Below are 55,071 nucleotides of genomic sequence, written 5' to 3' on the forward strand. Positions count from 1 at the left end.
CCTCTTAGAAACTGCAAGAACGAGAGGAAATGGCCTCAAACTGTGCCAGGGGAGGTTTAGGTTAGATATTAGGAAAAACTTCTTCACCGAGAGGGTGGTCAAGCATTGGAACAGGCTGCCCAGGGAAGTGGTTGAGTCTCTATCCCTGGAGGTATTTAAAGAATGGATAGATGCGGTGCTCGAAGACATGGTATAGATGGACTTGGCAGTGATAGGTTAATGGTTGGACTCGATGATCTTAAGGGTCTTTTCCAACCTTGACGATTCTATGATTCTATGATTCTATGATATTCTGCTGTACTTCCTTGCTGAGTGCTAGAACCAAGCCCAGTTCTCACATGGCAGAACACACTGCTACCTACAGAGGAGGTATATGTCAGGTAGCCTGATAAATTGATTTTGTTTTTTATTTATCCTGATTTATGTGGTTCTGGTTGCTCTTTTTTAATTTTCTTAGTTTATGTTACACAGCATTGATACAATTCTTCCTTTAACTACAGAGGTTTCAGGCTTAACTTTATATTGAGTTTATTTGAAGGAAACTGAAATGCACAAGAATGTTACTTGGATAAGTGATTTTTGTTTGTTCCCGTATGTCTGTTGTCAGTAGAAATGATGCTAATAAAGCATGTATGAGCTAAGATTCTTTACTTCATTGTCCTTGGTATTTAGAAACAGAACATTTCGGAACTGACTGTAAATATGGAGAAAAATTTTATGCCAGCTATCATTGATAACTAGTTCACTGTACAAGTATAATGTATGATGGTTATAAGAGGTGCTTTGTGAATATGGCAAAGATGTATTATTTTTAGATACAGTTTTTGGAATTAGGGGAATGTATTGAATCCCCTTATACAGTCCCTGGAAAAATAATCTATTTTTCTAACCTCTGCCACCACAGTTTATAAGAATTGGCATTTATAACACTTCATTCTGAATCACTGACATTACGTATATTTATTCTTTTAATGATGCTGGTAACAAATTTGCTCAGTTCATAACGTATTTTTTTTTTCTATCTATCTGCCAACCCAACCTGGGATCTGAATTCTGAGAATTTTTTTCCTTACTTCATTGGCCCCATCCTGCTTGGTAGCAATGATAACCTTAATGAAGGTATATGAGAAAAAAAGTTTATATGACTCCCTCCTTGGGGCAAAGGTTAAGGAAAAAACACTGTAATAAAAAATTGAATGGAAAACATTAAATTAATAAAAGTATATCATGCAAGATGTAATTGATCTGTACAGAATTGCAATCAGTGGGTGTAGTTCAGGCTAGGAGTTGTATGAAATTTAGATACATTTTATACATTTTCCACAAATATATGTCACTGCTAGCATGTGCTCCTGGCATTTCTGTTTGTGGTTCCCATTCTTCTTACTTACATGAAAGCAACTGAATAAACACTCAGTAAGCACTTACTGACTGTCTGTGGTACCAAATGTGACCTGCAAGTGCTTCTTCACAGCCATTGTTCAAGTACAACTTCATGTCTGCCCAAATCTGTGGTCCTGCTTCTGCTTACTGAACAGTGATACTCATGTTGTTGTTTTTACCAGCATACTGCTATACACACCTGTGACATCCCCTTCTGACACCTCTGATGACACAACCTTGCAGCAAAGAATGACTGATTTTATCCTTTTCACTGGTGGTGAAAGACCACAACCACCAATTAATCTGTTTAGTACTGTAGGCTGAGCAGTGCATACACTCTGATTAAAAGTGGGTGTCTTTATCTTCGCCTAACCTTGAAGGTGTCACTGAGTGACCCTGAAGCCATCTTTCATGTTGCAATGGATTTATCTTTGCTCCTTTCTTCTCACACTGCAGCCACATTTACTTGCTCAGCCAGACGACCATGCTATCTGCCTAGAAACCCATTTGCCTGATTTCTATGTGGTGATGATTTTCATCCTCCCTCTCACATTAGTCATCTTGACCACACAGTGACTGCCCATCAACTTCATTCTTGTTGGGGTTCAGCTTTCATCAGCTCTTCAGCCAAGTCTTGGTTTAGGTGAAGTATTATGAAACCTGTGTGAGGATAGCCTTTTCTGTGTCAAAAAAAGTGCAGAAGAAGGTGCAATCTCTTGTGCTGTTGCTGTCTTTGGCGTGGCTGTAGCTTACCAGTTGTCCCAGTTGATAAATTTAAGGAGTGATAATGCTAGAGAGGGGACTGAACTTAGTTACTTCATAGTGAAAAGGCTTTAGGGCTAACACTAGTTGACTCAGGAGGAAAAAGATCAGGAGATTGCAGTCTGGAGGTTGTTTAGTACAGTATCAGGAGGATGAATACTTCCTTTATCTGTAGTCAGCTCTGTAGAAAAAAATAATTAAAGAAACTAAAATTGAAGTACAATAGCTGGAAATTACTCTAAATAATGAGAAAATACAGAGACCAAGCAAACAAAAAGCCACAAAAGGAGTAGGAAGCAGAAGGGCTATACCTTTTATTTCTTTGGTGTTATGGTGATATGACTCATCCCTCTGTGGCTTTCTTTATTTGGTATTCATTAATCACTCCACAAATAACTCCCTGACTCATCTAAGTTCGGAGCTAAACATCTCAATTTTTGAAAGAAGTTTCATGCTTGGGAAAGTTGCCGAGCTGACAAAATTGTATAACGTCTGCATCTATGAATTGCTAGGTCTTAAGTAGGAGAGCTTCAGATTTTTCCCCACTGGCCCACTGTTCTTCAAACCTGCCCTAAGGGATACACCTCTCTGAGCACAATAAATGTTCAGTTGCCTTGCTTGTTGAGTGTGGTCTTAACTGTGAAATAGAGCACTTTAGCAGTCATGTGCTTCTCCTAAAATGGAACAGACAAGTGTATTTATTTGTTTTACTTCTGATTTAAAGCAGTGCTTTAAGGGTGAAAGGTTTTTTGTCTTACTTCCCAACTAAGATATCCCAACAGAGATTCAGCTGACCTAAACTGTAACATTATTTCTTGCTGTGCAATCTGCATTTAAGACTGGCTGCTGCTTATTGTGCTGGTTTTGGCTGGGATAGTTTTCTTCTTAGTAGCTGGTATGGGGCTATGTTTTGGATTTGTGCTGAAAACAGTGTTGATAATAGAGGGATGTTTTAGTTATTGCTGAGCGGTGCTTACACAGCATCAAGGCCTTTTCTGCTTCTCACCCCACCCCACCAGTGAGGAGGCTGGGGGTCGCAAGAAGCTGGGAGGGGGCACAGCTGGGACAGCTGACCCACACTGGCCAAAGGGATATCCCACACCATATGACATCATGCCCAGCATATAAAGCTGGGGGAAGAAGGAAGGGGGGAGGTTTGGAGTGATGGCATTTGTCTTCCCAAGTAACTGTTACATGTGATGGAGCCCTGCTTTCCTGGGGATGGCTGAACACCTGCCTGCCCATGGGAAGGAGTGAATGAATTCCTTGCTTTGCTTTGCTTGCGTGCACGGCTTTTGCTTTACCTATTAAATTGTCTTTATCTCAACCCATGAGTTCTCTCACTTTTACCCTTCCGATTCTCTTCCCCATCCCACCGGGGTGGAGTGAGTGAGCGGCTGTGTGGTACTTAGTTACCGGCTGGGGTTAAACCACGATACTTACGTATCTTATAAAACTTTTTTTCTGCTAAATATCAATACCAGATCCGAACGGAGTTGCTTCCGAGTAAAGTAAGCCTGGAGGTTTCTGGAGCATGCCCTGTCGGGGAGGGCTCCACTAGATGGCAATGTGTATCCAGATTCTGTTTCCATCTGCTTTAGTGGGAAATCTTCCAAGTTCATCAGCAGATTTTTCTCGTGGAATAAAATATTAAAAAGTTCCATATGACGAAAACTTTATTTAATTAAATGATCTTGATTATTTTGTTTAAATTAAAACCATCGTGCGTTGTTTTAATATTGCCAGATTAATGTGCAAAAAAAGGAGTTTTGTAAAATGTATGTTTTCTTTCTCTGCCCCATTCCGTATCATAAAATATATCTGTTCACACAGTATTATTTTATTGAGACGGATGACTCTGTGTAGCAAATACAGGTAATTATATCCATTCATAATTCAAATAATACCCTTTTTTAGTGAAGGAAACATTGCAAGTTAATTGTGCCTGTCTTTCTATCACTTGCTGTACTTGGCTCTAGCTTAGTTGAAGATTGCTTTTGAGAGCATCCTGACTCATACACGTAGATTGTAACACTGAGTGACACCAGTCAGTCCCCTACAGAGTAGGGAGGTCTTTGTGGGGCAGAGAGATGAGCGTGTATGTGTGTGTGTGTGTGTGTGTGTGTGTGTGTGTGTTTCGCTTGTCAAAAGACAGGCAGGAAATACTTTCCCAGGGATGAAAGGCAAGAATAACTCCCTTTTCAGCCTTCGTAGAAGATATTCCTCACTCCTTTATTACTGTTGGGCTCTGGTGCCTTCCTTCTTTACATGAAGTAATGGATAACTAGAGGCGTTTGGTTTCAGGGGCTGGGTGCAATAATACGTGGGGAGCAGAAGGACTCGGTGCACAAGAGGCTGCATTTCACCACAGAAGGAAAGTGGACTCAGGGTGATACTGAGGGAGACTGTTTTAGCAGATTTTTAACAGTTCCTCACACACACAAAATGAAGCTCATTTGTAAGACAATGAAGGAAGAAGGAGCAGGGCTGTGAGAGAGAGAAAAACAGCTCCTCCAGGAACTACAGTACTATTAAGGCCTGGTTCCCAGTGGATGTCTGTGCCTTATGGGGTCTAATAGGTATGAGCTCCAATCTAATCTTTGCTAGCAATTGGAATATTCAGAGACTGCTGAGAAACACCAAGTTTCTCTTTCAAGGGGTATCTCAGGTGACTAATAATGTCAGAATGCATGCTTTAGCCTCTCCATCTTTGGGGCACTAATGCGGTCTCTCTCCTTTCGTTGCCTGCCTATTTCCAAGCAACTTCCTTTGAGACCCCTTTGTCTTATTTGGCTGAAATTGAACATAAGGTTCAAATATTGTCAAAGGGAAAGAGACTGGCAGAAACAGACTGAGGTATGGGCACATAGCAAGAGTATGTAAAAGCAAGTTTTCATCCCTCATGGTGGTGGGGGGAAGAACAGAGTAAAAAAATTCCATTTCTGTTCCTCGCCTTAAGCTTTTGAGGAGACACAAGGTCAGTACTGAGAAAATGAGGCTGAACAGTATCTCCTGCTACACATGAGATGACATGTATTTTAACAAAAATGTAAATATTTTGGGTGATGGATATTCATCTGAATTGGATTCCTCAGGGTGAATGGAAATGGACTTTTTTTGATATGCTGCTGAGCTGCTTGTCTCTCCTTTTACCCTCCTTGTAGCCTCCTGAATTGACAAGAGACTGCTAATTTTCACCACTAGAGCACCTGAACAGTTCTTACCAGACACGGTCACCAACTTCCCTACAGCAAAGGCAGCTTCGTAGAAGTGCACGTTACTGAAGGAATTCGAAAGACTTGCTTCTGTGTAACTAAATCTGTGAGCTGTAAGCACGCATCTTTAAAGATTTCATTCTGGCATGTTGTTGAGTTTGTTCTGTTTGATTTAGTAAGGTAAGAAACCATTCGCACAATGTTGTTGCCCTGCCTGGTTGTAGTCTGTCTTTAGAGAATATCTAGGAATTTTGCAATATATTGGAAAACATTGATTTTCAATTTGTTAAAAGCACTGAGCATGTTCACAAGAGTGTTTCAAAAATATGCCTTTTGTTAATATAAACGTGTGAGGTAACGTGGTCTTGATGAGTTGTCTGAGTCAGCAGTGGAAAATGCCTGTTTATTCGTGCTTGTGTCTGACTGATGGCATAACTGATTTCCATATTGATATGAGACTGGCAACGTGATTCTCATTTTCTGACACTACCTAGCTGATGCAAGCCTGAAGTGTCCCTTCTTGATTCTTGCTGTATAAACAGAAATGAAACTTTTACTTCAGTGAAGTTGCAATGAAATTCTCACCTACCTCAATAATGGCCAGGATTTCTGCCACGCCATGTGAGAAACTTGTTCTGAAGGACTTAAAACTAACTAGACAAAAGGAGACATGAAAGAAAGCTTTTTTTTTTTTTTTTTTTTTTTTCTTTTCAGTCTGGAAGTGGGTCACTGAGATACAAGGAAGCTAGGTGGGACTTTTTGAAAAGCACATAGCTGATATGGAGAGCTGCCTGAGAGCTATCAGAAATGCCTATGTATAATGCCAAACTAAACAGGATTCTCGGCAGTCCCCCTATACTTCCTATACACCTCTAATAGCTCTAGTCCTGTGTGAATTGCTTGATGACACCTTGGTGGATGTAGGCATTGAACCACTTCCCACAGCCATGTCTTGACACGACCACTGAACTTTGCTTTCCCATGCAGTGGGATTGTGCAATGAAATATCTTATTCAGGATAGATGCCTCATTCAAAATAAGGTCTTGTGACCTTGGTTCTTGCGTACTTGAAAAGTTCTGAACTGCATCGCAGTCCTGCAGGGAGGTAAGTGCAACTGCTACAAAAACAGTATGCAAATGAAAATCATGCCCTGAAACTACTTTGGGAAAAACAAAACCCAGCATGACCCAAGAAAACAGAAAAATCCCCTCAAATCTGCCACCTGATGTCCTTTGACTAGTTCTGTAATTCAGTCACCAGGGCAAACCAGACACCCTGAGCACACTAAACGTTCCTGCCTTGCACAATGCAAAACTGCAGATGTGCTCTTTACAAAAATATCAACCCAAAACTGAAACACTTATTTAAAACTGGAGATGTGATAGACAACGGCATCAACAACATATGTCACACAGCATATGAATAAATCAAGTCCCGTGGATGGCTAATGAAAGGCTTTTCGATATGCTTAACACTAAATTACTTTTGATTAAAAAGCTTACTGGAGAGACAAATGTAAACTATAGCTAGGTGCACTCACGTTAGACAGTTGTGTGCTGAATCTAATTTGAAATGGATAAGTGCTAACACATTTCATTTCCTGCATACTCAGTGAGACAATGTTCGCATTTTTTTTAAACAGTAATTTTGAGTGAGTCTTTCAAAGTGCTTGAGTCAGCAACACAGCAAGAGTGTTTGGAAAGATGATCATGCAAATGGAACTTCAAGTGATTTAATATGCTCACCATCACAGGTAGATAGCTTGATCTATGGCATACTTAGAATGATGGAACAAGCTGTGTACATCAGTGGCGTATTTCAAGCTGTTAGTATTCTTAGCAAATAATGTTTAATACGGGTTTATTTTTAGTCTGGAAAACTTAGCAGGAAGTGTGATGAATAGCAAAATTATGGAAGCAACAAATAAATGAGAGTAGGTACCTGGATGTAATAGCAGAGGGCACAGAGAAAATAAGCTGGTTGGGCTGCACCGTAACTATTTTTAAGCTCCTTATGCTAAATTGTGTCAGAACTGTGATTTCGTATGAGTATTCCTCAGATTGAAATCTGGCAATCTAAGAGGAATAGCATGCGTGGTACTAGTCATCACAGGAAGGAAAGTATGTAACTATGTGGAAGAGGGTGCAACACCGAGTTCAGAGTCAGTCAAAGAGGAGAAGCAAGTACCTTGCTAATATCTGAGGTAATGGAAGTACTGGGAATCGGGTAACTTCGTGCCAGACAAGGGTGTTTCAAAATCTGAAAAGCCTTGAGGTGAAGGAAAGAAATGTTGTGCACTGATAAAAGCTTTTTAAAAACGTAGAGTCAGTAATGATTTTTAGAAACGTAGCCATTTCTGTTTGTGATTCTTTTTGCCCCAAGGTAATTATATTGCATTCTAAAGAAAGCACCAGGTACATAGTCCTGTCCTAGCATCACCCTTTTAAAACTCCCAGAAAACAATGAGTATGCTCACTTTTCACTCAACAGTACTCCCAGAATGGTTTTTGCCCTCTGCAGCAATCAGTATAAACAGAATTTTTCACAAAAGAAATGTGTGCCTTTTTGGAAAAGGATGTAGTCTTTGCAGCTCTGGAAGTCTGAATAGGTAAACACTTTTTTTTACACTGTTGGTGGCACTTAAAATGGTTTTGATACATACTGATATCACTAAGTTTTTCAACACAAAGGTATAGTTTGAACATAACTAATATTCTTACTTCTCTTCTGACCAGACTTTGGCCACAATTTCTGTGATGACAGCAGTCTGCTATCTGGTTTGGTGTCTGTCCCATAGCAGGAAAAGGAGACGTGGAGCCTCTGGACTATAGTGAGGCAGAGTACCAGCTGGGTGGACACAGGTCTGTGCTGAACTGAGCAGATACGATAATACATTAGAACAGCTCCAAAATAGTTGTTTTATTTTGCTTTTTTCCCTGAAATTTCTGCTTCAAAGTAATAATTATTCTTGATAATAATTTGTCTTTTTGTCCAATCTGGTTGCAAGCAAATTAAAAAAATATTGATTTCCAGTAGGATAGAAATTATAGAAAAGTCTACATTGAAAGGGACCATGGAGATCGCCTCGTCCAACTTTGTGTTGAAAATGGGGCCCTGGATTAGGTTATTCAGGGACCTGTCAAGCTGAGTCTTCAGTATCTCCAGCAAAGGAGATTCCTCCCCTTCAGCATTTAGTTGTCACAGAATCAGAGAATGGTTAAGGTGGGAAGGGACCTCTGGAGGACATCTGGTCCAACCTCCCTGCTCAAATGGGTTGCCCCGGACTGTGTGCTCACAGTGAAGTATTTTTTTCCTATATCCAGATGGCATTTCCCATGACACAAATTGGGTCTGTTGCATCTTCTGTCACTGTGCATCCTTGTGCAGAGAGTACCTTCACCTCCTCTGCATCTGCCCTTTAGCTTTTAGAAGACTGTCATTAGGTCTCCCCTGAGCCCTCCCTCCTCTAGGCTGAACAAACCTCATTTCTTCAATGTTTCTTTGTATACCAGATTTGTCAATCCTCTAATCAACTTGGGGCCTGTTTGTGGGACCCTCTCCAGTCCTTCAGTGTCCTTCTTGAGCTGCAAAACAGGATGAATTATTCCAGGTGTGGCCTGACAAGCACCAAGAGGAATCATCACATCCCTCAAGCTGTTGGGTTACCTGTGGCTGATGCACCCCAGGACTCTGTTGGCCTCACTGTTGCCAGGGCACACTGCTCGCTCAGGCTGAGCTTGCTGTCCCACAGGGACCTTCCTAGCAAGGCAGTTAGGTGTCCCCAGCCAGGCAGTTAGGTCTGTCACCAGGCTCATCTGTCTGTCTGATCTGCTGACTCTTCTTACTCAAGATATCTTCCTAGGCTCCCCTCCACCACTCTTTGCTGCCTGTGTGTGGATCTCTTGTGAGAAATATCTAAAACACGAGTTAAATGATTAAATTTTTCTCGTCCAAGGGAGGTAAAAATACAGTGCTCCTGCTAGAGGTTTAGAAAAAGGGATAGGCATGTCATGTCATGGTGTAGTAAGCTTCCTGTCAGAGTAAAGGTATCCCAAGCCCAAATTGTACTGAGCCTGGCCATTACAGAGGAGTCAGCTTGAATACTTAACTGTCTCATCTCTGAGGAAGGGATGACAGGCTGTTCTTTTTCTGTTCAGTGAATTATTTAATTAATGGCGGATATGTGCATTTTATCTACCCTTTACCTAACTGCTGTGATTTTTTTTTTTTTTAATTTGTAAGTACAGAAGAAGGGAGTCAAATACAAAAGAGGTACAATCAGCTCTCCAGTCCAAGTGTCAGCCTCTGTGTTGATTCCATTTTACCTTATCTGACTGAAATATCCTGGTCCTTCACATGAAAATCAATTACATCATAACTCTTCCTCAGTCAGACCAACGGTACTTCTGAACAGAATACTACTAAACCATTGTCTCAGAACAGTGATTTTTCTCTAACTTTTCTAAACTGTCAGTTTAACTGCATTAAGGATATTATACATATTGTGTTTTTAACTGGGCACTGTTTCCAGTGTTCACGTAGACTACCTAGTCTACTGAGACAAATGTCTTGTTTTTCACAATTCATCACCATTACTGTACCTATGGAAAAATGTGTATTCTTTTTGTGCTGAACCCAACTTGAGGTTAAAAAGTACTATTTTTTAAATTCCCTAAATCAGTCATGGACATATTGTTATTAATCTTCTTTTAGTAAATCTTAGATTAATCTATACACATACGCTTTAAACCGCCCTCTACATTTTCTGCAACCCAGAGGAGAACTCCTTGTTATCAGGATAAAGAAAATAGAAGTGGAAGAAACCATAGTCTGTACTCCATTTGCAAAAAACCTTTGCGAATCTGAACTCCATGCCTAATAGAAATACAAAGTAAAAGTTAACATTTGAAAAGGAAAAAGTAAATGTAATACATATTGCATGAACATGTTATAGTTGTATAAATTCTCTGAAATCAAATGCTTTAGGAGAAGACATGGCTTGAGTTTATAACAAAGGCTGAGGTATATCAGATTAACCTCTGATCTGTAGCTGGGTATAAATGCTGAGATAGTTGGGTAGTGTTTAAAAGAGAAGTCAAGATAACTTCCAGTGATGTATCACTGGGCACCTCAAGAAATAAGTGGTGGAATTCAGCTGAATGTTTTTCAGAAAGGGCAATGTACTGTAGCTTTAGGATATCATCCCTCCACAGCACTTCACTTTCCCACTTCTCGCAGCCATGGAATTGGGTATGCAAGCCCCCTGCACAGCACGCAGCTCTCACCAGTCATTTCTTCATCTTCTGCAGCACTGCTTGCTCAGCTCATCACTTGGGTCACAGCAGTCAGTGGATTACAGGGGCGTATATACCTCATTTGAAATCTTTTCACACACAGTTACGCCGGGGGTGGTACCCCCTCTCGGCATCTTTGCTACAGCTCTGCTTATGAGGCTTAACAACATAGGATAGGTGCAGAAAGATACTCTGGGAGACCAGGAGTGTGGAGCCTTGTAAGTGAACTGAGTCAGGTCTGACACAAGAGGAAGAGCTTAGCTATAGATAACAGTCTAGTTACTATAGTGACAAAAGGGAGCATTTATTGAATCTGACAGTGTCCTTTTCAGCACTTGAAATAATACGTATCTTTTCTAAAATAACAATAAAATTTACAGTAGCAAAAAAAAGGCAAATGTGTAAACTGCGTATGCTGCTTTCTGGTATATGCATATTTATTTCACAAAGCTACAATGGGAAAAAACTGCAAAATACCAAGCCTGGTAACACGAAAAGAATGCATAAATAGGTATACATGAGCTGTTCCGTCAATGAACTAATGACTCACTCACACACTAACGCTTTCATGTAAGCTCTTTGGTTACCTGGCAATACGTGGAATAGAATCTGATCAGTAAGAATAGTTCTGTTTTTAAAATCACCTCCCAATTTCTGTTTTATTTGTAAACACCTACTGTTAGCCTCCTTTGTGACACAGCTCCCACAGAGTGCATAAAGAACTGCATTATCAATTATTTGCCTGGCTTCATTTCCCAGCTGTACATCAGTGTCACACTATGCATTAAAATAGTGGTCTTCATAAATTTTCCAGTAGGAAATAAAACCAGAATGATACTTTTTGAAGCCTAACTGAGGACTGATAATACAGACACACAATGTTTTCACTACTGCAAAGAGAGAACTTTCATACTGATAAAAATCCTTCCTGTTAAAAATTAGGAACAGGGTCCCTGGTAATTTTTTCCTAAGAGGCTTTAAAATTTCTTTTTTCTCAAGCCTTCAGTGTTCTCTACTTCAATGCATGTATTAATATTATTGTTTAATTCTTTTCTACTCTTGGATACTATTTCAAAGAAAGTTAACTGTTTGTTATCATATAGTATTTTCTTCAACTTTCATAAAATGATTGCATGTTTTAAGCTCCCTTCATCATGACATGTTTAATGCTGTGTTCTCCTCCTTTTTAAAAAGATTTTTCCCAGGTCTGAATCTTCATTTTAGACAACAGAGTTGTCATTACTCAACTACTATCCTGCGTGGACCTTTAATGCAGGCATTAAACGTTGATCTGTCTAATGGGTTAAATCCGTAGGAAAGAAGAGCTGGGAGGACGTGGTGTAATGCTAATGCAAAATAGCTAGAGGTGGCTAGCTGAGGAGGGTACTCAGGGTACCCCTCCAGGGTACTGTCTCGCAATGATTGCCCTGCATGTCAACGTCTCTTATCTCTGGCTTGGGAGAGTGACTTCTACAACGTGAAAGCTCATGTATATGCAACGCTCATTTAATCTTTGGCTGACTTGCTGATACTGCCGACAGAAGGGCGAGTTTGAGCCATCTGCAGTGGCCGCGTTCTGGTGGACAACTTTGCTGTAGGATCTGGGCCGAGATGGCCGACTCATTTCACACAGATTACCCAACAGCCTTCTTATATAGCAATGTTGGTTGTTACTGACCTGGGCTGGATTCAAACTGGCCGTTAAAGCATGAAAGGTTCCATATGCCAGTATCTCCCCTGAGCCATTAGGTGACATATGGTTTCATTCTGAGAAAAATGATGCTAAGCTGATCTGAAATTATGTATGCAAAGGTTAAAGGCATCTTTTGCTGTACCTTGTGGGAGCTTTTTACAGATATTTATATCACAGGGGAGAAATCCATCGTGTGGAAATTATAAATTCCCTCATTCATTTAGTATGCCTATTCATGTTAAATTGAATGATCAGTGGTATCCTAAAATGACTGAAGAAGCCTGTGTTTTTTTATTTGTTTTGTGTTTGTGGTTGTTTTTTGTTTTTTGGTTTTTTTTTTGTGGAGAGTGAGAGTAAAGATGGTTACATACTTATTTGTTCTGTTTTCATCCAGCTATGTTAATTGCTTATGAAAAATACGTCTATTCATTGAATTTTGATACACAGCTGCCATGTAACCTGTCGAGAGTTCTTGTATAGCCTGGCCAACAGGACTCCTACATCTGCCTTTGCTGCTTTTAGCTGATAGGGGCAGCTGAACTCCTGTTTCTGTAGTACTCCAAAATATGCTCAGAAAAGCTTTTGAGAAAATTTTAGGAGGTGATCGGAATAAGCTATCTACAATTGAAGATCATGTTGAAATTGTAATTTCTTCCAGGCTATGGATAAAATTTAAAATATTCAATTTTCTTTTCCCATTTGAGTGAATCCTGGTATCTAAACAACAGCACAGAGATTAGCTTCACCTAATTTACATTTCATGCAGTCCAGCAGAAAAAGAATCAGCAGACTACATTGCCTTCCCCCACCAAATTTTTATGAAATCTACTAAAACTGAGCTCTCGGTACATGAATATTTAGAATAGCATGGTGACCTCATAGCTAGGTCTTGACTGCCAGTCTGAAAGACACTGAGTGGGGGAATGGCCCAGATTAATTTTCCACTACTACTAGAGTTGCCCAAAAGTTTCAGTTGGAAGGGAAAAGAAGACTAGGAGGAGCCCAGGATCTCGACTTACTTACAAAAATCTGGTCACAAATATGTCTTCCAAGACTTTTGTCTACACCAGAGAATTACTGCTGTGCTTACCCCTACTAATTCTCACCTAAAATGCTTATGGCATAGTCATTTTATGTTGAAAATATGGCATGAAACCTGAAGCAGACCTGTTGATTTCACTGAGAATTTTGTTGTAAGTGTTTTTATTCTCCTCGCATTTCCTTCTTCTTAGTATACAATATAAGTGCAGATACTGCAGTGGGCATAGGAGACACGTCATTATTCTCAGACATGAGTCTACAACCGTTGCACCAAAGAAATGCTACTACTGATTCCCCTGAACTTTTGTTGTAAATATGTCCCCAGAAGAAGAAAATATGCTTGTTAAGGAAGGGAAATTATATGTGAAAGCATGCCTCAAGAAGAGGCAGAGAATGATTGAAGTTTCAAGAGAAAGCCATAGGAGAAAAGGTCTTTTATAAACCACAGAGAAGCCTGGAGCATACTCTGTGGGATCTGGAGGAAGAGATAAAACCAAGGAATAAAAAAATGTGCACTGATAGAATGATGTAAGCTACCAAGATAAAGAAGAAGTGGTTGTGAAGAATGAAAATATATATCAGACACCTGCTGGAATTAAAGGTGTGACAGACTAGGAACCGATTTAGAAAGGGATCCTGTCACTAACTATCAAAATCAGTTCATAAGCAACACTAATGGAAAAGGTGTTTTTGGTCTTTACTGCAAATAAGAGAAAATAGCATGTATTTTTGTAATTCAATTCCATATGTCATTTTTGTAAACATATTATAAAATAGTACTTAGCCAAAGAATTGGGAGTTGGGAATTTTAGACAACTGAGGATGGCCAAGTGAATTTGAATGGCTGGCTGCTGGAATAATTCTGAGGACTGAATATATGAAATACAGTATGTGTATTATCCCACACTCAGTATATTTTGCTTCAGTTTGTTTCTGTGCCATGTCACTCTTCTGTTTCTTTTTCTGTTCTATGCTATCAGGTATAATTAACTGCAGTTTGGTTGTTCTTTTTTCCTAGAGCCGTCTACAAAAGCTCCCACTCTGTGTGTCTGTGTAGCGCTCTTAAGCACAAACATGAAAAGAGCTGTCAAAAAAGCTGTCATGAGCTGGGCAGGGGCCAGTGCTAATTAACAGAAGGACTCAGAAGAGGAATAGTCTTATTCTGAGATCAAGCTTGGGATGTTTGGGCAGAAAAGAGCTAGGCAACACAGTCGTTTCTTTTAGTGTGAGAGCTCATAAAGCCACAGAGGAGGAAGCTGCAATAGTAAAGAGGAGATGAAGCAGATGCATGAGGATTTCGGTAGTGTTGCTCTTCAGGCAGTGGTACTCCAAACCTGCTGCTTTTTGGGCAGTAAGAAAGGAGAGAGGGCAGACAGCTCAAGGATCAAGGTCAAGGTTCAAAACTGGGTCAAATTTTTCAATTGCTTAAGTTTTTTGCAGTCTCGTTCAATTTTAAGTGTAAATCAGCACACTGTCACTTAATAGAGGCTAGAAGGCTTGATGGAACAGCTGGGTACGGAGTGAGAAAAAACCCATAAACTTACCTGCTCATGGGAGACAGAGAAGGAGAGAAGTTACTTGTGGCATTGCCCAAGTATCTTCTGAGTAGAAATGGCAGCTGAAGATCATTTCACTAAAACTGGTTGTACTGTCCCAAGACTGATTTGTAAGTTTTCCGTGGGAGGACAGGGCTGGTGTATCCCAAGGTGACTGCTTTCCGTAGGGAAAATTAATCATTTACATTCAGAGTCTAAAATACAGCTAAACTGTGTGAGCCTAAAGATTACATATGTCTCTGCAGAGTGCAAGCCAGGATCTGATATAAAATTTACACCAACAGTGGATGTAGAGGTTAGTAATGTGACTCAGGTTTTAAGCAGGTGGTTATTCTAGTGGATCTGCTCTGATTTTTGCTATTTTATACTCCAGGGCTATAAATCTTTACCACTTTCCAGTGTTTTACCCCTTAGAGAGGCTCATTTTTTTTTAAGTTACACGCTGATATAAATTTTAGAATAATTATGAACAGAACATGAAATGCATGCATTTTAAACCTTTTAACTTGATATAGTTAAACCAACACTTGGGTAATAAATGATTATTTTATGCAGGTTAACCAAAGTCTTTTTCATTTGTACATCTATTTCCAATAGGTGGCACTCCAACAATTTCTGTAAATGTTACGCTGTTTGAGTCTGAACTCTTGCAAAAGCAGAAGAGTCTGTGCAAATAATGAAAAAATGATTGTAGTTCTTTTATTTTAGACATCACACCAAGATCTTATGTGTTTATGAATTATATGTTCAAGGCTGTAAACTGGGGTAATGGCAGGGGAGGAGGAGAAAGAAATTTGTGGAATTGTTGGTTTATAAAATGTTGTGAAATGTGCTACGGTAATTTGATTTAGTATTCTCCAGTCATCCCCCAAGACTACTACAGTCCTTGCCCAGGAAGTCTGGAGTGCCTGGAGTGGAGGCAGCTTTCCTGCCTGGGGTGCTCTGGTGTTTGATTCAATGAAGGAGAGATTTTTCTGACCCTCAGAAGAACTGCTGCCAGTGAGCAAAAAAGGGAAAGAATAGAGTTGAAAGAGAGACCAGATTACAGGAGGATGCAAGAAGGAACTATGAGGCTGGATTTACCTAAATTCACAATAATGGTAAAGTATTCTGAGTAGGTCGATGTGCTTACCCCTAAAGCTGAGCTGACTCCAACTCCCCGCCATTCTTTGGCTGATGAATGAAGCTGGGGTGAAATGCTGGCAACACTGAATGTGACGGCAGAGCTCCATTAAGTTGTAAGGGCTGAGATTTTACCTTGTGGCACTTATCCTCCATCTATCTATAGCCATCACCTGTGCTACAGAGAATAGCAAAGCTATGGCAAAAAGCATAACTTGTTCTGAATGCTCTTTAAATCTAGTTTAGCAAAAAAAAAATAGTGCTTGTGCTTTGCTTTACGTGAAGCAAATTTGGTGACTCAGTGTAGTCACTCTGTAGTCACTGTGTGCCAAGCAGAAGAAGGGCATACAATTAAAAAGATTGGGGCATCACATTCCAGAAGAACTTGATCTGCCAAGCAGCAGCATTATGACTGAGACCTTGTTATGCTGCTGGTATTATATGTGTTTCCCATGGATCTTTAGTTTTACTCAGGATAATCAATCTTGCACAGTGAAACTTCGGCAAAGTGAAAAATAATGCCTTGGTGATTTCTTAGTTTATGGGTGCTATTTTAGACATTCAGCCTGTCATTCTGAGTAACGGTTCATCCTTCCCTCTCCCCAAAAGAAGCAAACTGAAGGTAAAATATGTTTCTGAGTTAACATACAGTGTATTAACAAACTGCTGGTTCCATTTCCTAAAGGATAGTTTGGCATGGTTAATGGAGGTGGCAACCAAAATCTCTGAAGGGTAAAAGTGTTTTCTAGCTAAACTTGCTGAAATCTGGCAAGCCAAAACCAGAGGTAATATTAATTAAGAAGTTTTGGCATTGTGTATATTTAGTTTCCTTTCTGCAGTAAAGGGCACTGAATTTGCCTTCACTGCAGATTTACTTGGAATACAGAGATCTTTACCCTATATTAAATGTATTATTTTTAATTTTGATGGGATGAGTGAGCATCAATATGCAAAAACAATACATAAACATGCATAGCCTGATTGTGGAGAGCTGTTTATCAGCACATAATAGGGAACTTTTTGGAACATTAACTGCATTGTAGAAAGTTTACCCTTTTGACAGCTGCTCAGTTTGCTCCTTTGCCATGCCCTTCAAATCAGGTTTGATCAGAGCACCTCACTGTCTTGTTGTGTTGTCTATATTTGTGTCGATCAATCTGTCACACCACGTTAAACAACACTACAGCTGGACTGTGCAATATACTTTATTTTTAGGTTTCTGGAAAAGGTTTGTGTCCTATATGAGAGCTATGGAGGAAAGGCATCATTATGGAGGAATCCTAATTGTAAATTGAACCACATAATTTCCTCCATCCCCAAATTAGCAGTATAAGGTAAGAGAGATTTGATTTCAAAAGCTGTGGCACTCTTCCCTCTGTTCCAGTTTACTTGTCCTTGATTCATCTGGAGAGAAAACAAGCATATTAAAAGGCAGTATAAAGCAGATAACTTCCATGTACTAATAAGTACCTCTCAGCCTCATAAAGGTTTGAAAACCCCAGCTACTTATCATGTTACATTCTTGCTTGTTGCCTGGTTTCAGATATCAAAGCAATATGATCATACTTGTCAGGAGAGGAGTGAATTTCTTGTTGTGCCTTCCTGGTGAAGGGTTCAACATTTTAGCTCCTCCTTTACCTCATCTGTTCATCCTTCTTGCTGTCCTATAAGGGCTAAGATTTGGCTCCTTTGATAATTTACTTGTTTTAATAAACCTGAAAAGTGGTTGATTGGGCTGCGTAGACTAACCCTGACTTTTCCTTGGTGCTGACCAAAATGGTTCACATAGGCTAGGTCTCTGTGACAGCTTCAGTGGCAGGTTTAGGACTCCCAGCAGATCAGCTATGTCAGATTTAGCTGCAGGAATTTTGGACGTTACCACCTGCCCATTTCTCCTTACCAGCTACAGGTTACTGCATTTCCTAGCCAGAATGACAGAATAGAAGTTGTGTCTGTACTTCAGTTGTCCCAGGTCAAGGACTTGTGTTTCCGTGCAAAACCTTCACTCTTGGCTTAAGCTGGTTCACCAAATTGTACCTGCATGGGCTGGGAACCTGGGAGACAGACAACTGGGACCAACAATTAGGTGCTGCAGTACCAAATCTACCAAAACATCTCTGTGGAAGCCCTAGAAAACACCAAAAATTGGAACTTCTGCCTTGTGTTGCACCAATAGATCAGTTTTCAAGCCACAGAGCAGCAGCTGCTTGGGAGAGAAGAAAAAATGAATTTACTATTTAGTTTCCATTTCTTAAAAAAAGGATTTGATCTATCCAGGTATTCTGACTCTTCTTCTCTCTCTCCTTTTGCCTTGAACTCATCAAAAAACATTTAAATTTAGCTTTTAGCTTGGCTATGAATAGATCTGTGAAATCATAAGTGGGGAAAATCTATATGCATAATTACTAAATATTTTTACATATACATATGCTGTATTTAATATTGATCTTTTGTACATTATGTTTAATATATTGAATATACAAATAATATTTTTGTTAATTATTGCTCAGCATTTTACTTTGTTCAAATGTATTTATATTTTTTGTGACAGTCTATGCCTATGCAAAGTTAATTTTTAACAGAAAGCATATCTTGCATTTGGTTGTATTGAAGAGCTAAGCTCTATGAATGTCTGTGCTATAGGAAGAAGGATTGGGTTTTTTTGACAGATTTTTTAAAATATGTGGTTCTCACAAATACAACTTGACATGAAATTTTAGGATCTTTTTAAGACTTCCTCAAAAAAGCAATACCATGTATGCTCTTGGAGTTCTGTATTATGATATTACAAAACCTTTCTTCAGGGAGTAGGTAAAATAATGTCGATATATTATCTGGCAGTTGGGGAAAGATGCCAATTAAAGAATGAATTCAGTTACCTGAGCTTATTAGCCTATCCCTAACTAGCAAGGCAAAAGCCCCCTGAGTTTTGGGAACTGAACTATATTGTGTTAAACTCTTTTCCCCTGTGAGAATAGCTGAGCTGCTTCTTTTAATGATGCTTCCTCTCTTTGGAGACAAAGAAATGTTAAATGTTGTCAGTAACCTCCTCCCAAGTTTCTCTTTTAGCTCTGTCTGAATAACTTTCTGCTTTTACTTATTCCCTTGATGCAAATTTTATTGAAATCTCAATTCCTTGTAAATTGGATCTCAAACTATCTTTTGAATTTTATCTAGAGGAAACATAAAGCTACTGAGAATGACTGTTCATTCTTGTCTCTCTCTTCATGCACTCTCAGTAACTCCATAGTGAATTATTATTTTACTAATTTCTGTGGCACCTTTACTCTGCTAGCTAACTAAGATATTTATGTCTTGTAGTGTGACTTGAAGGTCATTAACACTGGACTCTGAGGAACTGCCAATGAAGAGAGAATTTTTAAAAGTCAGGACTCCTCACCAGTCCTGCTAATTTGATGAAGGAGGCACACTTAATCGATTGAGATTCATTATGAATTTGCTGGATTTCGTCTGCTGCTAGATGTAGTCAAAACTAGTCTCAGAGTTTTGAATCCCCTGAAAGCAAGGGCTTCCCAGTCAACCCTCAAAGCTTCACCAGGACTACAGCCAGAAAAGGTTAGCCAAAAGATGACTGCTCATCCTCAGGTCACATGAATCATTGAATGAAAAAAGCAGGGGGCCAACTGCTGTATGTTCACACCACCACAAAGCTGGAAGCAAGAATGCATTGATTCGGTCTCCCAGGGGAGCTTCCAGGGTGTCTGGAAACACCCTGCACAGTTCTCAAGGCTAAAGGCAGCAAAGACATAAGTGAACCTTCTGGATGTAGCCCTAGATATTGAAGACCATTGAATCCAAATGATTTTTTGCACATGAATTTATTACATGTGCCATGAAATTGCTTGGTGTGGCTGCAGCGTATTTAATGACCTCAGTCAGGTGTGGCATAAGGCAATCTGAATGTGAAGACACACTGCATACCTCCTCCCCACTGCAGCTCCACTCCCACTTTCACTTACTTGATGTTTCATTGTGCCTACCCAAGGGGGCTTGTCAGACCCTCCTGGGCAAGCCAGGTCTCCCTATCCCAGCAAAGTCTCACCCAGGAAAAGTCTGGCTAGGTTTCTGCAACACCAGAGGATTGAATTAGCGATGTGCAGAGGCCTGCAGCCGCAGGGTGGAAGAGGCAGAGCAGATGCACAGGCAGGGCAGGGCGGGGACATGGCCTTTCTGGTAGCAGTGAATTGTTACAGTGGCTCAATTGTTTTGTGTGACTTTGAGAGCTCAAGAGGATGAAACTAGCGCAAGCCTCTCTTTGATAAAAGTAATCCTATAGAGCAATTTGCTTCTGGGGCAGGATAGAATCATCGGATCATTTAGGTTGGAAAAGACCCATAAGAAATAGTCTTTTGTCATCATTTGTTTGCAGTATAATAATTTGACTATTTTAACTTATCATCAGCACTGACAGCTCTTAAGATTCTGTCTCAGATATCAGGATGTTTAGTAAAAGCCTCTAGAGATCGAAAGACTGAAGACAGAGTGAAAGTCGTGTTTTAAGTCTGACTGGGGACTTAAGATGGAAAAGGTGCTTGAAGCCTGTGGAGTTGTAGGAAAAGGCCCACAAGCTCGAAACTCCAGAACAATTAAGAACTCAGCATTTTTAGTGATTGATCTCTTTATTTTTTTAGAAAAGTATTATGAATTTCAGGAAGGATAGTCCATGAAGTTTGAATGCCAGGGACTGGCAGTATCAGGTGTTTTTCTGTGCTGTTTGGGTTAAAAATCCGTATGACTTTAATGGCAACTCAACCATAAATTCTGAGAAATGTTAACATAGGGAAAAAGGGCACCTGAGAAAGCAGACTTCAAAGAACACATTCAAAATTTTCATTTAAACAGTCTTTTGCTTGTCTAGAGAAATAGACAAAACCAGTTTAAAAGCTTTCTTTTCTGGCTCTTCTGGTTGGCTCCAGAGCACCTGTTAGTCTGCTTAGTACTGTGCCCTGGCACTGTTGCCATGACTTTCATTTCCATCTTCCATTTCTCTCTTGCTTATACATTCCTCCTCTTGTCATAGAGCTGCATGGGAACACCAAAGAGGAACTTTGCCTCACTTGCACTGACTGGGATTTGTCCTGTGACTGCCCCACTGCCGCAGCTGGTTGCATTTGGGACTGACATGAGAGCAGCCAGCAGTTCTCAAGCAGCACCTGTCACATGCAATTTCAGGGTGACAGGGAAGAGAAAGTCAGGGTGTATCTAGATTCCTGTCCTCAGAGCACCTTCCCACATTGCTGCCTAGCGGGGTGTTGCTCTCACTGCTGATAACTGAAAGGCAGCTTTAAGTAGTTGGGGGTGAAAAGAAGATTGGGTGGTAGCTTTGGGTCCTAGCCCTGCTAGCAGGACGGCGGTTGTGGAGGCAGCTACGTTGGGTGGCCATCCCTCTCACATGGCCTTCTTGCACAGATCTGTGTGTCTCTTTGGCACTTGGAGAAGATGGCAGAGCCCCCTCTCAGTGACACAGATACAGAGGTGTGAAACATATCCTGCAGGAAAAGGCAAAACTTGGTTCCAGACTGAGGGAGCAGAAGCTCAACTTTCCAGTACTATCATGGGGACTTGAATGTTTCTTCTCTGACTTTGCTCCTCTGATACCCCTCCTCCCAAAACCCCCACCCCCCAAGAAACAACAGAAAACCAAATCAAAAGATAAAAAATCTTTTGCTCTGGAAGCAGCTTTATTTTGTCTTTAGAGCTTCCTAGAACCTGTGTGCCTGAGGCTGCTAGGGGGATGTGTTGGATCAGTGTTTTACATTCCCTAGCATGGTTTTCCTTTCTGATGTGTTCCTCCTATGGCTGGCAAGAACACCAAACATTAAGAAACCAGGACATAGAGCACTGTGTCTGTGTTGCATCCAGATTGGAGATGGGGCTTTATAAACTGACATTTTCCTATACTTAAGAGTGGAATTGCTGAAACATTTAGGATAGTGTGTCTGCAAGTATTTTTATTTGGAATAGAAAAACTTATTTTTAACTGTAATTCCAGTCCTCTGTGTGGAAGGCTTTCATTGTTTCAGTTATGACTGATTAAATGATGCTGCTAGAAAAACTGTGTTTCTCGCAGGTAAAATTCACATACATGTGTTTAGCTTGGTCTACTTTTTAATTGACGTGTTAATCTGGAGTAATTTGAAGCATCTGAAGGCATAATTGACTGCTTTTATTTCTCTTTGTTTTCAATGATTAGAAATTAATTTTCTGAGACAAGTCTTTCAAGAACTATTTGCTTGTTAGAAAATGTATGTGTGCAAGTCAGCAACTGCTCTGCAGCTTAGGAGATACAGCTTGCAGAGCAGGGATACATAGTAATTACATTCCAGATCAGAGCAAAGCTCAAAAAGCCTGTCACATTGACTAGAATTCATGCTAGAAGGCAGTATTTTTCCCAATTCAAATTTTGCTCTTGTCTCTTGACGACATAAAGTTCCTCTGTTCAAGAATCCTGCAGCCTAGCTGTGGATTCTTGTTGCCTACTTGCCAATAGAAATAGCAGACTTTCTTAAGGTGCATTGAGGACTGGCAGCCAGGAGAATTTACACTTGGATGGGAGCCTTTACAATTGAATGCTAGAGATTCCAGGTAAGAGGGTACCTGAAAGAGAAGATGGCACTGGTGGAACTAGGCAGTGTACCTGCTCAAATTTGCTGTCTTTTGTTGAAAACAGTAGCTCACATCTAGCAGTATTTGGGCTAGTCAATATTACACTGTACAAAACTAGCTTGCTGGGAGAGACGCTAGCCTTGTCACTGGGGCTGGCTGTTTTCCCTGGTGATTCCAGGGCATGTAATGGCAGTGCTCAAGTTAAACTATAAATATAGCAGTTAGTCTAGTTGAAGATGTATTTCTTTTCTGCATCCTTAATCTTTGTAGTGATATATTAACTGAGAGCTGTCAAAATGCCTGCAGTAAAGCTGTAAGATACACCTGTACCTACTTTAAGATCTTCTTCACAGGTGCCTTGGAATAAAAAAAACTGTTTTGGTTTTGAGATAAAGAGGATATCCTTTAGTGCATCCACCAATTAAAGCAATAACACATCCCATGAGACACTAGTATTTTGTCAGAACACAGTGAAGTGTTACATATTAATTACTTTTGTGTATTGCTCCTAATTATCTGTAATGGCCAAAGGTAACCAAACTGAAAATAAACAAAGCATATGCAGAAACTCTCTTGACCAAACACATGCTACAGAATTTTGATATGGCTCCAGAGGGGCTTATTATGGGTTAGAAATACTGAAATTTGCCTGTGGTTTAGGTATAAAACTTTTCAAACATGGCTGCACTCTGTTAGTTTGTTGACAGACTCATTCCACACAATTGTCAGCCTCCTAGTACATATTATAGAGGGGTCATTAGTTCTGGGAAAATGGAGTATTTGTCATCACTGCAGCAGAAGTCTGTACATATCATAAATGGAGCCTGAAGGGATTTAGTTCCAGGTTATTAAGTGTTCATTTGAGATGGTGGATAATAACTGCTGTTTCTGATATTTTAGATTAGATTGCCCTTACTGCTTGTAGGGCTTATTTTCAGTGATTGTTAGTCCTGTTATTATAAACACATATTTAATGATTGAGGCAGTATCAACAAAATCAGTAAACTCGTGTACTGTCCAAAAGCTGCAAAGTATCAGTTCATTAGTTAGCACTTTATCATTAACTAAGGTCTAACAAGAACTCCTCTTCAAAAATATCCAGTAATTAATGAGACAGCATTGTTATTTGGAACTTTTTACATGTAAAAATGAACAATTGCCTGTGTTTGTTCACTTATTAGAATACATATAAAAGCACTGATACAAATCTTATGGAATAAATTTCTGTAAGAGAAGCTGCAGTGGAATCAACATCACCATGACAAAACTAAAATTAAGATATCAGGGCAAACACAGGTACTTTTTCAAAAGGTTTGTCTGAAATAACACTGTTGGCCACTCCAGTAATGTTGTGTTTTCCTTGCCTAATTAGACTCATAGCCTATACTGCAACCTCAAACTCTAAAAATAGTGCTACAATTGTTAACTAGAATAGCACATTAGAGGGAGAAAAATAACATTCATTAGCTATAGCAAAATCTCTCTGAATACATAATTTTCTGCTGCTTATTTGCAAATAGACAATACAAACTCAGCTTTTTGTATCAGTATTTTGCAGATACAATTCCTCTGTGTTAGATACTAAATCTAATAGAATCAAGAAATTTTCACTATTAAGTCTATTTTTTGAACTGTTCCCTAAGATTGAACAGTCAAAATATATTGGGAAGTTACAGTTCTGCTCGAATGGCACTGATGTTCAAGTTGGATATGCAGTACAATCATAGTGGAAACCAAACACAAAGGGCCTATTCTTTAAAGAATTGGCCAAAACAGCTAAACTAAGTATTATTTTTCAGATTTGCTACTGCATCTTTCCCCTGCCCTTTTGTCAGATTATTATTTTATTACTGAAGTTGTTTGAAATTATAGTGCTTCCTGATGATGTTGCTGTTTGCTATGGAAAAAGCAGTGACTCTGATTGTGAACCTCTGAAGTCATACCTTTGTGAGTAGACCCATTGAGGCTGAAAACTGGCACTGAGTACCAGGTGAGGATTAGGCCAGTAGTCTCTCACATTTCAATAGTCACTAGTAGGAAATTATTATTTCATTTAAGGAATGACATTTGAGACAAGTACACTTAATTATGGGGGTAGCACATAGCAACCTATTGTTAAGTTTGGCTTCCCTGGTAATATAACCCTTTTTCAGGCTATTTTGTCAGACTGTCATTTTGGGGGCTGGAATTTTCACTGCTTTGTGTCCACCTTAGCTTGAAAAATGTTTAAAACTCCGGCCACTAAATAACACACAGATAAATAAACACACCTGAAATAGATGGGAAATAGGAGAAAGAAATAGATTTTTGTATTGTCAGTCCTGACTACTGAATTTTTGTGTGCAATTTTGTCTCAAATGCATAACAACATGGATGACTCTTGTCCTTCTCTGTAAGAAATAAATAGTATACTAATGTTTAATTCATGAAGGGAAGCATCCTCAGGAAGTATAAGATTTTCTAGAGCTACTCTTTGTTTCATCCTCATTTATCTACAGATGCCCTTTTCAATCCACAAGTATTTTTTATGTACAAGTTTTATGTGATTTACTATTCCTTATCCACACTGTGGCGGTGAAGCCCCAGTCAAGTGCTGTTTAACAGGCAAGGTAGAGAACAGCATCCCTCAGGACACAGCCAGTTTGTAATTAGGAGGAACATTTGGGCTAGGAAATTGGTAATTATCCTCATAGTCCTATCATTTAACTGTAGAACTGAATGACATGTAGCTATTTTATGGTTTCAGAAGCCAGATCTGGGCTAAGTTTTATTGTAGTGTGGGTAAACTGTTTCAACACATGCAGCTCTAGTAGGTCAGTTGACCAAGCTGTGCATAGTTATGCATGTTAGCATATCTGTATGGCTGTATAATGAAATTATCATTCCTGAGCTCAGTTGTTGTATCTGCTAAGGTCAACCTTTAGATCTACATCAAATGTATTAATGTGCTTTGATCCCATCTCTATTGTTTGGTTGGGTTATACTCATCTACATTACCAAGTGACTCTGCACATTACCAGCAGCTCAGTAGATCAAAGTGGCTGCTGCTGAGGTCCCTACATTAGACTAAGCATGGTTCAGGGGTTCACATCAGACTCAATCTAATTTGGTTAGTTGGACCAAATATCCCCACTATCCAGGTGCCTCAAAACTGTCTGAAGAGCTAGTGCTTGTCTTGGATCCTTAGAGGCTAAGGGTCCTTTGGAGTGCACTGGGAGCACAGCTTCTGGTCTGGTTTAGTTTCCTCTAAAAGAAATTCTGGTTTGCATGCCTTAAATTTGCTCTGTGATCCAAACCAGTGTGTGGTAAGTGCAGACAATCAAGGGTTTCACTTGAAAAAGGCTCTGAATTTAAGTGCTAATTCAAGTGTAGCAGCTGACAGGTGTTGAGTTGCTGCTTATTTAAACATGTCCTATCTGTAACTGATTGTGTGGGTGCTTCTGGATGGTGTCCGAATGAAGTCAGATTACAGCTCAGTGTGGTTTATATTCACCCTTTTGACTGCCTTGATTTGAGGAAGCTGGACTTCAACAACTGGCCACAGCTCAGAGACAGTTTAAGAAAGCAAGCCTTGCTGTCTTTCAAGCATTAGTCACTGGTTCCCGGATCAGATGCAGCACTTAAAGAGTAACCATGTGAATGAGTGTAGTATGTGCTCACGTTATCTGCCATGCCCATAAATTTGGGCATGCTAAGTGGGTGTTCCACAGCTGACATCAGTATGCCAGCTTAAATGCATTACCTCATAGGTATGATCCACACCTATTGCATCATATATCATACAAGTAAACTCCCATGACCAAACCCATTAGTCTCTGCCCTATCCTTTACAACTTCAGTTGTTCTTTACTGGCTTAGGCAAGTGCTGGACTGGCTTATATGCAGATGTAAGACATGGTAATGTCTTGCTAGTGCAGGCTCAGGGTGGTACTGATTATGCAGGCTAACTGATATTCAATTCCGATTCTTATTCTATTAGGCAAATTAATAAACTCTAAGGAAAAAATATCTGGGAAATTAGTTTTTCTTCTCAAATAGCTATTTCAACTTTCTTAATATAGCTATTGTAATCTAAATTTTCATTTGAATCTTCTTTTTTTTTCATTGGAAAGGGGGAGGAATGAGGGACAAGGGAGGAAAAAAATGCTGTGTTCAGCTGGAGGGGCCTGCTCTCCCAACAGCTTATGCTCGCTGGATGTCCTGTTTTATCAATGGGGGCTATGTTTATCAATGAGACAGATGTTTTTTAATATAACAGTTTAACTTGAACTGACTTCTGTTTGCTTGCTTTTTTAAATGAAAGTCAGGTTTGACATTTTCAAGCATGTCTGAAATGCCTAAATCCAGGCTTAAATTTCACCAATTCAGTAACTAAAGTAAAAGGACAAAATGTTATCTGTCACCTTACTGTCTGCCTTCATCTTTGCAATTTGCAAGCAACATACCTGGCTACATCCAGCTGCTAGACTTTATTATTTCTAGTATTTGATTCCCTTCTCAGTCTGACTGTATGTGCAGCAGCAGTGAAAATGGATGAACATCCACATTTGGGAACAGAAAGCATCTGGTGTTGAGTATCATGGAGGTGCCAGGATACTGTTGTCCTGTAAAATAAGTTTTAGAATGGATAAGCGTGACTAATGCATATGCACTTGAACAACTCATGAAGAGCTGGTTTTGACTAAGAGTGGGAGGATTTTAGTCCTTCACACTTGTGAAATATACACTGTGCACTGCAGTGGATGTATCAGAAACCCATTCACGACTGAAATGGCTTCCATGTACTCGCGAAGATAAACAATGCCCGCGACTCTCCTCCAGTGTGCAGTCAATATGATGCCACCTGCTTGTAGTGGAAGTGATTTCACACATTCCTCAACCTCTTCAGAGCTCCTGATGGAAAAGCTGCTGCTCGGGGACCTAAGGTGGTTTTTGGGTACTCTCTGGGAAGTGCTGAAAATTGCTGTGTGTGGATTGCATCTACTTATGTGGTCTTTTTCCTGTGTCTTATATTACTTTGTAAACAGTAAGATATACTGTCATAAAAGTGTTCCTAATAATTAAAAACATTGACATTAAGTGTAAAAGAACAATGAATGCTTATTGGGCCAGCTTTTCTTGGATCTTCTTCTCTTGTGACACTGGCATAGAGTAGGGGTAATCTGCACTGATGTGGGTGGCATTAGAACACCATAAAACCATAGTTACATTAGCAAATCTAATCGATATGGTTTTCAAAAGTGGGGAATCTGGCATTTCTCCATTTCAATAGGCCCTGTCTATGTCCTTTAGCTATGGATACAGAACAGTGAACTACTATATTTTTATAGTGGCAGCAGGTTCAGGTCCTGTTTGATCTTCTTCACCAGGAAAAATGTTCAGCTTTGTAGGGAATAGTGGGAAATAAATGAACACAGAAGAAAGAGACCAGTCTGCAAACGCAAAAGCAGCTACAACTTTATTATTTTTCAGCATTGCTTTTCTAATACAAAAAAAACCACTGGAAGAAACAATTGCTTTTTGGGTTGGGTCATATGAAAATAGACTGATTCTATATTCCCTTCAGTTTCCAATAGCCAAAGAACATTTTGTAAGTTTTTAATTGTTTTAATCCTTCATGGAATAATAACGTTTTTGTGATAACATGTTTTTTTCTATGGGAGAATGTCACTAGGTAAAAATGGGAGCATTCTGTAAAATTGTGTGTTTTAATGAAATGTTTTAAAAGCATAAAAAAGCATTTCTGTGAGGTCAAATGGTTTAAATTTTGTTTTGTTTTGAAATTTATCAAATATATTGCTATCTACTTCTTCAGTGTAAATAAAAATGCAAGGTAAAATTCCATCTGACTCAATATTGTTAGAGAAAAATAGTTGTTTAGACTTATGACTCTTGCATATCAAAGAAATTAATTGAAGAGATAACGAATAAATGTTTTCATCCAAAAGGTACGGTATTTAGATACACAAACATATAGGTAAACAGAACACACTATTGTTACTCTGTGTTTAGGTATTCCTCCCTGTATTTCACCTGACCTAGAAGAAGATGAAATACAGCAAGTGCTTGGATTAGTGTACAACAGGTACGGCAAATGATACCTTGCAAAGCATTCCTGTGTTGTTATGATGAAATGATTCGCTGCCTTCTCTTTCAAGCTCTCTTTCATACTCACTTGCTCTGACATTTCTCAGACTCGTTCATAATAACATCAGTAATCTTTTCCTTACCTACCCCATGAAAGTCAAAATCCTTTCCTCTGTTTATTTAATGACTAAGACCTGTAAATTTTCTTATATGTTGATCAGAAAATCTCATTCTTTTTTTTTTTCCTGATTCCATTAAAGAATATATTTCTCCTTCTGTCCAGCTGATCAGACCAAGCCTTAACTCTCTTCACTGTGGCTCATCAAGACAGGCAGAACAGCTTATATCTGCATTAAGCCAGACTCTGAGACCTCTGTAAAAGGAAACATGCAATTTTGCATGCAGCCTTCTGAATGTATTATTCCTATTAAACAAGCAATCCTCTTTCCTAGAAATATGTTGTTGCCACTTGGAAATGCGGAGGTACATAAGAAAGTCCTGCTACATCACATTAATAATAAATCATGGAGAATTAAAGATGTCTGCTTCTCATCTATCCCTTTGAGTTATTTTCAAGATTATGTATTGTGGCCTTATTCTTGCACTGACTTTCAGTAGGACTTTATTAGTAGCTCTAGTAAACAATCTGGAAAAGGGCTAGATTCTGACCTTTTGCTTTTTCAGCAGTGTAACTGCTGGTTTATAGGTGCATGCAGAAGGTCAGAGTCAGGCCCAATGTTTTCTGTGTTTTCACAGTAACTTTAAGCAACAGTTTTATCTGGTGAGGGAAGAGCCTCGATGGACAGCAGCGTCATCTGGTCTTTCTGCGTTTTTGTGTGCTCCTGGACCTGCCTTGCTCGGCCTTCCAGCCGCAGAGTCCATTCCTGGCGGAGTCTGAAAAGAGAGGACAAGTGCTTAGCAAGTACTGAGCCAAATCCTTCAAATGTATGCAGGGCTTTTCAACAGGGTTGAAGCTTTCCTCTTTCATCACCATAGCACTTGTCCCGTATTTATTTACCATCTACACATCTCTCTAGCTTGCTAGATTGGGAATGCAGAGGAGAAAGAGATAGTGCTGATGCTATCAGTGGTTGACATTGCTGGATTCCTAATGAGTCAAACAACTGCTGAAATACTGTCAGTGTGAAGAGCTCTGTTTTTTCCTCTGGGGTATTCTCAAAGCCACACAGAAGTAGTGTCTATCCAATAAGGTCATTCAATGTGTAAATTAAAAAATACAATTACAATGCCTGACCCCCCAAGTTTACTGTAAAGTGCTATGGAGAAGAGCAAGCAGAACTTTAAATATGTCCATTTGTGTTTACTCTGAAGAAAAAAAAAGTAACCATTTTGTACCCAAAATCTCTGCAGACCTTGTATGTGTTTAATGAAAGGAATTGATGTCACATGCAAGAGGAGCCACATAGCTTCAAGACACAAGTATAGTACAGACAGAAGAGAAAATCACTAGGGACGACTGCAAGATATTGTTGGCTGGGTCATTTTCCAAAAGAAATGGTGTTACGAAACACCTGACCCCGCAATGTTATAGGATTCGATATCATATGGTAATGCCAAATGCATCATGGAATATATGGGTTTTTATATTACATTTGGTGTGTTAAAAAGAACAGCAGCCAATGTTTTAATCTGAGAGTAACTTAGCAGTAGCTGTTTGACATGGATGCTTGTGTTCGTTTGGCTTCTGAGTTTGATTTCAGATTGTGTTTTAAACTTTCCTCATTTGGTCTACCCTGTCTTGACTTCACTATTCTCTTGTGCATATAGTTAAGCCTCAACAAATTGGTGCAATTAGTTAGTAAAAATTTGCCATTAAAAGCACTGGTATTCCTTGTCAACTAGTGTCCTAGGTGTCACAGAAGGAGCACTTGTATGCTTAAAGCCATCTAATTCTCCCATGGGCCGCTTACATGAGCTAGTAGATCTGTAGATTTTTGTAATGACTCTCTATTACCTCCTGCAAGTATCTTTTTTTTCAAATTAGAGAACACTTTGTAAAGAATTTGGGCTTTGGTCAAATGACCTTGAAGGAACTTGCTTGGGTCTATTTCCGTTGTGACCAGTCAGGTAAGACATATGGAATATGTAAGTTAAGACATATTCAAAGTTCTTTTGCTGCATTTTTTTTTTTTCTATTCAGAGAAGATCTTATAAAGGCTTTTAACATTTTTAATTTTGCGAAGTTAAAAATATTATCTACACCTCTAATTGCGATTGGTTTGTGATGCCTTCTTGTGGTAGTTTTTTGTGAAGCTAGAGTGACAGTGTTTTCCAGTGCAGCTGAACACTTTTCTGGGTTTTATTATACATGGTTTTTCTCCAACAACTTGGTGATTTGAGTTTGGGAATATTACTGACTGAGTAGGACACTGGGAGCAGGACTGTCTGCATCTGACTCTGTTGGGACACAAGGCCTGTGCAGATCTTGATTTCCTCATCTTTAAAATGACAATAGTAGCTTCCTCCTTGGGCACTAGGGTCAGAGTACCTGGAATTTTTTTTTAAAGAAACAGCCCTTTACCAGCACATTCCAGTTTGCTGAAGGCAAATTAATTTATGTGAATATCCCAGTTGTGAGGAAAGTTTATGCAGGAAAAGCTTTGTCAACTTCAGGAGGAAAGCCCACCAGAAAAACAAAAGAGGCACAGGTATTTCTTACGTTCTTTCTCCATCCATTATTAGCCAGGGGACTCACTTAGTGTGTGGGAGACCTTGGTGCAAACTCTTGAAGTGCAACAGGCTGAGCAAGTATTTGAGGCAATCTACCACCCTTGTGCAGAGTATCTATACCACAGTCACAGCTCTTTCTAGGCAGTGCCCATTGTTTTATACTGTTTTGGAAAAAAAGTTAAATAAATTTGGATAGCCTTATTTTTTTATCTGTTGTATAGCAGGAATGCTTATGAAATGTGTTTCATGGGACAGGAAAATCTTATTGTACTGTTTCTAACCATATCCTGTCCTGCATCAAAAGAAGTGTGGCCAGCAGGTCGAGGGAGGTGATTCTGCCTCTCTACTCTGCTCTGGTGAGACCCCACCTGGAGTACTTCGTCCAGCTCTGGGGTCCTTAGCATAGAAAAGACAGGAACCTGTTGGAGCGAGTCCAGAGGAGGGCCACAAAAATGATCAGACGGATGGAACACCTCTGCTATGAAGAAAAGCTGAAGAAGTTGGGGTTGTTCAGCCTGGAGAAGAGAAGGCTGCGGGGAGAGCTTATTACACCCTTTCAATACTTAAAGGGGGCTTATAAGAAAGATGGGAACAAACTTTTTAGCAGGGCCTGTAGCAATAAGACAAGGGATAATGGCTATAAACTAAGAGAGAGTAGATTTAGACTAGATATAAGGAAGAAATTTTTTACAATGAGGGTGGTGAAACATTGGAACGGGTTGCTCAGAGAGAGGGTAGATGCCCCATCCCTGGAAACATTCAAGGTCAGGTTGGACAGGGCTCTCAGCAACCTAATCTGATTGAAGAGGTCCCTGCTCGTTGTAGGGGGGTTGGACTAGATGACCTTTAAAAGTCCCTTTCAACCCAAACTGTTCTATGATTCTGTGATTCTGTGATTCTATCTTTGGGCTTATATGATGCAAAGGGCTGTTAAACATGACAAAGATGCTATGGATTTGTTTATGCTACACATTAAATGGATGATTTGCCTGTCCCTTTAATGTAATACTATTTTATTTATTTGTGTACCTGTACCAGTTCCAGGTAAAAATCCTGATATTTTCTGGCTGTCACAAGACATAGTGCCAAAGTGCTTTATTTTTTGTGGCTATGCTCCAAGGCCTTTGAAGAATGCTCATGAGGTTCAGGGGTGAGGGGTGTCTGAGTTTCCATGCAGAAGAGCCATGGAAATATGAGACAAACAGCTGTGAGAGGAAAAGTGCCAAAGATCCAGAACACAATCTGTGCTATGAATAAAGCAGTACAATAACGGGTTACCTTATTTTAAAGCACGTGATGACATGCCTTGCTGTCTTGTGCAAAAGAAAAAATACCACTTACTTTTTCAGGGCACTTTTGCTTAACCTAGACTCTTCACCTTCTCGTTGCTTAGTTTGCTCTTGGATAACTTTTTCCCAGAAGTTCTTCAGCTCTTCTGCATCATGACCACCCATCTTGTGGCGTCTAAAGTTGTTATGCTTGCTCATTTTCTGAAAAGCAATTTGGAGGTCAGAGCAGTCAGGAGCCTAACCTGAGGCAGATACTGTGTTGCTTAGCCCCTTGCAATTTCTTTCACATGAAGTGCTATTAAAATAAAGTATGTCACCCAAGAAGAATAGGTAACTGATGCTTACTCTGCCTTGAAGCAAAATATAAGGCATTGAAACAGGCCTTGGGTGATAGTTACGTGGTATACCTGTATTTTTGTTACTGAGTAATGACTATGCATGGCACAGTTCACTGAAATATAGTGGAGGCCTCAGTATGTGTGAGATTTTAAGTAGTTTTGGAAGGACTTGGGAAAAATACTTTCAAATGTAGTGCCATTGTCACTGAAGTTCAGAGGAGATGTTGTGAAGGGCTTTCCCTTTTTCTACCTCTTTTAGTCTTAAAAGGGATCGTAGATGGTTGTTATCCAAGGGAAATATGTTGCTCTTAAATGATTCCTTTTACTACTCCAAATGATATCAGGCACAAAATATGCAGGGGAATTATGGATCTAAAGTTGAAGCACACAGAGTGCAAAGCCCTGGGGAGCTTGTTATGGCCTCGTTCTTTAATTTATCAAAATTCAGTCTTAAATACTGTTAAAAGTAGAGCTCGTTAAAATGTACAGATGAGTTCCACTAAGTGAGAAAAAGGACAGAAATAAGGTGAATTTCTCCTTGCTAAATGCATAGTATTCAAACATGGAGGGTCTTAAAATTCTCAGCATGTCTGAGGTGCTTGCTGATATTACCCAATATGCATTGGTTATCAGATCTTAACTGTACTTTGAAAAGTTAAGTTGTGTTGTTTATTCCCAAAGGAAATAATCAGAAAAATTGCATCATATACTGTATTTGTTGCTAGCCAAATATTGCTTTTCTATGATGTTAAATAAGGTACCAACAACCTGTTGTACTTCTGCTCCAACTGTGAATAAGGATTTCCTGCATCAGTCTCCTCCACTAAGCCCCTGCAGCAAGTGGGAGGATGCAAGAAAGAAAAAAAAAAAGAAACCCATGCTCCTGAGTTTTCTATGACTAGATCAGCACATAATTTGAGGGTTCTTATGAAATCCCTTTGCTTCCTTGTGTTCATCTATATTCTGCTGTCACTAGATACTTTTGCCAACTGTCCATTCTGTAATGCTGATGAATTAATGCCTCATAGACCCTGATATGTGCTTGTGAGTCTGCTTCATAGACAATGTCATACTATATGAGCTATCCTTGACAAATACTACAAAGACTATGCTAATGTAGGCCAATCTAAGGAAACCTTTCATTTGTGCAATACTGTAAGCAGATCAGAGAAAAAGAAAAGGACAGTCAGACACAACACAATGAAGGCAGACTTGTGTAAGGTCTTCCTATCAAATACTGTATTTTAATCTCCTGAAGTTTTAAAAGGGCACATAAGTAAGATCTTTGCATCTTCCTAGATTGAATATTTTAGATTTGGCATAATTTTCACAAACCTGTTTTTTTAGAAAGACCAATAATAACAAATAATTTTGCCAAACTGTGCTAAGTCTGACTAGACTGAAAAACTTGCTTAAGAAAAAGAAAAATCTCTGCCACTTCCAGATGCAGTATTTTTCCACAGAGAAGTCCAGTTGCTTAAAGACCAGCCCACTCCAACTGGAGTAGTAAGTATGAACTGATTAGTCCATGTAGTATAATATCCTATGTGATGGAGTATCAGACATGCTTGAGTGATTAGGGTACTGGTTGTCTTCACAGCAAAGTCAGCAAAAGCTGCAATATCACCAAAACAGTCAGACATTTTCCTCTGAGGCAAACAGCAGTTTTCTGGTGTTTCTCTTGCTGTGGACTGGGGATACCGTAGATGTAGCACAGTGGGATACAGCAGGAGTTGTTACACCGGTATGGGTACAGCAGTTCCACTACCACTTTTTGCTAAACGTGCTTTGTTTATCAATGATGTGCTCTAAGTGGGAATATGGGTAATCTTTTAATGATCTTTTGTCTCACTCTGAGGCCCTAAAATAACAGTATTATTTAAGGCTTCATCTTGCAAAAAGGTATGCATGTCACGGACACACTGGAACATACTCTATCTGTGTCTTCATTCTGTAGGCTTTGAGCAGTGTTAGAATAAATGCTCTGGTAATAGCTTGTTACAGTAAGTGATGGAATATGATTATTTCATCGTTCCTAGACCAGCAGGTCACCTGGGTCTTTGCACTATTTAAAGGCTCTTCTATCTGTAGCAGCTGCCCACTTGACACTCTTTAGATAATTATCCCGCTGCCTCAGAAGCCAAGTGCAAGCTGCTGACAAACTGTCTGAGTCCGTTTGCCCTCCAAACCCTATTATACATTGCCTTATGTAAGAGTCTGCCATAACACATTAACCTTTCATTAGAGAATAAGTCTTTATGATTATTAAACTTCTAGTAGATGTTCTTCAAGTGGTACAAAGAGGGCCTGCAGTCTTTATCTGAGGTCTAAATTGGTTAGATTTTTGCGGGGTGCATGAGGGTTTTGGCTGCCTTAAGTCTTGGCTGCTCCACTCAGAGGAACAAGCCGTGGTCAGACAGGTACCCAAAAGATGGAGGTATTCTGCAAATGTTAGTCTGGTTGTCTATGGGACTTTTTGCAAACCAAGAACATTTGACTTGATAATAGTTCTTAGGAATGTCAGTGACAGTGAATATTTCACATGGTATTGCATGGTCCTTGCTAAGACAGATTCTTGATGTAAGACTTTTGAAGATGGTTCTGTCTGACATTATTAGCCAGCATCTCTCATGCTATGATGTGTGAAAGCACCCTTTCTCTAAGGCTGGCATTGTAACATCCATATCTAGAGATTAGAGTTCATGAATACTGTGTAATACCTTCTTTTTTTCTAATTGAGAGATTCTGCTTAGGAGCTTGGTTTGGATTTCTGAGTAATATTCTAGGTTTGTTTTCTTTGTATCAAACAATTTCTTTATTATTGCTTTAGAAAACATCTTTTGTTTTTGTTGTTGAGTGATTTTCTGCTTTCTTTTTAGATGTCCCAATAGCATAAATTGGTGTTACACTGACGAATGGACTTAATTCTGGCAAACTTGTTCTTCATTCCTTCACTCAGATACCTCAGAGTTCAGAAACTAGTGGGGTAGTTAAATTTTCTCTGTAGGTAAAAAACACACTTTCTTAGGGTCACTCCACCAGTTTTGCCTGGGTGGAAAGTAAGCAAGGAAAAGTGATTCTTTATCATCTTTCTTTTCATTTCAGATAGCCAGGTATCATTCCAGAGAAATTAAAGGAAAGTCGAGGAGGCATCTTTCTGGCTATTAATGGCAGGTTGTTTTAAAAAGTTTTTCCACTGATATGAAAATAAGATAAGCAACAACAACACTTTCATAGGTTCAAAATGATTCATTCAGAAAACTTGAATTAGTGTAAGTGTCATTTATGGACTGAAAATTTATGTTATGAAACTTTCTGCAGTGCCTTTCCTGTGAAGGACTGCTAAAATGTGCGTAACACTGGTGTAAGGCAGAGTCCCTTACTAAATCTTCAACTAAGGTGGTTGAGAAAGGACTATTTTTATATGGGCTGTGCAGTCCTACCTGCCATTTGAAGCACAGTTGGCTGCTTTTTTTGGGAGCCAAGCTGATAAAACAACATTTAAATAAAGGTAAAATTAGATCTTGGCTAAAGTGGCTTATGTATTTGGTAGCTCTGAAACTCAACTGTCAGATATATGTGTATTTGTGTACGAAAGAGTTTTTTACAGCATTTGTCATTTATGGGAATTAATTTATGTGTTAACGAATTATTTATTTATAGAGAATGTCCACAAGAAGAAGTAATGATAAGTAAAATTAACACACTGTAAAAGAAAAATCTCCTACATTTATAATCAAACAACAAATCACATGGCCATGCAGCAATCTGTAAGACAGCCAATCACTCATGAAACACAGATAGCATCTACATAGAATACACTGGTTTAAACTCTTTGAGCTGCTGTCCCAGAGTGTGTTTAAAGGAGGTTCAAAGTGTGAATGATGAGTAGTTTTTCCTCAACAGATCTCTCCAGTGCAAGGGAGGAGAAATTTTGCTTATAGCTGGAAGTCATTATATGCACAACTTTTATTCACTGCCGCAAAATTAATATAGAAACAGCCAGTGGTACTACCTTCTGTCTTTTAAACTGATCTGCAGGCTGAATGTGCTATGGAGAAGTGTTAAATTAGTATGTTTCCAAATGCTCTGGTCTTAGCCCTTTCCTGGTCTGCACATTTTGAATTATTGTAATCTCAGACAACCTCCACTGAGGTACAAAAAGGAGTATGAACAAGTATCTAATGCAAGGGATTTCTCTTCTACATACTTTGTAATTGTATTTCTACTTTGGACTCTTGCCAGAGAAATTTTTGGAGCCAGAAATGTCTCTTGATGCTTTGAACAAAAGTGCTATTTTTAGTAAACTTCATCTAAAACAAACAAGCAAAATAAGAAAATCTTGCCTGAAACTTCAGGAGGCATTTTTTGCCCTTTTTCAGTCTTTCTATTTAAGACATGTCTTGAGCTAGACATTGTCTTCAAAATTCAGTATTTTATGTAGAGGGATAATGCTTGTGCATAGAATGAGATTCTCTGAAAATCTTTTTAGTGAGAAGTATTTTAATGCATTCAGTAAAGCTGTTAACTGAACATATTTTGAGAAAAATGTAAAAGTAATTTTTAATCTAAATGATGCATAATTAAAAGAATCAGTTGGTTTGGCTAATAAAAATAATCCAACCTTATTATTTTTTTTCTTGTTAGAAAATATTTTAACCAGCAAGATAAAATGTTTGAACATTTCAAAATTTTATTTCCAAAATGTTTGATGAAAGAACAAAATCTTTAACACAAATGGTTGGTTTTTTATATCTTAAAAAATATTTCCTTCCTAAAAGGTGGAGATAGGGCTAATTTTAAGACTTTCAATGAATTTGAGGATGCAGCCAATTTTAATATTGAACATGAACATGTTTCTGAAAGAATTTCCACAGTCACTTCGGAGTTTTTTGGCGACCATTGTAAACAATGGAAAGATTATCTTTGAATTCAACTGGACTCAGTCCCTTGGGTCATATCATGACCATGAGCTATTTTATCTTTGTCAGGCCACTAATTAGTCTCCTATTCCTTTTGCCCTTCACTGGGGTTTGTTTGCCTAAGCATAGAACATTTTCCAGCATTATAGAATTATTACAGGACAGTATTTGAGTTCAAAGCCTGCTTATGATCCTTTTTTTTTTAAAAAAAAAGAAGCTTTATGTTCTAAAAATTTTTAAATTACACTTATAGAATGCATCATTAGGGTGAATAGCCCCTTATGTGTTCATTTTATGGTGGTTTTCCTTTCAGCTGAAGTATGTGTAATACAGAAGTTCTGGTAATACCAAAACCAGACACAGGAACAAATAACAGGTTAATAATTGAAATGAAGATTAGAGTAAAACAAAACAGAGGCAGCATACCTCTGGTATTTTATAAATCAGACACAATCAGATTATCTTCCAATAAAGTATACCATAATATACAGAATTCAAGGTCATGGAGGGAGGAAGAAGAAAGCATTATTCAAATTCAAATGATTTAACAAAAAGTAAAATAAATGTATATGCATGTATGTCTAGGCACATTTAATAATTAAGATAGAAAGAGAAAATCTTATTTTGGCCAAAATACAAAAATATAAATGCTTACTTTGATTGTATAGCAGCTTCCTCTTCTGTCAAAGTATGGATTTCTTGAGTGCTTACTGAATAGTGTCAGTTTTACCTCTGGGTTCCCCTTTTCAAGAGGACTCCAGCTGCCAGGAATAACTGATAAAAACTTTTCATCCGTCACTCATTTTTATTTGGGAGTGATGACATCTGCTATTATGAATTAGTTTAATGGCAGGGGTGAAAAAAACCCAAACCCACAGTCTCATTTTGTGAAGTCTGCAGCACACCAAGTGAAATGACCAGACAGTTACAGGGCACAAACTCTGAATGCCACATTTGATCTGTGCTATAATTTTTGGCAGGTGCCACTGATGTCATAACTTGGCTCTGGAGAAAAAGTTATTCTTTGACAAGTGCAGATCACTGGAACATAACTTGCATGTGACTTGCAAGAATTCAGTACCCTCCAAGAAAATGGATAGATCTGAAGAGAACATGTTGAATAACACAGCTTGTCTCAAGATTGTGCTACTGAGTGACTGACAGATAAATAGATTTCTTTTTCACCCCTTTTGAAGTGTTCGTTTGTAAGAGCACCTGGTAGGCTACATGACAGGATTCCAGCTAAGCTGTTAATACGCTGAATAGCGCAGGAACTTGAACTCAGCCAGCTGCGAGCTGGAATCATAGCGTATATAATTTGTTACAGAATTTAGCACTTCCACTTCTTGGATAGATTCGTCCTCCCTCTACTGGTACCACTAGGTGAACAAAAAAACACAGGGAAGTAAGGTGCTACTTACTCTGACAAAGGGAGAGAAGACTGAGAGAGATCTCCTGCTCTCCGCTATTATTGGCAACCCGACTGCATATCCCCTCTGATAATTTGGCAAGTTCCATCTTGAAATGAGTTATGATGTTTCTTACTCCAGGTATTTCCAGTGAAAGGTTGCTCCAGAACTTTTCTGTGCAAAGTACTATAAGTGTTATTCTAATTTACAGCCTGAATTCATTCAAGAGACAAGTTCCCCTTCCCTTGGCCTCATGGTATGTACAGCAGAAACCACCTCGCCTGTCCTTCCTTGTTTTGAAGATAAATCAGTCGAGGACTTTAGACTCTTCTCATACCCATTCTCTTGATAGGTCTCATGGCCTTTCTCTGCGGTCTCATTGAACACAAGCAATGAGAACCGTATGTCATATTCCAGCTGAGTACTAGTACCCTGGATGCTTCTGTATTTTGTTTGGATATAACCATCTGAATCTAGAATCACATTTATCTTTTCCAGAGATGTGGCATGCTCATAAACACTCTCTAATCGATTAATATGTCCACCTTGTTTTCCTCTTGTTTTTTCCAACTGACAAGCTCCAGCTTATAACAGAAATTTTAAATAGATCCTAAGTTCATGACCTGCCTTTTGTGCTACTTTATCTATTTCAGTCCTTCAGGTCATCTGTTTCTTTTGTCTTTGAAATTCAGTTCCCTGTGCTGATGACAACCTTTGTGTCATCTGGAAAATTTCTTTAAGTCACTGTTTAATTTTGTGCCAAATGTCACCACTGAAAATAGTAGTAAGACTGCTTCTAAGATGGCTCTGGAGGAATTCTTTTTTAACCTTCTTGCAGGTAGGGAGCTTTCGCTAGAAGATTTTTTTATGATTTTAGCCACTCCTTATTCACTTCAATGTGTTGCATGAGATTCTTTTTTTTTTTTTTTTACAGCTTATCTAATATTTTTCCTGTGGCACTATGTTAAATATTTTACTGAGGTTCACAGTTTATCTGGTCCACATGTATCTGCCCACATTTGTCTTGGTTGAAGAGAAGCACTGAAGTAATGTGCCATGGTTGACCTTTAGCAAACTCACTTTGTATTTATTTCATTTTCCTTCAGGTCTTTAGTTATTAAATCCTCTGAAGTTTGTCTGAAAGCTTTAAATGGTGTAAAGTCAGACCAATATCTCTATTTGAAATGTGACAGAATGTGGCTCCACCTATAACACAGTAGGTTGTATTCCAGTTCTCTGTCAATGCCTGAAGTTTGGATGAGATTCATATGTAGAGGTAATATCTTTTCTTAGATCAGCTAGTATAAGCTGGGAAAAATGCACAAGGTCTGAAATAGAAGCAGCAAACTTCAAGGCTAAATATCAGTTAGGAAAAATTGTTCTAAGTTTAAAGAGATAAACCTCAGTGAGACCATTAGAGAGAAAAGTTGGTTCCTCTGTAGGAAAGAGGAGAAGATAGTAAAGGCAAAGTAATAAAGTTCACCTTATCTCTTACCATAAAGAGAAACAGGTTATTTATTGCTTGCTGGATGTGGCTAGTAGACGGGGAAAAAGGAAGAGAGAGGGAGATTGTAATGTGTCATTAAGTGTCCCTATTGAGTCCATAGTTAGTTTAGAGGAACAGCAAAATTAATTTTTCCACTAATCATTCAATAAGACAATCACCATCACTACTGTTAGTGGAAGGTAGCCATGAAATGTAACATGAAGTTGGTAATTCACTGCTCCAGGACAGACTGCTCTGTCTGATAGCTGATCCTGGGCCTTAGGCAAATGCCCAAGTCATTGTTGATGGTGTCAGACTCTTACAGATTGTCTTCTTGGAGCTGCTCTGCTTTATATAAATAATGCAATACTCTGGGCTTGAGAGACAGAGTCAACAGCATGCTTGTTTAATCTCCTGTATGACTCAAGTGGGGTTTTGCACTTTCCCACATGTTGGATAGATTGCCCCACGTTTTGGCTACTAGGTGTTCTAAGGCATGTTTTTTTCATGGCAAGGGAGTTACTTGGAATTTCTTTTGAAAAAACTTTTGATTTCACTGTGGCCCTGACATAAAACAGATCTCAAAATCCTGCTTGTATTCTTGTGTTTGAAACTGCTCCAATTCAAAGTGTCTGAGAACTCACCCACAGTTCTGCTGTGTAATTTCAGTGGTGCCTAGTGGCAAGAAAGCATAAGAAACTCTAGGCAGTGGACTAGGCCACTACAAGGCACACAGAGAAATAATCAGAGCTCTTTGATCTTTGTAATTAAAGTGACTGAGACTTGGCATACAAGACTCAGTCTGATACTACATAGAGATCAACAATATAGTCTACTCCAGCCTTCTGGTAGTACAGAGTCAATTGCATGAATATTATGTGATGTTAGAAGTTGCACAGATTTACTCTACAGACTTGCCAGACAAATCAATATTTTGAGTAAATTATTTCAATTTTAAAAAGCACGTAGATACCACTATACTTTTGGCGGTTTATAGCCCAACCTGACAGTTTCACCTAAGAAGGTGACAAGTCTACAGTGTATCTTTCCCAGTATGGCTCTGACAGTTGCTTTTGCTCATTTGTAGTGATTTAGAGCTGTTAATAGGTCTTATGTAATGTTGTCTTGCACTGACATAAGCTTTGGTATAACTGATCGTGTTTTGGATGTTGTATTATAGTAACTCACTTTGTTACCCTATCATCACCTTGTATTTTTTTGCTGGTTGATGCAGAAATCACTGTCTATATGAGGCTTTTTTTGCTTTATGTGAGCAATTGCAGAATATGGCTGTGAACTGTGATGTTTATAATAGCGTATTTTGGAGTGTTTCCTTACTGCATTACTGTCAGGGCTTGGAGGACCTCAACAGGCCTTCACAGATCTGCCCAGTCTCTCCTGGGATCCACACCCCTGCCCAAGCACCCCGTTTCAGCTCAGGCACAGGATTCTGGTTCCTGCCTGAGCTCTGTCAGACAAACTTCTGTCTCCAGACCTGTCTCTCACCCTTCCCTTGGACAGACCTCAGACCTACATTGCAGAGCAGGCACCTGGCAAAAGTATTTAGTGACAGCATCATAGGTAGTGTGTCTCTGGACCTGTTTCCTTGATGTGCCCTAGACCTGTTTCATCCACTCACCATTCTTGGGGCTGCTGATGGATGCTGTTACCAGCACCTGATGTAGGAACCTGCTTGGCCTGCCATTCTGAGATCCCACAGGAGGATGACTTCTTTGCAAAGGCACTGCCTGTGCTGGGGTCATGCTTGGCTCCTGGCTCATTCCCCTGTCATAGGGCAGCCCTGCTTTTCCTTCTACCTGACCATTACCATGGATACAACTCTATGGGTGATAGCAATATAGGCGCATCAAAGATGGTGGAATACCGTCATTAAAACCAGGAAGAAGTATGGAAGAAAAGACTGCCTTGCCTGCAGCTGGAGTCTCACTAATCTTTGTGCAATTTTGTAAAAAATGCTCAAAAATAAATGTTGGCAGTACTACATTCTACCTTGTTGATGTGGAGTCTGTGCTACTAATAGCTACAGACAGTCACTAAACCATCTCCTATGCTGAGTAACCGTGAGCCCATCTCCCATTCCTGTCATCGGTGTTCGAGATGCACTTATATAAGTGGCTCAGAACAGTTTTGTTTCATCTGGATGACTGCAGGAATACCTTATTACTATCAATCAAGTACATTAAGAAGGTGGAGGACAGCTGGACACAAAACAATTCCCTAGTGGTTAGTGGATTCAGATATAGCATGTGGTCAGTTTTGTAAACACCTTTATGTAGACCAGGTCCCTAAGATTCCTAAAGCGAAGCAAATTTCCTTGCAGTGTCTGAATTCATGACAAGAACACATAGATTGTGTTGCAAATGTGAGAAGATTGTCGGAGAGGGGAAAACTTGAGGCTGGGAAAGGTAGCATCCATGGAGATTAGCTCCATTGCTAATTTGATGCAGATAAGCAACACATGATGCCACAGAGCATGGAGATGACAGTTACCCTTCCTACTGTAGTCTGACAACAGTGACTCTTGTCAATCTGTTACCAGTCAAACTGTGATGAGATAACAATAATTGCTGGGATGATCCAGGGAGTACCTGAGTAATTATAATTTTCTCTGCCTCAAGTCATTTCTAATTTATTTCTATTTACACAAATGGTTTATAGTGAATTTTACACGGATAGGCTTCTCTAGCTCTGTTGATGCTGTCAATAAGATGCCTGTTTGCACTAGGTAACCAAACCTTATCCTTCATTGAAAAGAAGATAATTCATTCTTGGCCTTTAGTAAGGCCTTTGATACTGTCTCCCACAGCATTCTCCTGGAGAAATTGGCTGCTCACGGCTTGGATAAGTGCACTCTGCGCTGGGTTAAAAACTGGCTGGACGGCTGAGCCCAGAGAGTGGTGGTGAATGGAGTCAAATCCAGTTGGCGGCCAGTCACGAGTGGTGTTCCCCAGGGCTCAGTGTTGGGGCCAGTTCTGTTTAATATCTTTATTAAGGATCTGCACGAGGGGATCGAGTGCACTCTCAGTAAGTTTGCAGATGACACCAAGTTCGGCAGGAGTGTTGATCTGCTGGAGGGTAGGAAGGCCCTACAGGGGGACCTGGACAGGCTGGATCGTTGGGCCAGGGCCAACTGTATGAGATTCAACAAGACTCAGTGCTGAGTCCCGCACCTGGGTCACAACAACCCCATGCAACGCTACAGGCTGGGGGAGGAGTGGCTGGAGAGCTGCCTGCCAGAAAAGGACCTGGGGGTGTTGGTTGACAGCCGCCTGAACATGAGCCAGCAGTATGCTCAGGTGGCCAAGAGGGCCAATGGCATCCTGGCTTGTATCAGGAATAGTGTGGCCAGCAGGACCAGGGAGGTGGTAGTGCCCCTGTATTCGGCACTGGTGAGGCCGCATCTTGAGTACTGTGTTCAGTTTTGGGCCCCTCTCTACACGAAGGACATCGAGGTGCTGGAGTGTGTCCAAAGAAGGTCAACGAAGTTGGTGAAGGGTCTAGAGAACAAGTCCTACGAGGAGCAGCTGAGGGAGCTGGGGTTGTTTAGTCTGGAGAAGAGGAGGCTGAGGGCGAGACCTTATCGCTCTCTACAGCTACCTGAAAGGAGGTTGTAGTGAGGTGGGGGTCGGTCTCTTCTCCCTAGTAACGAGTGATAGGACGAGAGGAAACAGCCTCAAGCTGCACCAGGGGAAGTTTAGGTTGGATATTAGGAAAAACTTATTCACCGAAAGGGTAGTCAGGCATTGGAACAGGCTGCCCAGGGAAGTGGTTGAGTCTCCATCCCTAGAGGTATTTAAAAGAAGGGTAGATGTGGTGCTTGAGGACATGGTTTAGTGGTGGACTTTGCAGTGCTAGGTTAACGGTTGGACTCGATGATCTTAAGGGTCTTTTCCAACCTTAACGATTCTATAATTCTATGATTCTATGATTTGTTACAGTCCATTGAAGATTTCAGTGGACACTTAACTGCAGTGACATCTGGATAGTCTAGCAGGCTGCAAAATGCCTTTCTTTCCTCAGTTATGCTTGGTTGTATGCACTTGACTACCTGAAGAGGGGGGTGCCCAGCCTCAGATTTTTGTTTGACTTCCATTTCCTTATCAGGACTATGTTTGTCTTTTGTGTATCACACATTATTTTCAAGCATGAGGGGAAACAGACATCAAAAGGAATGAAGACTAAATTGCACTACAGCAACTGGTTTCTGGTTTTTACTGACACAAAACTTCTTCCAGCTTGCAGGGCCTGCAGTACATGCTGTAATCTCCCTCATGAAGGGGCTATGTTGAGAATGCAATATGCATGAAACGGGACAATGTGGGAGGTGCTGATAAGGTGTAGATGGTACTGCAGTCTTTCTATGGTCTGGGAAAGTGTTCTTACTGTCTCAGCATTGTTCTTTTTGCTTTGCTACTCAGCAAATGCAGCCACCAACTTCTTATTCAGGACATCTCTCTAGTGTTCACTTGCTGAACCTTGTCTTACTGCCATGTCCTTCTTTTCTTTACTTCCAAGCTTTCACCTATGCTGTGTGGATGTGCCTTCAGTGGTATGGCTTTGGCCAGCAGGGTCACGCTTCTTTAGGCTTGAAAGTCAGGGTGATGGATGTTTTCTCTGCAAATAGACAGATAAGCAGCCCACAGGATTTAAGGGTTCTTATTATCATCTTCCCTTCTGTGTCAGGGGACAATGCTGCTAGTGGTAGGGTCTATTTGGATGCTCTCTGTGTGCACCAGAAAGGGAGACATAGCATGGACAGTTGCCAGGATAAACATGCCAGAGAGAGTGCAAAAGTAGGGGAGAAGGTGAAAACAGTGCAGTGTGTTGGCCCTGTGAATGGTATCTCTGAGCCCATGTAGACAAATATTATGCTGGATGATGTGACATTATTTCACCTGTATTGCTGCAGGTTGGCAAGCACGTCTCTCCAACAAAGTCAGCTGTATCTTGTCTCTGGTCCTGCACAAGCTAACTGAAGAAATGTAAAATTATTGGACAAGAAAAACAATTGGAGAAGCCTGATATCTTGAGAACTAGGACATGCTGTAATACTACATTGATCTGCAGCTTAAAGGAAGACTTGGAGGACTGACCAATGTGAAACAACAGTCTAAATACAGACAATATCCAGAATGGAAGACAACACAGGGGCCCTATGTGAGGGAGGTTGCAGAATCCAGAGAGGAATGGAAAGGATATAATACCAAAAAAGAAATATTTATGAAAAGTCCAATTGAAATTTGGCATGAACAGACATTGGGGGACCAACATAAAATCTAGCAGTGCAAAATTAACCTGTTAAAATGTTTTGAATTAATCTGATTTTGCAATCTGAGTTTATAGCTGGTCAGTGCTTTGCACTGTGCAGTTCTATTACTGGAACAGAAAAGCTGGCTTCGCTACTGCAAGCAAAAGTGGCTGGGAAATACTTGCCTAAGAGGCTGTATGAGGGTACCTGATTTGTTCAAAACACGCTCTTAATAACTTAATAACTCTCCAAAGTAGAGAAGCACTGGACAGATTATTATACCTGTAAAATCTGGGAAAACAGCCAGTGTAGATGAACCTATACTTCAGCTGACAGTGAGAAAGGAATTGTATAAGAACTGCTATTTCCCAAGTTGATGTTTTATTCATATTAACATGTTCAGATCTACTAATTAAACTTTAACTTGGTAAGGAGGTGGTGTAGTGGTTTCCTTGTTTTTTTAATTAACTAGTTCATCTACAAAAAAGAGTTTCTGTTAGTACTCCATTCAGTTTTAAGCCAACCCTGCTTTGTGGTATTTGTAACCTTTTCATGTTCTGATAACATTTCGGGAAATCCCTTTATGGAATGAACATTTAAATTTTAAACACTTTCTAAGAAATGAGTGAGCTGTTCCCGACTCCATACTACTTATTGTACTGAGCCATTCCTTTGAATTGCTCCTTTAATGATTTATCATATCCTATTTCATCTGGGCAGCAAGCTGTTCAGGATGCAAACTATCTTTTATATCACAGAATTTAGCATAATCAGTCCTTAGTCCTAATGATCCTTGATATTCTGTTGTAATACAAAGAAACAATATTTCTGTTAATAAACTTTATTTATTTTTAATAGTACTTAAATATTTACCTGCTTTTAAATCTTTGACTCTTGTCTAGAAATATCTGAGGGCTTAAATACGCAGACAAATCACCCGTGGTCTCTGGTAACTCTTTCTACATGTTATTTTAGGCTGTGGCAAAAGTGAAGACCCTTGAGGTTACTTAACGTGCAAAGGGCCGTCTAAGTCAATCTCTACAGTAACGAGTAGTGCATAATAAAAAAGCATTGTTAGGGCAAAACAATTGGTGAGAACCTGAATTCCACAGTTTGTGCATTTCAGGCTTGCATGTCTATTATACACTAGCTCTACTCTCTTCTGAAATTCTGTTAGTTGGTTGATGTGTACTGGGTGGGCTCTTGGAGCATATCTTTTGCTTTTGGAGCATATCTTTTGCTTTAGCCTTACTTGAAAGGCCTTTTTTTTTTTTTTTTTTTTTTTTTTTTGTGGTCTGAGAAGTAAGGGCAGTTGGGAATCCACTTCAAAAGCACCCTTTGGTTTCAAGCACCAGCGCTAAAGTATAAGCAACATAAGTATATTTGAATTACTGTTTGTTACAGGCTAAGAAAGTGGATCCACAGAATTAACATGAATCAGATGATGTATAGTAACTTATTACCTGTAGAAATATGTTTATGTATCCAAGCTGTTGAGGCCCTTTCTTTCTTTCTTTTTTTTTTTTTTTAAATACTAAACTGAGCTAATTCACATGGAAATATATAAGAACACGAATTATGCAAGAATATAGTCTGACTTGCAGTTAATATTTCTTTTTGCAAGGGAAACCTAGGATCAAAACCCATTGCCTCAGACATTTTAAGTTGGACTGGGCAAAGCACCGCCAAGTCCACTGAGGAGTCAGGGTAAAATGGCAGGGAAATGGATTAAATGACCTCATAGGTCTTTTCCATTTATGATTTTTATGGTTCTATATCCCTATATATTTGCTTGCTCTTACTTTTTTTTTTTTTTTTTTTTTTTTTTTTTGTGACAGATAGGCTAAAGTTAGGGAGACAAAATTCATTCTATGAGACACAAAACTCAATAATGGAAGGGTCAGCAGTTTGGGTTTTTTTACCGTGTTCAGCATTTCACAATTGGGCTAGTGTAATATGCATTTTTTTATTATTTTTTTTTGTTCTTGAAGCTTGGTATGAGATTTGATGAAGGAAAGCTCTGACGTGAAATGATGAGCCTGGCAACAGTAAGACCAATCACAAACAAATGAGAACACTGAAATGCCTGTGTCTGGGGAAAATTTGCTACTTTCAAAAAGCAGCCCTCCTAGGCAAACCTCCTGTACTTTCTATAATGGTATTGCACAGCTTTACAGTTACTCTGCCAGTTCCCAGAATTTGCGTAATTTCTTTATGTGACCCAGCTAATACTTTTTCTTGAAAATGAGACCCATCTTAGTTGACATTGTCTGGGTACCTGGGTCCTAAATATTTTAAACGCAAACACTGGCAATGCTGAAATTTCTGGTGGCAACAAAGCTCATTTTCTGGCCAGCTATAAGTGACAAGAATCCCTTCTTCCTCTACGGTAAGGTCAAAGGGACGCATATCATAGTCAGGACTCTTACTTTTAGCTGCCATGCAAACATCACAACATATCAAAAGCTTTCTAAATAAGCAGTAGGTGTCTCAAGCTAAAAAACAGTGTGCTGCCAGCAGATGATTTGTTGACTTTTGTGCCGTGCCTTTGTTTTGGCTCACCTTAAAATGTTAAAATGTTTCATTCTGGAGCTTCCTCCTAACATATTCAAGAGCTCTTAGGCTTCATTTTTACTGTATTGTTCCTCCTTTCTGATTTTATTTAACATTATCTATCAATGTCAGATGTGTTACTGACACCCCATTATGCACGTTCAACACTTCCACACCCTGGACGCAGCTGCACAGGCTGAGGCGATGGCCACCAGCATCCTGCCTCAGCTACTCATCACCTCCCCCACAGCTACCTCCTCTCCTGCTCTGCCAGATGCAATGCTGAAAGGAGTCTGTGAGCTCTTCGTCCAATGCAGTCCAGAGGTTTAAAGAGTCTGAAGAGCAGGTCCCTGCTCACACAAATGTTTTGATGGAAATGGTTTGGGATGAGATCTCATGAGAAGCTCAGCCAGCAGGTTGAAGAGTAGAATGCTGAAGACTGCCACAGGGCCAGCTCACTGCAGCTAAAAACCACTTGTACCAGCCTGTATAATCTCAGATATGAAGGAGAACATACGTCTTTGTTTTCCTAATGCTCTTATGTGCTCTCTCTGGTCACACTGATGAACTACATGCAATGTTTCTCTATTCAAATGTTGTCTGGGTTTTGTGCCAGTTATAATTTACTTTAGAACAATCAAAAATCTAGGAGGAAGTGGTAAAAGTAACAAGTATTTTTGAATGAGCAAAACATCGCCTGAAGGTGGTGGAAATAAAACCATTCACAAATATTTAAAAAGAACAAATGTCCATCATGGTGATGAATGTTTCTAGGTGGGGAAAAGACTATGGCTAAGAGCATTTGCTACACTGGGTTTTGTGCGAATATGGATAAGGCATTGAGCACCCTGTTGCCAAAGCATCTTTAATTTAAATTAAGTGATAGCCTAAAGGCTGAGAATAAAGATGAAATCAGTTGTATCACAATTGGACATGCTTTCCAAAAGGTACAGATGATGTCTAACAACATATTTAAGTGTTACCATCCACTGATTCTCTTTCAAGGCACAGATTGCTACTGAGAAGTTATGTCTTTATAAGATAAAATGATTTAGAAAAGTAAGGATTTTTTGAGAAATAAAAATATTTTGGCAACTGTAGAAATAAAAATTAATGCTGGCCTTAGACTTTGGGAACTCCACGGTCCTGGGCCCTGGATAGTCAGCCCAATGAGCTTCCTTCAGTCTGCCAGCTGGTGAGTGAAAATGACTTCAACTTTGACAGTCTTATTCTTTTGCTCCTGGCTCCTAAAAACAGTGTTTTGTTTTCGATACCCTATGGCCATTTTAAAGAATCTGTTTCCTTAAACTTCTGTTGCAGGAAAAAAAATGGCAACAAAAGAGAAGAAATGTTTTTTAGAAGAGATTTTATAGAAAAGATGTTTCCCACAAACAAGACATTTTAAATTTTGGTCTTTTCTGCCTTCATCTCACTTTTAATCCTTTCCTATGTCTTTGGAGTATGCTATGAGTGGAAGGTTGTAGGCAGGGATGTGGACTTCAGGGTCTCCTCTTTCACAGCATAAGAGCTGCTCAGGTGGCAATGAATGTCAGTTTTTCAAACTAATTTCCTTAGAGGTGGTCAAGCAATTTGTAAACTGTCCTAGAAGGGAAAGGTTCCAAGTATATTGGAAAGCATAGGTAGAAAAAAAGAAAAAAATATCAAAGGAAATTAAATGAATAGATATATTGGGGGAAAAAGAGGACACACCCCACCCCTCCATATTCTAATAATTTAGTGCAATTTTATCTGGTTAAGAAATATATTTCTGTTGAGATGTTACATCCAGGTTAGTTTAAAATTAGATCTGAATCTAGTTATGTTCTGCCCAGCCTACTTTAAATGCAGTAGTTGTCCTTTATAATCAAGCTATTAGAATGACATTAAAATGTAATCCTCAGAAACAACATAGTCATTTATCAAATGTTGCATTAGGCTGCTTGACATTTTAATTTACAAGCTTTTTATTATTAGTTTGGTCTCTCAGTTATTAATTGTTTGAAAAACATGTCATTTTTCATGTCTTATATAAACAAATACAAGAAAAGGGGTCAAATTTTAATCTTGGTGAAACCAGCAAAAATCAAAGATAACTGCACTAAGTCAGTGAAGAGTTACCCCAGCACAAGACAGAGAGAAATCTCCTCTCATATCTAAGCAGACACAAATGAAAGTTAGGTTCAAGCATTATGTAGGAAGGACATAATTTCTTTACTTCGATTTAAAAAAAAAATTAGGCAGAGTTTCTTTTGACAGCAAAAGAGACTCTTTTTTTCTCTTTTGTTCCTTCAGCAGTAAAATCCTATAGAGCATCATGCAATTTCTCAGCTGTTGTGTTTCTCCCAGTCAAGCTATGTCTTGAAATGTTTCCTGTAAGGACTTGGATGTCAGTTTCTGAAGCCTATAAATAAGCACTTCTCGAGCAGAAAAAAGAAGGAAAATCACCTTCTGCTCCCATTGGAAAAGCACTGGACTTGTGCTTATTTATGAGCTGGTATGTATGGCACATATATTTATTTTATTGAAAAATAATAATTATGAGTTTTAGCTGAGAAAACTTGGCATTGATGTAATGCTTGTCATTTTATTCCATTGTTAGGACTCTGATTACCAGACTGCTTAATAATTTGCAAGCTGTATGTGAACAAATTCACCAAAATCCTTCTGTTAATTTGTCAGTGTTGAAAGTAAAATGTTGAGCACATATAATCAGCTGACCTGGAAAGCACAGTACTGTACATCAAATCAAAACTTGATCTTTACATTCACATCTCAAGCAATAAACCTAAAAAAAAAGTGATAAACTAACACTGCGGAGGTGATATCAGAGGAGATACGATTTTTTTTTCAGAAATTTGGAGAAAGCAAGGGTGACACAGCTATCAGTAGTGGAAGCATGAGGAATGCTCCTAGCTTTTTACTTACAGACATTGCATTTTATTTGGAATATAAGTGTTAATGTTTTCATTTTAAAGACAGGAAGAATGAGACTTTGAGGAGTAAAGTGATTTGTTCAAAGCAACTCTATAGCTGATCCAAGAATCCATTTATTAAGTAACTGCAGTGAACCTGCCCTATCCTGTACTTACACTGGAGATTGAGATGGAAGCTTTTGCTGAGTTATTCACTTCCTCCACATTTCCTTTTTCATCTTAATGTGCTTTCTTTGGGCCACTCGGGCATGAACAAATGCTGGGATAAAATCTGTTGTTGTGATGTTTCTAATGCAGGAAAAATAAGGAAGCGTCAGAAATCTTTCATATTCTGCTTTTGCCATAGAAGCTCAGTAGCCCTGTAAATAAGGCTAATGTGGCTGTGTCAGCAGTTAGTAATAACTTTTCCCTATGCTTTTTTCTTCTGTCTTCTAATCTTATTCGGCCTACTATTTTCTGAATTGCCATAATGAGACTTTGATAACCTATTTTAAAGAGAGAGGAAAAAAAAACCTTTCCACACAATATCTGACTGCCTTCACAGCCTTTAATGTGTATTTTAGAGAACGCCCGTGTGTGTTATGAAAGCAACTTTATTTCTGCTCTACCGTGGGAAGTCAGGGCATAAAAGAACTGACATATTATTACCGCTCTATGTCTTCTACAGCCATACTATGAGAAGTTACTGGCTTGCTCTGTATTTGTTTTTTAGCGTGTTTTCACATTTGGACCCTGTCTTTTTTCTTGCTATCCTTTATTTCCAGATACTGTTCAAATAACCCAGTAGAAGGCATTCACTTAATCTGTTAAAAATTCCTGATGGAATCTGACTTAATTCCAGACAAAGTCTGCATGTTTTGCATTTGTTTTGTGACAGTTTATTTATCTGTCTGTTGTGCACAGGTCTACACTTCATCTTGTCTACATAATTTTTTTTGTTTTTCTTGGTTTTCTTTGTAAATATATGTCCAACAGACCTCTCCTAAGCAAGCAAGGGCTTCTTAAAGACTCAGCCTGAAATCTGTAGGACTAGCTGCACCCAACATCATATTTTATTATGATTGAACTTCCTCATTCAGGCCAGATTCAGTGGCATGGTACTAGCTGAATATGTCAATGAATTTGGTCTGAATGTTATAAAAAATGGGGAACTATCATCTCTTGTGGATTTCCTGGACCAGTCCAAATCCCGTATCACTTCCCACCATAAGCAAGAGATACTCATCCTCCTTTTCTTCGGAAGAGGAGTTTCTGGGATTTCAAGGGTACAAAGCTGTACATGCTGGAAGGTATCTGAGTGGTAATGATAAAAGAGAATGCGAACAAGGAGACGGAGGAAAACAAAACTATGAAAGTGGAAAAAGTGAAGTGAGTGTTTTATTTATATACCCTGAGTAGCCCATGCGTGGCTTGGAAAGTCTATGTTCCCTGCTCCTCTGTTTCAAGCTGGGTTTTCAGACTTACTATAAATGACTGAACAGGCAGTTTTAATTATAGTAAAACATGACAACAGAAATGAATCCTCATGGTTAACAGGTCATAAGACTGCATCACAGTCCTCAGGGACTGAGATGACGAGGACTCAAATGCTTGTAAACAGTGCAGGTGCTGAAAACCAATATGAGGTTATATAATTTCTTGACCAGAGAAATGCCAACACGTCTTGTGGCATTGTGATGTATGACATTAGATTTCTGGTGGCAATTTACAGGCAGGGAAAAAGATCTTCGATCTCACTACAGTTGCCAACATTCACATTTCATATTCACTCATCACCATCTCAGGATGTGCTAATTTTCAGACAGCAGTAATAAGACTAAGAAAAAATGGCCAACTATGGTGCTAGTTTTTTAATTCACACAGTTTATGTGAAAAAAATTTAGCCCATTATATATGAAATATTACTGTTACTAGTTTCAATTTGTTAATTATTCTTGCGTGACTAGGGATCTAAGTCCCACAACACTGTATCTACTGTTTAACTGAGTCACCAAAGATTGACAGGAGAGCAGAAAAAATAATGAATGGCTAATGATAAAGACCATCAGTCAAAGATAATTGGTATAAAAATAGTAGCATTTCTGTGATTGAGAAGTAATCCATTGTCTTATGTCCCTGAAGACACAAGATGGGTGTCAAAGAACTGCATACGAGTGACATAGGTTAATATAATTTCTCTGAACAGGTTTTTGTACTACATTTTGTAATTTTTGTGCACTGTTGACATCCATGTTTAAAGTTGAATTTGTTCTCCTGTCTGGTCAAACTTGCTGTTTTATGTAAGGTGATCTTCAGGACTCAATTTGGGCATAAGAAATAGCAGATTTTATGAGGTGTTTGAAAATACATGCAATGCTTTCAGAGCAAGATTTTCAGGAACATTTTTCTGTTTTGTTTTCGTTTTCTGAAAGAACTTGTGTTTCTGTAGTGCTACAGAAATATTACTTCTATAATTGCTCACTCAAGCCTCCAAGATGTTACAATAATGTAATTTCAAATCAAATGATAAGACATTCCATTTAAACCACACTGTTGCTGTGAGCTGTACTCATGTTCCTCTGTAATCCAGATTTATTGCCCTCCTTATTCTCAGCAAGTATGAGCAAACATGAAATAGTTTTCCGTAATTATATAAAAAAGAAACATAAGCAATGTTTCAAAACCTTCTATGAGATGGCAAGGTCAGCCATACGCCATTGAATAATTTCCTGACCATCTGTTCATTCTGGCTGTCACAGCGTCCAACAGTGCAGATATGGTACAAGTAACAACAACAGTACCATTTACCGGGGTCTGAACCTGCAACTGTATGTTCTGCAAAAGTCCTGCTGAAGGACATGGAGTTTCGAAGATGAAAATTTTGTGGGCCTGGGTTGTGATTTTAGACTGATCATAAAAATCAGTATCCTGCTTGACCTTCACTGCAACAATGTCCAAGTACAACCTGAAATCAGACATGTAGCTTCACAAAGGGAAACACAAAGAGTTAGTATGTCCTCGCATAGGAATTAGCTGTCCTGTTCATAGTCAGACTTTGCAGAAGATGGGGGTTTGAAATGTGATGGGCTGCAACACTTGGCAGCTGTTAACTGGTGCACAACAAAAATCTGATAGGAGACCTCACTTCTAAGTGTGGCTTCTCAAATGACTTTCACAGGTTGCTTTTAATGTTAAGTTCATAAAGGACATCAAGAAACCAAAGACCTGTTAGTTCAGAACCCCTTTTCGCAGAAGAAAGTGTCACAGATTTTATCCTGTGGTGACACTATTTTTTTGTTGAAATTTCTGCTCTTTCATGGTACATCAGGTAAGAGAGACATTATTTTGATAGCTTTTTTGGTGACATCTCCAATGTATGTTCTCATACAAATCTATATTTTTATAACATTGTGAGAAGGGC

The 55,071-nt window shown here is 39.2% G+C and overlaps 1 protein-coding gene across 1 annotated transcript; it reads right to left on the reverse strand.

Annotated features, from left to right (window-relative positions):
• Positions 1 to 29,542: 29,542 nt before the first annotated feature.
• On the reverse strand, positions 29,543 to 32,959 carry LOC309602227 (protein FAM240B-like; the record flags this gene model as incomplete). Its single annotated transcript, XM_082335618.1, has 2 exons — positions 29,543 to 29,675; positions 32,814 to 32,959. 2 exons carry the CDS (start codon positions 32,957 to 32,959, stop codon positions 29,543 to 29,545), a joined length of 279 nt encoding a protein of 92 aa, XP_082191744.1.
• Between the last annotated feature and the right edge of the window lie 22,112 nt (positions 32,960 to 55,071).

The sequence above is a fragment of the Platalea leucorodia genome, assembly GCF_965183815.1.
Source record: "Platalea leucorodia genome assembly, chromosome: Z".
NCBI lineage: Eukaryota > Metazoa > Chordata > Aves > Pelecaniformes > Threskiornithidae > Platalea > Platalea leucorodia.